This window comes from Papaver somniferum, chromosome 5 (assembly GCF_003573695.1).
Source record: "Papaver somniferum cultivar HN1 chromosome 5, ASM357369v1, whole genome shotgun sequence".
Classification (NCBI taxonomy): Eukaryota; Viridiplantae; Streptophyta; class Magnoliopsida; order Ranunculales; family Papaveraceae; genus Papaver; species Papaver somniferum.
The window spans coordinates 28,157,023-28,217,970 of NC_039362.1; the positions used below are offsets into that span (position 1 = coordinate 28,157,023).

The window sequence follows — 60,948 nt, forward strand, 5'->3', positions numbered from 1 at the left end:
TTTAGATCATAACCTCTTAAGTTCACAAACACGTTCGCGGACTTAAGTTAATCGGTTGAGTTTTCCAAACTCAGCAGAAATTCTCAGAAAGAGAACTTCCGCCAGTTCGCGGACTTAGCATACAAACGAGTTTTGGAAATCCAGCAGAAATTCTCGGTCGAGAACTTCCGACAGTTCGCGGACTGAGTCTGCGGACTGGGTTCGCGGACTTGGCAAGCCAAATCCACAGTCCTCTCGATTTCTCTTGATCAACAAAGTTCGAAAACTTTGGTTCAAAGAATACATGGTTATGTAATCTAAAATCTTATTTCAATCATTGAGACATTCTCAGAGGACGCTATGTAGCCGTTATTCACAGACCGATTCACGTCAGAGAAATTCTCAAAGTGATTGAAACTTTTCATGACTTTCGTCACTAGGTGAAGATAAACTTGATCAAAGCGAAACGCTTTACCAACACACGATTTCGAGATAAAAGATAATCAACGAATGCTCAGCTCGAAATGTCTAATGTGTATGATCTAGTTTATATAGCATACGACTTTTGTCTCATAAGAAGTAGGAGATAGAATAGATAGACTTTTGAGTGATAGATAAGTTCAAGTCTCCATGTACCTTTTTGTTGATGAAGTTCCACGGTTCCTTGTATAGATCTTCGTCGTTGTATGATGAATCGCCATGAAGTCCTTGAGCTCAACTACAATTTTCTATCCTAGTCCGAGACTTAGCTATGTAGGCTATAAATCAAGACTTATAGTTTTGATCACTAACATTGACAAACATGCTTGAGATAGTAACGCATGCGAGGTTGACCGAGCAATGCTCTAAAAATTGGGACACAGAACACCCACATCTATGGGTATGATCTCTCAGCGTTATCACGCCTGTCTAATGATGCAAATATCGTTCCTAGCTAGCACCTCCAAAAGAGCCATGCTTTATGACTTACCCCACCACGGGTGTAAGTTCTTCATCATCTTCGTCAAATTTGCTCGAAATTCGTTGGGAGATGCCAAGTATTACTTCACAAGGTGATCCAACCACGATCCCCATTGTTTCCCAAGATATGGAACGTGATTATCCTTAGAATAATGTGACTGCCACTGAGGGAGAGTTGAGGAACCAATTGAATGATTTGCATTGGATGACTCGGAAAATGATGGCTACACACTTGGATGTATGTCGGAAATGGCACGAGAACACAATGTTTGGATTAAGTCCAACTGTAAATGATGGGCACGATAGTGATGAAACAGTGGTGGAAGAAAAACAAGTACGACAGAGTTCTTCTTCAAACACATACGACACAATACTTCTTCACCACAAACTGTGTTTGTATCTCAACCTCAAGTATTTCGGATGGATCCTAGGTACATTTCATCATCATTCTCACCCTACAACCCAAATTATTTCTATACACCACCATCATCACAACCACAAACATCTTATATGCTTGGAGGACCGAGTGCACTGAGTGTTTTCCAATAATCGCCTAGTGCTTTCCTATCGCCTAATGTTGGTCAAACATCTTTTAAAAATTTACTTCATATGTTGGCAACTGGGGATGTCCCAGGTCTATCCCCAGGTCTTGGAGAATTCAATACTCCAGAAGATAACAATGGAAGAGCTAGCGATGAGCGACGTTAGAGAGATTGTTTGTATTTTGAATTCTTCTACATATGTAATTTTAGTTTTAAAAGTACGACGGTCTGAATTAAACGAAATTACATATGTTTAAAATCAAGCGTTTTACATTAGCTTCACCGAATTACGACGGACTACATTAGCTTTAAAATTAATCGTTTTACATTAGCTTAAGTTTTACATTATCTTAACTGAATTACGGCGGACTACATTAACTTCAAAGAAGGGGTTGAAACTGTTCAACACCTTAAGGATTTCGAAACATTTTTCGAAAGGAAAAGCCACATTTTTCCATCTTCGCCATTCAAAGATCTTGTTACCATCTCAGCATCAGTTTCACCTCTCAGTCTATATCGATTGGCTTGTATGGTTAAAGCTACAAACTCACTTACTTCTTTTTAATTGTATGAAAACGATTTTTTATGTCGCATATAGCACGACTCGAATTACAGGTGTAACTGCAGAACCCGTCATGAATAACCGCCCAGAAATTCACCCATGGATAGTTTGCTGAAGCAAGCTGAGTAAATATCAAAACATAGTTTCTGCAAATAGATTCATCTTCTTCTTTAGTATACGAAGCGCGCCGAACTAACAAGGGCCGAGACATGTTCAAGAATTGACAAATTTGTTGAAATGAAAGAATTTTTTTAAGCTCAGAGAAGAGTAAAGAAGACTAGATGTGTGAATGTGAATTTGAAGTTGTAATGAGGAGTATTTATAGAACTCAAAAATTATAGTCGTTAGATCACAAGAGTTTCCAGGCGTTCGGATTCAGCTGTTGGCGCTTCTATAAAAAACGCGACGCTGGAAGGACAATCTCTGGCGCTTTAATCAAGAGCTCGCGCTGGAAATACAAGCGCCAGCGTTTTTGGCTCAAACGCCATCGCTGGATAGAAGCTCGCCCGACCTTTCTTCAAGCGCGCGCTACATCTTCCAACTCAATGAACAAACCAATAAATTTGTTGGTTCGAACATCCATTTTTCATGTTTGTTGAGTCCGTAGTGGGAGCAAAATGAAAAAACTCAAAATTTGCTCATTCCATATGAAGTGCTCCTAGATTTTAGATACCGCAAAAACAAAAAATTTGATTGGGCAAAATAGCACCTAGTTTTGGAAGCCCTGAGATTTTGGGGCCCTAGGCCGTCGCCTAGCTTGCCCATGCTTAGGACGGCCCTGACGGACCTTAATGCACCGATAATTTTGCCATTTACCATCTGTTAGACACGTCTACGGTGAGAATTACGGATGAATAAAGGAAAAAACGACTTGGTCCAAAAACATGTCAAAAAGTACGGATTAGTCCATCCCGAATTAACTAGGTACAATTTAGTCCAAAAATTATTTAAAGTAAGGAAAATACATATATAACCTTCTTAATTTACAATTTAGTCCAAATGACTCATGATGATGTCAACAATTTTAAATAATATAAAAAGAATTAAAAGACAATTTATCTTTTGGACCGTTTGTCCAAAATTCGCAAACTTTATATATTCGGAAAACTCTTTCCGAGAGCTACAAAAAGAGTACCCATATGACTATATAATTCTCATTTTTCACAAATCTTAGTTCACATTGGTGTACAAACTTGTACACATTCCGTACCATCCAAGAAATCCTGCAACAAATCGACCGAAGTTGTTACAAAACACCATCGAATGTGGATCACTCGAGTTAACTATGAACTTCGCTTGCAAACTGTTTTTGGTGGTCACTATAATAACAACTTATAGAAGCTAGGTCTACGCAACTCCAAGCTAAACATTATTAACGTCCTACAGAGATTTGCTCAACTGAAAAATATGTATCTATGCTACAAATTATTAGCGCCGGCCGTTCCAAACTTATTATGCAGTAAAGAGAGTCGTATCCATTTTAGCTTATCAGGCACAATTAATAAAGGAATAATGCACAAATACCTCAAGTCCTTCACTGTTCAGGTTTGGTTGCAGTTGATCCCTTGACATCTGAAAACCAATTGAAATAAAACTCACATTTTAGCAGGCACATTGAAAACTAGACATGCTATAAAGGTGAACTGTTACTTACCATCAGATTTATCAATGTAGAAAATTGTGTCTCCAGTTCCAAAATTCTTTTCGTAGCCATTTCAAAATCTTCTTTGGTAGCTGCCAAAGCCTATCTAAGGCATTTTCACTTCATAGCTTCGCAACCTTACTGGGTGATGCGTCATCACCACAGAACTCTTTTGTCTTCACAGTAACAAGACAACAAACCCGACCCCGTTTTTCAGGTCCCAACACAGCATAAATTATATCTTTACGCCCAGATAAAACGACTCCTGATCCAAGTTGGCTTGCCTGCTTCTGGATATCCACCATTTGATCCTACAAGTAGATCAGGTTCAAAATTAATACAAGTATGAATTGCAAATGAAATTTTTGTCATGATTCAATTGGAAAAAAAGAACGAATTATCAATCATCATAACAATATACATATTGCTCAACTGCCACGGGATCCATCACTGCTTCCGATGGGTCTGATGTTTTGCTTCTCTTTGAACGTGTCACCTCAAATATGTCCAGTCATTCCGGAATTTTCCTAGTTTTACTTCCAACTGTAAAGAAAATATATATTGTATAAAAATCCAACATTTACACCACAAAACATGCACATATTACTGAGATAGCACAATATTGTGCAACTTTTGTACACACCTATAGAAAATCCAACACCTGTACAATCAGTTCTTTCCCTAATTTTTTGGTTCATATACATGTATACATAAAATATAATCCTACTAGTTTACAACTATTTACACCTAAATAATCAACATTTGAACAACTATGCACACCTAAATAACATAATATGAGTGTACAACTATGTACATATTAGTGTTTTCCCTAATTTCTTAAACTTCAAACTGAATAACATGTGTACAACTACGTACGTACACCTAAATAATTAACATCTGTAAATGAAAATGAAACCACCAAACAGGAAGAACTTAATTGGTTGAATCGGAATAGCTATACTGCTAAGGATAAAAGACAATTCTTCGGTATACAAAAACAACAAATGATGGGCATATGGTATGTGTATTTAAGACCAACAAGCTTTTAGAAATTCTTTAAGTAGTTTTATGCAAACAAAACTAATGATGGGCATAAAGTATGTGTAATTAAGAATTACACGTTTCTTGCAAACCTTCATGTAGCTTCTGACATGAGCCAAGTTCTCTGGAACATACTCCAGCTCTTAAAATGTTCAAGAGCAACCTCTTTGTGGTAAAACTTCGGTGCCAAACTCAAATTAACGGCTGGAAATTTCTCTCCATTGACAAAAGGATCCTGAAACAAAGATAACACAATCACAAATTATCAACAATACAGCTACAATCGAACAAAAAGTAAGTACATGTAAAACAGAACAAGCACATATAGACAGAGAGAAACATATACAATAGGTGTACAATTATGTACACATTAAGAACCAACATGTGTACAATTATGTACACCTTAGTTATTCACATGTGCACTAGTTTGTACACCCTAATTTAATGGGTTCCTATACTTAGCAACAACTAACAAAGACAATATTCATAGTCAGAAGGACAAATTTAACAAGTCCACAAATAGTGACCTATATAAAATCTCGTCTCCGCCCTAGGTGCTAAATGAACGGTAATATGATTTAACCGAAATTTGCGACTACATGAAGGCATTGTAAAAATGGAAAGTTCACAGACACCACAACCATGGAAACTTCATTGAGAGCTAGTTAAATCCACATTTCGAAGCTTCTATTTTTTCTAGTTTCATCCAAGTTTTCTCCTTTCTTTTGTTTGCACAACTTATGACGAATCATCAGTAGAAATATGCAGAAAGGCAAGATAGGCTTAATAAAATCTTAGATGGGAGATTGATAATACACAAATTAAGTTAACTGTTATATACATGCGCACAAGAATGAGTCATGTGTAATAGCCTAGCAATCTGGACAAGTGTGCACAGTTGGAGATAATTAATATACTGTCTTTAAATAGTCTAATAAAGGTACACTATATAGTAGCATGATTTGTTTATCAAAGTGAAGAAACTCTTGAATGTGTGCATGATAAAAATAGGCCTACAGGGAAAAACATATGTCGTTCCTTAACTTGCATGGCCTAGTCAAACAAGAATACTACAGTTTCGCCAATAACTAGGTAATTTACGTGAACACCAATTGTATAGCTCCAAACATATACAGTAAGATGAAAAACAAGATATATATATACCTCGGTTCTTTTTCCACGCATTATATTAGTGGAAGCAACATCCATTATATTTTCTAGCTCAGTTCCGCTACCATGCCTCTGTCATAGTAACGACGATCATAAAGTCTGCATCTCCAGCGATTGGCAATTATATACACATTAAACTCAACAGGTGTACATTAAAATCAAGAAGGGGATCAAGTAGTATCTTTCAAACCTAGAAGTTTCAAAAATTCAGCATGTGCTTCAACTATATACACGTTAAAATCAACATGTGTACATTTCTGTAGACGTTAAACAGCAGGTGTACATTTATGTACACGTTAACAATAGCAGGTGCACATTGGTGACCTCCAAAATTCTATTACCTAAAGATCATTTCTTTCAAAAAAAAATCCCGAGAAAGTTTTATAATTCATTCTGCTGTCTTAGCAGTTCTCAACTTTAGTCCTCCTTTAGTTTTCATATATTGCACCAGTTTGTACTCCTAGGCATGTATGCAGTATAAACTTATCAAGTCAATTTATTTCCCGTGTGCACCAATTTGTACACCCTAGTTACTTATGCAAAAATAAGCTTATGGAGTCACTTTTTCACATGTGCGCCAGATTGTATTATTTCACCACTGCTAATCTTTTTCATTATCTCCTAATTATTGTTTGCATGCAAGTAGAAGTTTTAATATGTTTCAGATTTGCAATCCACATCTCCTGGTGTCTATACATATATGAGTATCAAATAGACAATTTCAATTTCACCGAATCTTCATAATCAACAATCATCTATTTTTGAGTAACATGAGAGACTTTAGACCAGAGAGTATAGAGTATTTCAACCTAAAGCAACTGTTGATATGTAATATATGGACATAATTGCATAATCGTCATAAAACATTGACGTTGGACATTTGTTTATATATCAAACGAGGCATTGGACATATAATTAAATGAGAATACTCGGACATTTCACACACTTCCTAATTAATTCATTGCTAAAGACAAGGAGCTTTAGACAGAATCCTAGATGATCAACACCCAAGCAATATGATATAAGATTTAAAGTAGAGCAAGAAGAAAATGTGTCAAAAGACAAAGATTTTTTTGGGTTTCACAAATTTAAATCTCTAAATGTGCCACAAAACAAAGACAAGGGACTTTGCCTTAAGCTCCGGCCGAAGATGATACAACAATCACCAATGTTGCCATTATACTCGAAATCCTAAAATTTCAAGCCCTACAATAGACCAAAGAACCTTACTTAGGGGGTTTAAAATCTAATCGTCTATTGTTAATTGGTAGGCGTATTACATCAACAATCACTCAATTAGAATAATTAACAATCGTTATTTCAAATTTCCAATGAACAACATTTCTGTCAAGCAACGCTACTAATTTTCAAGAACCCTAAAAACTTCAAAGATTTATTTTTGAAACAATAGATTTAATTGTTATGATCGAAAATAAAAGATTGAAAAGAGATTTAACTTATCTTTTTAATATTTTTATTGATGAATCGTAAGATTCAATTGTTGTTGGTGATTTTATTGATCTCCCGCATCAATTTCAAGCTAATTCTTCAACAACAGATGTCGATGATGTCTGAAATCAAGCTTTTGAGCCGAATCTTGAAGATGGAAATTGAATGAAGTTAGCTTCTCTATAAACTCGAATTTACGATTTTTGAATTAAGCTCCGCTTGTTCATATTCATTATCGGAATCAAATTTGCAGTAAGAGAAGAAGACTTGTGAAATGAAAGTACGGCTTCAGTGTTTTATAGTAGGGTCATTTTTGAAAACTAAAAAAATTGATTTGGACTAAATTGTTAAGAAAAGGATTAATCCGTTGCAGATTTGGTAAATTAGGATATACCCGTATAAGGCCTTAAGAGCAACCACAGCCATGAGACGGACCAAATACCAAAAGTAAGACTAAAAACCAAAAAAATTTGGTATTCTGGGTGTTCAAGCGCAGTGGTAGAACACCAAATTTGGTGAAGCGTAACTTATACACACGCCCGATGTCAGACGGAAATTATATTCACGTTTGTTGATTAGGCGGCTTTATATTATGCGCTTGAGTGAAACGTAGGTATAATGCGCGTTTGATTGAGGCGTAGGTATAATTAACGCCGGATATGGGACGGGGATGGAAAGTGCGTCTACAGGGACGGGGATTAAAAGTGCGTCCCATTCATACGGAGATATAAAGTGCGTATGTTTCGGGCGTTAATGGCTTATGCGTCTGGGTGAGACGTTTATAGAAGATGCGTGCCATTTCTCCCCAAACAATGTATAAACCAGAACCCTGAGTTGATCTCTCTCACGAATATAACCAGGCCACCATACATTCGGTGCCATTTCCCCCCAAACAAGGTCATCAATTTTAAAGCTATTATAATTAATCTCCACGGAATTATTTGAATCTATCAATCCACCACCATCATCCTCTTCATATGAGGGTTCAGATTGAGTACCATCCGCTAAAACCCTAGAGTTAGCAACAACTTCAGAACCCTCAGTCAACATTTCATCTATGACTTGCTTAACAAATTTGGAGCTCTTTTCGGTTTCTAAAATCCTAGGTTCCTCAAAATTTAGCTTTCTTCTTACCTTTATCCTTAGCATCAAAGGAGTAGAGTCAATCTCATCTTCATCTGTAATTTTCTCAACATATTTTGAGCTCTTTCCAGTGTCTAAAACCATGGATTCTTCAAAATCTCTCTTTCTCTTTTTCATGAGAGAATCGACTTCATCGTCTTCACCGGGTTCGTATATCATGGCTTCTCGATCTGTAGAATTTCCCATGGACATAGATCAGGTCTCTCCTTCTACTGTGATTCAGTCATTCAGAAAGGAATTTTAAGCTTAAATTTGTTATTTGAACTTTTGAAGCTACCACTGTTGTAAATGTCATCCTAGTGTAGACAAGTTCCTTGCAGAATTTTATTCGTTGGATGATTTCAGATTATTATCTGACGGTGTATGTACTCCGTAATAAATAAAAGAGTGATATACTATTTCTTATTATAACCCTCTAAAATACATGCGCCCACTCCAGACGGTCCTAATATATGCGCCCATCCCAGACGCTTCTAAAACATGCGCCCACTCCAGACGGTCGTAATATATGCGCCTCACTCATACGCCCATAAAACATGCGTCTCACTCATACGCCCATAAAACATGCGTCTCACACAGACGTTAATAATACATCCGTCTCCCGCATACGGTCATAATACATGCGCCCGGGCCAGGCGCTTTTAGTAACTGCGTCCAAACCAGGCGTTTTTAATAACTGCGTCTGCTATGGGGCGTAGGTTTTATCTACGTATGGCCCGGCGGTGTTTATAATAACGCCTAACTCAAACGCTCTATATACATCCGCCCCATTATCATACGTTATTTATACGTACGCCCGATGTGGAGCGTCCACTATACTTCCGTCTGAAATCATACGCCCACTATACTTCCGTCCCACTATTAATCATTTTAGTCTGGGTTGGCGACCACATTTGGTCGCAAACCCTAATTAACTGGACTAAATATGGTTTTAGTCAGTACCACTGCGGCTGAATTTGGGACCAAATTTGGGTATAGTCCCCAAATTTGGTCATGACTGTGGTTGCTCTTAGGTGACAGGACTAAATAGTCTAAAGTCCAACAAAAATGGGACTTTTCTACATGAATAAAAGGGCGAGATCATTACATGCACGGGAGCGAGAAAGCAGATTAAAAAAAGAACAACAAGAAAAACACGAAAGTAAAAGAAAACCGATAGAGTATGGTAAATTGATGAGTTTTATGGGTTGCTTCTAATCCCGAGCTGGATTTGTCACTTGATTTATCGATTTTCACGTTTAAAGGTACGTACAAAAACTAGGGTTAATTTCTTTAGTTTAATTTGGGGTTTTTGTTTCTTTTGTTGTTAATGATGTATATGAGGTTTAATGAGTTGCAGAAGCAGTAGTTTGATAATTTGATTTTGAATAGTTTGATCTTCTTAGGAAGGTAATATACCTCTATTTAGGTCACTTCCGGTCAAAATGCTAATGGTTTAATTTCAACACTGGAATGAATACTACCGTCAACAATTAGGCACTTAAATCCATGCTCATATGGAGAGATTTTGAACTCTATTCCTTTTCTGCATGAGAACTTGTACAGATTTTCTATGTACGTATGTGGTATGCCTTAAGTTCTGTTGTATGAGCTATTCCATGATTTGTTTCTAATATAACCGCTAATAGATGAATATAGCTGCTCTTAGAACATGATTTGTTTCTAATATAACCGCTAATAGATGAATGTAATTGCTCTTAGAAGAAGATAATCCTTTATGTTAAAAGGATATAGTTGCAGCACAGTAAAGGCTTTAATGAAATAATTACAAAACATGAATCCAATATTTCATAAGCAAGAAATACACCCGTGCCTAGCAGGGGTGAAACTATTCTTCCTAGGCTAAACTGTCAGCAAAAGAAATGTGATTTCTATGTACATAATTCACTTTGACAGATTTTAAAAACAAGAATTTTTCCTTTGTATCCTTTAAAATGTTGCATGCTGCCCTGAGCTATTCGGCTTGTTGCTTATGAGAGACACATCTTGACAGTCACTCTAAGAAGTCACCTTCCTTTTCCCACGAGCTTTGCAACTTCTCCTGGTACATAGGCGTTGTCTTAGTTTCTGCTGCCTCCAACTCAGATTGTAACCTTGAGCTTTTACCACTTTGACTTAGGCTACATGCCATCTTCAGTTAACCCAGTCAACTGTCTTTACATATTTTTCCTTCCTTTTCTTCTAGGTGAGCGCCAAAGTGAGCTGATATAAAGAGAGAGCATTGTCCGTAGCCAGTCACGTTCCGAAGGTATCCTTGCCCGAAAGAGCCATCGTGGTTTCACTAATATTCCGATGCTCAGAAGAGGCCACATATCTTCAACAGGATAAAAATAATTTGTGTTATTCTTAGCCAAGAAGGAAGAAATAAATACGAAGTTTGAGTTTGAGTGTCACGTACCCATGCATGCCAAGTGTGCCACTCAGATGTGAAACCCTCCCCTAAAATCAATCAAAACTTCAGTTTTCATCTCTAATTAATCAATCAAACATCTCTCTGAAGAATACATCAGGTAGGTATTTCTCTCCATATCTTGATATATTAACAATTTTTGTGATCTTATTGGTCGGTTTTGAGATTTTTAGATCAGGTTTAATTAATTAATTATAGTTAGGTATGGGTGGTGGTGAAGAAGCAGATAAGGAAGAATGTTCAACACAACTAATAGATGGAAATGGAGTTTTTAATGCAACAGGATTTGAGAATTTTATGGAAACTGTTAATATTTCAGAGTGTGGTGTTGTTGCCATTATGGGTCCACAAAGCAGTGGTATGTGACTCATCATGCCTCATTCATTCACAATTTTTTACTATCAATTTCACCTCATCCTATATGTATTAAATTATTAGATAGATGTTGAGTTTGTTGTATATGATATATGCCTTTTATGAATGTTATGCCTATTGATTTTTGGATGCTTACCAAATTAATGACTAAACCTCTTGTTTTTGATTTTTCACCAGGGAAGAGTACATTATTGAACTATCTATTCCATACCAATTTCAAGGAGATGGATGCTTTTAAGGGAAGGTGGGTGCTGTCTTGTGTTAGTTGATTTGCACTGCCTGGGAATCGCATAACTTATGTTATGTTAATGAAATGCTGTTGAGCTGTTCTATTGCAGGACTAGAACGACCGAAGGAATTTGGATAGCCAAGTCTGTAGGTGTTGAGCCTTCCATGATTGTCATGGATATGGAGGGCACTGGGGGAAGAGAAAGGGAACAGGTGATGTATCACATTTCCGTTTCATTTTTTAAGGCCGTGGGCGGATGGTTCAATCTTATAGCATTGTTGCCGACAAATTTATGATGATTGTATCCTGCTTCTTAAACTCAGAATGATAGACAATTTGAGAAGCAAAGTGCTCGTTTTGCTTTGGCGGTGTCAGACATTGTACTGATAAACATGTGAGTCGCAAGTTAAACACATTATACTGTGTCTGCTTCAGGAATGTAATCCCGTAGTTGCTCCATCTAGTTAAATTGGTTTCTTGGCTTGATGTTGACAATTATAAATGGTTCTTTTAGGTGGTGTCATGACATCGGTAGAAATCTGGTTGCCAACATGCCTTATCTAAAAACAGTTTTTAAGGTACCTCTGTTTAAACATGTCAGGAGTTTATCTAAAAGTAGGATTCACGCAATGAAATTAAAAGATTTACGTGGGATGAGCCAGGGTTAACATTTGGCATTCGGTTTTGTGTAGGTTATCATGTCTAGTCAGCGCAAAGTGACTTTGTTATTTGTCGTTCGTGATAAAACAAAGGTATGTTTTCGAGAAGTACTTGTCACACTTTCCATGTGAATGCATTATGGTTTGTTTGGAACTGATACTGCTTGACATTGTCCTTGTAGACTCCATTTGAGCATTTGGAACTTGTTTTAAAAGAGGATATTCAGAAGGTATCTTTTTCTGTACTACTCGACATTGCTCTCAAAGTTCTACCATCAGTGTGATATGTATGGTGTATACCTAACCTTCTACGTTTCTGCAGATATGGGATGGTGTCCCCAAGTCCGAGGCGGACAAGGATACTCCTCCTCTTAGTGAGTTTTGTAATGTAAGTTTTATGTTAAACCTTAAAATCTTACAATTCCAGAAACATATTGCTCTTATTTGTTTGGAATTATGGGGAACAACTTGTGTAAATTAGCTGATAATCATTCTCTTTGTCTAAAGTTTGAAGTCGTAGCTTTATCTAGTTGTGAGGAGAAGGAGGAGCAGTTCAAGGAGGAGGTACTTAATAATATGCTCTGACCAAATTGCTTGTCACGGCCTTTATTTTTGTTTCAGAATTGTTACTCTGAAAGTGGTGTTCGTATCCATCAGATAACCACCTGCATCACCCAAGTCTTTCAAGTACTCTTCTTTGTTTAGCCAGGTTAAGCAGTTAAAAAACAGGATTATCCTGTCTATTGCTCCAAGACGGTGGGATCGTGTCTCTGCTTCAACATTTTGTTGTTCTACTCTACCGATGTTATGGGAAAACATTCGAGACTATAAGGACATCGACCCTATTGCTCATGAGGTCTTTAAACTGTTAGTAGGGAATCAGTTTTATTGCTAATTTCAGGTTTTGTGTCATAGTTTTCTTTTTGCCGTTTAGGTAGTGGTTGCGGCTTTTAAATGTCAAGAGATTGCCAATGAAAAGCTCAGACACTTTACCTCAAATGAGGTACTTATGCAGCTATGCTTTCAGATACCTAGATTCCCCTTAAGTTACTCATATGATTGCTTTTGTACATGATATAATGTTATTGATGTGACCAGGATTGGTTGGTACTGGATGAAGCTGTTGAAGCTGGCTTTGTGTCAGGCTTTGGAGAAAAAGTCAGCTCTATCTTAGATGCATATCTTTCCGAGTAAGGCCATATCTGTTTTGAAGTAATCGAAAGGAACTTTGCTTTTAACATGATGACTAAATATGCTGATTAGATCTTCTGCAAATCCATACAATATCTATCTTAGATGCATATATTTCCGAGTAAGGCCATATCTGTTTTTGAAGTAATCAAAAGGAACTTTGCTTTTAACATGATGATGAAATATGCTGATTAGATCTTCTGCAAATCCATACAATATCTACGTCAATCTCTGGATAGACCTCATATTTGAGAAGATCGCCGGCACCATATAGTGGGGGCCAAGTCACCAGGATGCTGATTCCATTGTCAGATTTTTCATGTTTTTTCCTTGGAATCACTTTGGATTAGTTGTTTGGTTTCTTGCTTAATTCTCTTTGTCCATGCAGATATGATTCAGAGGCTATCGTCTTTGACGAAAGTGTAAGGAACCTAAAGCGAGAGAAGTTGGAATTGAAGGCATTGCAAGTAAGGAGATCTTCCAGATTCGGGATATCCCACTTTTCTCATTGTTTTAAGATTCTTTACTTGATATGGTAGTGTTTTTGTTTTGAATCTTTTGATTTCTTCAGATGGTAATGTGCCTCTACCCGTAACTCTTTGTTCTGTTATACAGTTTGTGCACCCTACTTACCAGACTTTATTGAGACATCTACAAGCCAAATGTCTTGATAATTTTAACAAAGCACTAAAACAGTCGGTCGAAAAGGGAGAAGGATTTGTTGCTGCAGTCAGAAGTTGTCTTGAGTCTTCTGTGCGTGAGTTTGATGAAGGGCTTGTAGGTATAGCTTATATCCTGTTCAGTTTTTTCTTTAATAAAATCCCCGGGGAAAATATGTGAACTGTTACATTATGAAAATATACCATGCATGTGTAAAACACGCAGACTGGGATGCTTCAAAAGTCAATAAAACGCAGACTGGGATGCTTCTAGATGCATGTGTAAAAATCCCCGACTGGGATGCTTCAAAAGTCAAGGTGAAGCTACTCCGCGATATTACAGATCAAGCAGAGTCTATTTGCTGTGCAAAGCTTTCAGAACTGAATTCCTACTATGAGGTTTACTTATTGTTTCCTCGATCAGATCTATAATCCTGCTTTTAGTTCCCATGAATAACTAAAAGAATAGTTAGATTCAACGGAATTGTGTTTTTAACTCGCAGAATCAACTTACGGAAGCACTTAGTGAACCAGTGAAATGTCTGCTTGAATCTGCTGGAGATAACACCTGGGCATTGATAAGAAAACTTGTTCAACGTGAGAAAGAGGCTGCTCTATCTAAGTTTACTAATGCTCTTAATATTTTGGCGTTCAGCCAAGAAAAAGTCGATTTATTGGTCCAAGATCGACGGGATTTTGCGAATACTGTGGTGGAGGAAAGGGCAAGAGAGGAAGTTAGTAAGGTTTTGACTCGTATGAAGAATAGGTAGCCATTATAACTCTCTGGAACTTCCCTTTCCTCTTTTATCTTCATATTTACCATAACAATACTTTCGGGAAAAAATTTCAGGTTCTCAGCAGTCTTCAATTACGATGGCAATTCGATACGAATTTGGACTGGGGAGGAAGATATTGTAAGCATAACGATGGTTGCCTTGAGTGCGGTAATGTTTAACAAGAGAAAAGTTGTCTTGTTTAGGATAGTTCTGGTGTGTTACCAAAACCTGACATCTTTGTGTTGCAGACCCTCAGACTTTTATCTGTGATGTCTGCCATTCGCTTGGATGAGAAGCCAGATAGGATTTCGAATCAACTCCTTTCTTTTATTCTGGATAGACGAGTTGCTCATTTCGACCCACTTGCTACAAGCTCTTGGGATGAGGTCAGCTACTGTTTGATTAGTTACCGTCATCCATATATATTTGTTGTCAACATCTATTCTTATTTTTGATGCTATCGTGGATTAGATTCCTGCTGAGGATACACTTATAACACCAGTCCAATGTAAGTCTTTGTGGAGAAAGTTCATGTCAGAGACGAAATCCGTCGTTACTCCGGTTATTTCTGCGCAGGTACATTTGGTTGACTTGTATACATTATAGGCACATATAATATTTGCAACATTTTTATTCACTTATCTTAATATGCTGAATTTTTTTTCTTCAGGAAGCTCATAGGCGTCATAGGCGTAGCAGTTTCAACTGGATAACTCATCTGTGGGTAATTCCTGTGATGGTTATCCTTGGGTCCAATGAATTCATGCTCCTTTTGAAGTAATCCTTTATTTCCATTCTTCATTTAATTGCTGTTTGTTTCTTTCAAAACCAAACTTTAGTTTTTTAGTTCCATTTTTTCGCAGCCAGTTTCTTTCGTAATCAACTTAATTTTCTTCCACTGGTGAAACAGGAGTCCTCTCTACTTTCTCCTTTTGTTTGTTGGATATTTAGTTGGAAAGTTCTGCAATAGGCCGGTGAGTATGAGATCTTTCAGATGTCTCTTCATGTGTTTCTACTCGTTGAACTAAACATATGAGATGCTAAAAGCATCATTTTCTGTTGCAAGGGCAGGTCTCTGTGTTAGTTTCTGTTTGGCGGCGATTTTTCTGGAGAACAAGTGTGTCAACATAAGGGGCCTCTAGCACCATCCAATTCTATGCCGGGTTCTCAAAGTATCAGCAGTATTGAGCGCTCAAGTTCTAGTTCTACACTTGCATAAAGCAAGCTGCCAATGTTGAAACCGACCGTAGGTGACCTAGTCTAACTCCAGTGTAACATCAAATTTTTAACAGAACAGATTGTTACAAGTACAAGGGAATACAACATTTTTTTATTATCTTTTCAGTTAGACTAGTATGTAATATGTTCCTGGGGCAATCAGAGGTTTTGAAAAAAAATCGGTGTTTTTTGCCGTAAGGAAACGTAGGCGATGAGTACCTTCCCGAAAATCACACAAAAGCGTAATCTAATCTTCAGCCGCAGCATTCCCCCTTGCTCCTAATTTCTTTCTTTATCATAAAACCCTACACATCGAAATCTTTTTTCTGGTCTGTTGTCTTACGACAAGAAAACTTGAATCTCAAAAGGTTTATGATAACGTGATAATATTGGTTACGCGGTAGAACCATGTTGTTAATTCAATAGTATTTTTTTTTATTGTTTCATGAGGATACTATTGATAACGGAACTATTCATTATTGGAGCTATTCGTGAATCGTGATTGTTTTTGGAATTATTATTTGGGATTGAAGTAGAAGCTATTTAGGATATCCTAGGTTTTACTCTGGGTAAAATTTTATGCTTCTTAAACGATGAGTAATCTCCGTTGACAAACGGTATACTTTGTTATTGATCATTAATCGCTCAATTTGTGTTTTTCAGTGTTGTTTTAAGCATTGGACTTAGGTTCTAATGGCAGTTCAAGTGAAGATGAACTGTTGAAGTGTGCTGAGGCCTGAGGTTAAGCATTTTACAAGTAAGAATATGAAGGCTTTTTGTTTAAATGTTGTGTTTTGTAATTTTTGGTTCTTTGTTTCTTTGCTTGACTAATGCTTCTTGGAAGTAATCACTGCTACTCCTTAGTTAATTTTCTTTTGGCCATATCAACAAAATATGATATATTTCATTATTTAGAGGTCATTTCACAAGACCAAGATGGTGAGACCAGAATGGAAAATTGTGCTCTTGTTTTATGTGCTTCTCATCCCAAAAGTTACGAGCACGAACTAGGATGAGAGTGCACAATCTCCATACAACTAGGTTGTATCGGAGTAAGTCTTTTCTTGCTTACAGCGAGTACATGTTTTTCTTTGGAAATTTTTGTCCAAAGTATTTTCTTCCAAGAAGATGATCCTTCCTTGATCTAAAGGTATGATCATGTGGAGAAACAGTACTGATGTGAGAATTTTCAGAGATAGATAGATTTCTCTTAATTCTGTCAATGAGATTTTCATACGATTTTCTCATTCTAAGGATTTCCTTATGATGTACATCAGTATGATTATATGAAACAATTATCGGAAATTTCTGTTTGTTTCCTTTGACATATATTCTTTCTTTCCCTTTCTTCTGGAATCGTTCTTCATGTAAACCGAGACTGTTTCGCCATGAGTGAGGAGGAACCTTTTTCCAGAAGCGATTATCAACTCTTACTCCTGATTCTTTTGAGTTGACTTTGTCGAGTTGAGGTATATTATGTCTTTCTATTGAGGAATGATCTTTCAGTTTTTTAAGTCAAGAAACTTCTTCAATACTTTTACCACTGTATTTGGAGGAAGTATAAGTTTCCTGTCAAGTGACTGAAAGTTGTATTCCTTAAGATCATTTTCATGAAATCGGTTCAAAGTTTCCTTTGGACAAGATTTCATTTGATCATCAGTAGATGTAGAAGATGGTTTCCCATTCTCTTCTGACTTAATGTAGTTAGGTAGTACCATCATCATGATCCGTTTCAGATGTGATCAAAAAGATTTTGTTAGCACAATCTCTAAAAGTCGAACAAGGACTTTTGGTTTCGTCATCAGAAGAAATTATAACAGAATCATTAGTCAGAGTCATAGGATGAGTCTCTTGATCTTGAGTAAGAGATTTACCAAGAGCTTCTAATTTGACAGTGAGATCCATATTCTCTTTGGCTAGAATATTTAGTTGATTGTCGTTTTCTCTAATCTCATGCTTAAGAAGATTAGATTTTGTTTTTAATATTAACATCCGTGTAGACAAAGATCTTATTGGCTTTAGGAGATTTACCAACTCTTTATCAGAATCTTCTTTTCCTTCAGAGATAGACTCAGATGTTTTCGTAAATCCTAGATCATGGGTTAACGAAGTTGTAACATCTTCAAAATTTGAGTATTCATATTCTTGTATAACGTAAACTGAATCAGACATAGATTCAATTCTTGTAGGTTGGATCGCACCAAACACAGATTGTTAGATCTTTTCTTGTATGCCTGCTCTGACACCAATTGAAAAGATGAGGGTACCCAAATACACCACCATCTTTAAACTATCCGCCTACAAGTCCTCTTACCGAAAGTGATTGTCTATGGACAAAGTCGAGACAATACTACAAATCGGTATTCACACTTTGTGTGATCGTGAATGGATATAAGATCGAGACAATACAACAATCAAAGTGTGATTACTTGATAATAGGTTCAGACTTAACCAAACTCTATAAGATCACTATCAAGTAATACGAAGTTAACATTTGTGTAATTTGCTTTAAATTATAATAACAACAATTATAATTGCGGAAAGGAAGAGTAAATGACACATTAAGATTTTGTTAACGAGGAAACCGCAACCGCAGAAAAACCCCGAGACCTAGTCCAGAATTGAATACTCTCATAATTAGGCCGCTATACAAAATCTAAACCAACTTTGTATAGTTGAGATCAAGCAACTAAACCTAGTGCACTTAGTTTCTTCAGTATGCTTGGGCTTCCGACATTCAATAAGTGCACGCACTGGAACAATTCCTTTGGATCGTATTCCAAACAGTAAAGGGACAACAAATATGTTTGGTAAAAACTCTCTTGATTCTTTCAGTTGAAGATATCTCAAGTCATACGCAAAGGCTCTTTCGTTTAACCAATAAACTCCTTTTCCTGGTTAGATCAATTTATCCGACAAATATCGAAGTAGCATAGTTTATATTTGCAATCAATAAATAAAGATTCCAACAAGAAACTATCAGGTGATGTTTATTTTACACAACTAATCAATTGAATAAATCTGATTCTAGTTGGATCCCAGCCGATCAAGGTTTTTGCACACCCAAAGATATAGAAACCAAATAAGAAATATTATTTGTCTTCAAATATTCTTTAATCTTCAATAAACACCTGCACAACACCACTTGAGTCTCTTGTGATCAATCACACACAGAGCAAAGTCTGTTAACAATGGATTATCACAAGACGTCTTTAGATCTACAAACAGTTCTAAAGATCCCGTCGATACTTCGATCTAGTTTGAGTGGATCTTATGTCAGAAGAGAAGGTTCTCAAGAATAAACAAACTTGGTTCAATCAAAGTTCAACAACTCTTAGGCAATCAAATCAATCGAAAACTAAAATAAACTGCAATTATCTAATTTCCCACTAGCGGTACTCGTACATCTTCTTAATCCCACAGAATTCTTTAAACGAGCGGTCGTAAGAGATTTCACCTAATTAGGGTACTTTCCTCTCCGGATGGACGGCTCCACCAGAAACAACAAAAAGATGAAGTTTGTCCGGCTCTTAAGATGGTTCACTAGAAATGCAAACTTGGGTATTTATAGACCAAGGATGTTTGGACACCAAGGAATTTCCAAAACCAAATATTCTCAAGATAAATGCCCAAATTGGTTTTCATAATTCCAGGAAATACTTTGTCCAATATTTTTGAAACCTCTCAATAGAAAATCTCCAATTAGTAACTGCACATTACCAATTTTTATTTCTAGAGATATGCATTTAATTGACAAAACTAGTGACAAAACCCCTAGGTGAACAAACTAGTGATAAGAAAAAACCGGTCATATTATTTCTACCAAATAAAAACCGTTTCAAATAAAACTGGGACAAAAACCCCAAGTCAAATGATAATGAGCAAATTTAACTTTTTTTATTTTAAGAAAACCCAAATGTACCCTTTCATCTTTTCTTCTTCTTCTTCTTCTCTGATTTCTTTTTTCTTTTTTCTTCCTACTCCTTATCCCACCACCATCATCACCAGCAGCAACAATGGATCTCCACGAACACCAACAACAATTTTATTCTCCCCCGACACACCACTTCCCTGTAATTCCCTGTAAATTTAGTTTGTTCATTGAGAAACGGTTGTTGTTATTAAAGCCGGGAGATCTAAATCGAGAAATTCTTTTCTCAATCGTTCATTTCAAGTCCCTAAAACTGAGAAAGGAAGAAGCAGCAGCTGCCGTTGTTATCACCTGAAATTAGATCGAGACAGAGATGAAGAAGCAGAAAAGAACAGCGCTGATTCAAGAGATGAAGAATTCGAGAGACGTTTTCTCTCAATCATTAGTTCATTCATTTCCCTAAAACTGAGAAAAGAAGAAGCAGCAGATGCCGCTGTTTTATCACCTGAAATTGAGAGTAAATCTCGTTGCTGTTGATCGAGAAATAGATCGAGAATTGGGAGATGTGAAAAGGGTAAGATAGAGATGATGGATTTGAAACAGATTTAAGATGGGTTGAATATGAGATTGCAAGAAATTGGATCTGCATCTCGTCTGGGTTGATTCAGAAATGGAAACTCATAGTTGAGTTAGATTGATGTGAAGATGTGAATTAGGTTGTTACTGGTGAAATTGAGGTTCTGACAATGGAAATTGGTTAGGTTTTGGTTTATGCTGCTCCTGTATATATCTGAGATGAATGGAGAAAAAGATGGGGATTGGAGGAATTTATGGTTGAGAGAAGGCTTACAAGGAAGAAGTAGAAGAACTGAAGTTGTAGCTGGTGGTGATGATGAAGTTGCAGAACCAGTTGCTGCTACCACGACGAATTTGATATGAAATCGAGGTCTTGTTGTGATGAATTTATGAACAGGTTTTTCCTGAAATCGAAGTATGGAAGAGGATGATGATTGAATTGAAGTGGGGGTTTCTATAACTGAAGAATTATGTGATGTATGTGAACTGATGGTGCTATGGGTTAGGCTCTTGGATAGAGTTTTTCATAGAGAAGATTCAGTTGATGGAGGATTTAGAGATGGTTTTGGTGCAATGGAGTTGGAGAATGACAGAAGCTTGAATATGAGATGTTGCAATGAATAAGTTGTGGATGTCGTGCAATGAGTTTGTGGTTGCTGTGTGATTGTTAACAGGTTTTTGAGGCAGCAAAGAGATGCAGGTGGAAGTGGCCTGAGTTTGAAATGCAATTGGTGTTGTATATGAATGAATTGCAGGTTACCTGAGCAGCTGCAGGTGGTATATGAAAATGGGGTTGTGCAGGCGACTGAAATGGTGTTGGTCTGTGTTGCAGACAAGGAAATGGAATAGAAGATGGCAGTGTTGGTTTGATGGACAAAGGCTGTGACTGAAGAAATAAATAAATTGAATTGATGGCCTGGTGGTTGAAAGAATAGAATGAGGTTGTTGATACAATGATGTTGGCTTGAATGAATGATTGAGAAGATTCACAAATAGATGAATGCTAGGAAAAGCAGGAAAGTATTGTGGAGTTGTGGATTATAGGGTTGGAATTGGAAGTGCAGGTTAAGATGCAAAGAATAGGGCCTGGTGGATAGTGCAGCTGGAGTTGAAGCAATTGAAGGTGGATGGTGCAGCTGGGTTTTGCCTGAAAGTAGAGCTGTTTTTATGTAGAGCTGTGTTACAAGAGATGATGTTGTAAACTAGAGAAGAAATGAAGCTTAAATGAAGTGCAACTACTGATGAATTCTAATGAAACCAATTATGGTTTCATCGTATTTATGATGAAACCATAATCGGTTTCATCGTATTTATGATGAAACCAAAATCGGTTTCATCGTATTTATGATGAAACCAAAATCGGTTTCATCTAATTTATGGTCAGTGGTGGTGGTAGTCGTCGGCGGGTGTTGGCGATGTTGTTGGTTTTAGTCGGTGGTGGTCGGCGGTGGTCGGCAGTGGTGGTGCTGGCAGTTGATAATATGTGTTTGTAGCATAGAGCATGGATCTGTGTTGTTGTGATGTTGATGTATCCAAGACAACTGCAACATAAGATCCTTGTTGAATTTTTCTTGTAGTTGAATTCTGATGAAACCAATTAGGGTTTCATCTTATTTTATGATGAAACCAAAATCGGTTTTATCGGATTTGTGATGTAACCAAAATCGGTTTCATCTAAATTTTGGTCAGTAGTGGTGGTGGTCGGTGGCGGTGGTGGTCGGTGGCGTTGCTTGTTGGTGGTGACAATATAATAAGAATTAAAGTGGGGTTGATTTTTGTTTTTGTTGGGGTGATTTAAACTAAGAGGGTAATATAGACCAATTATATTAAATGGGGTTTTTGTGAACAATTTGTTTTGTTGGAGTTTTTGTGTATGGATAGTGACATCTTTGGGGTTTTAAATCGCGGACCGTTTAATTGATGGTAATTAAAGCATATAAATCTAACAATCTTAATTAAAAAATTCTTAATTTATTTCGGACCGGGATCTCCTTGAGTGATTAAGGAATATCTTTGAACAATAAAAGATAAGAGTTATTGTTCATGTTCAAGTATGTTGACATCTTTTCTTTGTAAATCCTCTTTCATATTTACAATCTTGGAACCGATTATACCACACTTCCAAACAAGTTTGGAATTGGTTCATATGTATTCCAAGACAACTATGTGATTGATCAGATATCAATTCACTAATCATGGGTTCACAGTTTTACCAAACACAAGGATCGATTCTACCTCAATATGGTTAACCAGGACCGGTTACATCAGTTACTAGGATCAGTTATGTCAATTACCAGGACCGGTTGCCATATACTCATGGTATTACTTGTGGTCGGTTACACAAGTCACTAGGATCAGTTACACCAATTACCAGGACCACTTACACCAATTACTAGGACCGGTTACGCCAATTACAAGGATCGATTACACAACTCTTTTTGTCCGATCACACCAATTACTAGGATCGGTTACACCAATTACAAATATCGATCATGCCATCTCAGGTGATTACTTAAGATCGGTTACACTAATAAAAGTCATACCAAATCATAAGTCAGGCACTGTGATTAGTTATACCAAGATACATAACAATTTATAATCAGTTCTACTAACTCACACATATTGGTAATCGAAAGATATGCAATGAATAACAATACCAATAAGCCTAGAGATTTCTCTTTCGATTCATAAAACAAGTTCATGAATGTACTTCCTTTAAACAAACGTAAACATTTTTTCCTAGGGCGAAATCTTCACCTTTACCCATACACATAATTACAATAGCATTCATACGATTATGTCGACGTCATATATATGAAGTTTAAAAGATAAGCATTATACTTCGTATCCTAATTCCTTAACACTATGATGATCATGTGATCATGTCTTCACTACTAGAGTATAGTCATTCATAGCTTCGCAGTTTTGTTTTCAATATAACACGACTTGAAAAATACGTTAGGAATGAAACAGTTCAAGTCAATATTACTAACCTCAAGAGAAAGGATGATGTCGTCATTGTAGCTCGTTGCTTGTTCACATTCTTCAGGTCTTCGAGTAATACTTGTATGTCTCATATTCCTATACTTTCTAGTCTAAGCTATACGAAGTTGTCTCTAGTACATAATTAAGCGACTCTTAGATGAGTTTTGATTCACTAAAATATGACAACCAAACTTGACATACTAAAGCTTGGTGGGTTCAACCGAGCTATGCTCTAACAAAACCATCTACTCTTCTGAGTCTCTTTAGGAAGATAGTAAAAACTTTAGAAAAAAGGAAAATCTTAAACAAAATTGATGAGAAAACTATAGATCTGACGCTTTTGAGATTCTGGAGGACTCATCGATCGCAGAGATCGTGTTGCGTCCGAGATCTACTCGTAAGTATCATAGGGATCTATACAGTGACATAGAAAACAACTCCTTTTAAGAGATTTATGAAAAGAACTTTGAAAACTTTGCAAGGGAGTTAGTCCATACAGATTTCTAAGCGAAATATTGGGTGAGGTTGTTAGACCCCCGTTTTTTCAATTGGTATCAGAGCAAGCAAACACGTTTAAGACCTTACAAGTTTGTGTTTGTAGCGATCTGACTCTATGGACAGTAGTGTTATCTCAATAAATGCACCACCAGATCCGGGATTTTAGAATTTTCTTCTATGACCGATTTAATAAAATTTGTAGAAGAAATTCTATTTAAACTTCCTACAGGTTTAAAATCCCTTGAAGTGTTTTTAGGTCTTGAAAAGAAACTGGAATGCTTATCTCTTGATCTTGAGATATATCTCCAAGAAGAACAAGTATCTCTTGATAGGCTAAATATAGTTATGATGAATAATGTTCATGTTGAGGTTGATATTGATGCCTTAATAAGCGAGAGCTATGCTCCTCCTCTGTGTAATCAAGTTAGTTATAACAAACTAGACATATTACAAGAAGAGTTTGAGTCTGATTTACCTGACTACATCACCTCTAAGCATGAATCAATTCATTGGTCAATTCCTGATAAGTATTACCAAGATAACAGTACTGTTTTCTCTAATAATGAAATTCGGACGTCTCTTCTGATCGAAAGAGTTTCCCTACGCAATACAAAAAATTATCTACAGAGACCCTTCTTCATAAGAAGAAAGATAAGAATTTAGAAACACAATTTTTTTTGTTTTCCTAAAATTCTTCGGAGTTCTTATGAGATCAGTTCCTTGGGTTTTTCTCAACCTTGTTAGGTGTAAGAGTTGTTGGAAAGAAACTCTCTCTTGGTGTCATGGTGTACTATGCTTCTCTGTAGCGTGACTGATCTTATGGTGGCTGCTTGTAAGTATATTTGTTGAATTCTACTCCAAATATGGTGTTCATTATTCTTCACAAAAACAAACATGCCCTTGTCAACTTACGTGCGGTTCATTTAACCTAAGCCTAACCTGTCCGTTTTAGAACCGTGTTCCAGAACGTGTTTTACCGGTCCAGGTTCCATCGTTTGACACTTAAAAAGAGAAAGTGTTCTCTCCGTTCACCACGTCTTCTTCTTCTTCAGTTCGTGTAGGAAAAAGAAAAACCAACAATTCATATTCCTTCGATGCCATCAACTTCATTTCTCAATTGTTTTCAGTGTTTAACTACTTCAGGGGTTAGTTTTATTTTCATTTTCTCTGCAGTTCCGGAACTTCACCATTGTTATAATTTCACGAACCAAGTAAGTTCCTCAAACTTCTCCTTTACATACTTTACCAGAAATGGCTTTTAGGTAGAAAGTTAATCGTGGTGAGAGTTCGGGTACTCAAAATGGTGAAGAAACTTTCTATGATCCAAGCCTAAGAATTAGGTTCGTTAACACTAAGGCTCGTGATTACTATGTGGAATATAGTAATAAGAAACCTATCATGGAAAGGATTTATAAACCCTCTGTACGTAAGGTAGATGATCTGTCTGGGTTCTTTGAGAATCATGAATGGGGTATTATTCATCGTCCCATGGGAATTGCCTACATGGAGCTAACTTCTCAATTTTACGCAAGCCTGCATGAGCCTGATACTGTCAACTGCACCTTCATTTCTTATAAACCGACAAGTAATTGCTGAACTGTTGAGTCTGCCGCTAACTGGTGATTTTCCCTTGCCTCCTCCTGAGCACTTGAGACCTTCTTCCGAGGCGCTCTTAGACCTTCTTATTGGTAAGAATGCTCCTTGGAACGAGGGTAACATTGATGTTCATGATGTTGATTTGTTCCTCAATGTTGCCGGAAAATTTCTGGTAGCTAACCTGATGCCCAGCACAATTGACAGACAACTATGGACTAGACCTCTTGCAGAGCTGGTTTACTTTGTTGTGGGAGGGAAGAACATTGAATTTTGTGGCCTTATTATTCGTCAGATGATAAGTGTCAGACAAGTTTCAAAGAAGACTCCTGGTTTTCCTTGTCTTATCTAAAGGATTTGCAGTCAATTTGGCATTGTGGCTGTCGGAACCAATCTTGGAGGACCAAAAGTCTTAACCATGAAAAGCGTCGTAAAAATGGCCAGGACCCCTGCAACACCCAACTCTGAACTCATCCTTCTTCAACAAGAAAATGAGGTTTTGAGAGATCAGGTGGATTATGATGAGACAACTCATCCTGAACTGCGTGAGAAGTTCTATGAAATTGCTAGAAACTTTAATGATATGAGTGATTAATCTATGTATTTGCAACAACAACAAAAAATGGCGTTGTCTGTTGAACTTCTTATGTTGATCTACTTTAAACTGTTACTTCAATGGTTGTAATAACTCTTATGATTAGCCTTGGATGATTTTATCTTTCAATTAAATTGCTACATATGTTAGATCCATAAGAAGTACATATAAAGATGTTCAAAAGTTAAGTCTTTCATATGTCTTTATGAAAGTATTGATAAAAGATAGAATAAACTTCTGATAGACAAAAGTTAAGCCTATTATGTCATTATGAAAATATTGACGGAAGATAGGATGAACTTTTTTTTACAAAGATTAAAGTATATTATATGTCATTGTGCAAATAGTGATGAAAAAAGAATGAGTCTTTGTTCATTCTGCAGTATTGATCTTCCCTGATCCATATCTTTATGTAAATATTGTGCGGTTCCGTCAGTTTTCTTATGTGAGCATTTCCGATTAAATTAATCATGGGTTCTCTTGTGGTTAATCTAATTGAGATTTTTGGATACAAATTCATGTTTTATGTGATTTGTTAAATGTCCAAAGAAATCCTTCTTTTCTTGTGAAAGTAAGGTCGCCCTTGTTGTTCTTTCGGGAATGACATTTTATGGGGGAGAGTTCTTAATTAAACTTGTGCTTAACTGCCATATCTTTGTGAGGAGTGCGGTTCTGGAATATTATAGGGGTTATCTTGTATCTTTATAAACTCCTTAATGAATGCATTTAGTTTCGACTATATGATTGCATCTAAAAAAGTTGATATGTGATTTTCTTTTGGTCATGAAGTATCTCTATGGAAATTTCATTAGGATCCCACTAGTTTTCGTACCTTTACCAATTTTATTGACAAAAAGGGGGAGAATTAATGTGTAGTTCACACCAAGGTAGTCAATTTCGGCCATCTCGGCCGAAATTCCGCCGAAATTTCCCTTTTCGGCTCGTGACATAGCGGAATACGAAATTCCGGTGATACGAAAAGTTACCGAAAAAATCGGTTATATCGGCCGAAATTCCACCGATTTTACCCCCGAGATAGGGTGTTTTAGTAATTTAACCTAACTAATCCTAATATCTATTCCATCGATTCACTCTTCTCCACTTCGTTTCTTCTCCACTTCGTTTCTTCTTCAGTCTCCGACTCTCTCTCACATAATCGAAGCAAGGTATGTTAATCGAAGCAAGATTAGGTTTTGTGGTGTTAATCGAAGCTAGATTTATATATTTTGACTTTTGAGAACTTTTCTATCATATTGTGAGTCCTTTTGATGTTAATCTGAGATTAGGGTTTTGAATTTCAATTGAAGCTTTCTTTGTTTAATTACCGAATTTGTTTTTCATGGGTTCTTTTTGATTTGTCATGGGTTCTTGTTGATTTGCTGGTGAGGTCATTAAATATTGAGTTCACTTCATAGTTGTGACAGTGTTTGATGCATGTTAGGGTTCTTGTTGATTTGCTTTAGTAATGAAGAATTGGGTGTTCGGTTTCCTCAGGTAGCAGTATTAACTGCTGGTTAAGCTCAAGAAGTATTTAATTTTGCTTTGGGTGGCTCAAGTAATAGTCTTCTTTCAGCTGGATGCAAATCTTAGGTAGGCATCCATTCTATGCTTCTCTCAGGTAGGAATGTGGTTGAGGTGATGTTTGTGTCATTATCTGATATCAATTTATAGACTATACATCGATGTTCATAAGTAGAGTTTTATTAGGCAGTGGTAATAATTTTGTGCTAATAATTGGTTGTATTAGCCAGTGGTGTACCAAGTTCAGTTGGCTCCCAATTGTAAGAAAGTTCAGTTGGGTAATAGAGTTTGCTTATTGTTCTCATAATTTCAATTTGACATGAATTTCAGGTTGTGATTATGGATTCTTCTAATGCATCCAATTCTAACAAATCAAACACTACATGTGGGTCAATACTCCCTCAATCTTCTAGTCTGACTCAAACAAGAGATCCAACATGGAAATGGGCTACGTGCAAAGATCATGCATTTCCGAAGAAACTAAGTTGTACGCTTTGTAACAAAGAAATGCGTGGTGGTGGAATTACTAGGCTTAAGCAGCATATCACACAAGTCAAAGGGAATGTTTCATCATGTATGAAAGCAACAGTTGAAACTATAAATGAAATTAGACAAAATGACAGTATAAAGAAGTTAAAGAAAGCTCACAGGGATAACGTTGATGCTATGTATCGTCGCACACAATGAGAAAGTATGCTGATGCTGTTGGGATCTTGGGAACTCCGTCTTGTAAAAGAAGAAGAAATAAGGATCAACCTCGTAAGCTTGTTTGTTCTTTAAGTTTAAAGTTTGACTACATTTGTGTTAGATAGATTTTATAACTACTTTGTTTATATTTATAACAGATGAATGGTGGATTACATTTTGAGGAATCGATGCGCCAAACCTACAAAAATTTGCAATCAGAGTATTGAGTCTTACTTGTTCTGCTTCCCCATGTGAGCGAAACTGGAGCACATTTCAAAATGTAAGTATTCTAATCTTTTACACTGATTAGTAATATTCTGAATATGCACGAACCATGCAATTCCAGTACCTATATTTTGAATTAATTGATTGTGGAGTGTTGTATTACTGTTAATACTTGACCATAACTCATTTCCCTTAAGTGCTCTGTATAGTAGGTCGATTGAACTAGGAACATAACATGCCTGTATACCCCTATGTTCTTATGACAACAAGCAACAAAAAAATTAGCATGTGCTTACTATTAAGTATTTTAGTTGAATTACTTACTTATCTTATGTATTTCAGTTGCACTCGCAAAAACGAAATCGCATAACGCAACAAAAATTGAATGATAGTGTTTTTATCCAGTATAATAAGAAATTGCAGCGTCGTTACCTAGAAATCCAACAATATAACGATAATGATAAAGCTAATGATCCTATTTTTCTGGAGGAGCATGATGAAAATGATGAATGGTTGGAGTTACGAAATTTGAATGACTTGGAGGTTCATGGTGATTATGTAACTTTTGATGATTTAGAAGTGATAGTTAGTGAAGAACGTGGGACTGTTGGTAGTAAAGGTGCCAGTAGTTCTCGAAGTAAGTCTACGTATCCAACTAACTCGGAGTATGATGGATATGATACTGATGACTTGATGTTGGACACTCAAAATGGGCTACTCGGTGGTGTCGGGAATGATGGAGTTACTTTAGATGATGATATCTATGATGAATCAAATTATATTGATTAGAATTGTAATATCCTTGTTGTTCCTTTACTTTGTACACATTTCGTAACGTTTACTTAGTGCGTGAGACTGCTTTTCTTGGTTGTGCAATCATGATACATTCTTGATAACCTCTGGAACTGGCTGTGGATGTGAAATGCTTCCAATTTTATTTGTGAATGGAATTAATTGTTACTAATAGTCTTTCAGAACTCTGGCCTCAGCACAATTTCTCATCAATCCATATGAGAGTTAGTGTTTACGCCTGGTAATTGAACCTGTCAACAAACACTTCTTATTATAAAAGTTGGGACCGAAATTACACCGAAATTTGAAAACGGAATCTCCCCGAGACAACGTTGTACCAGTGTCTCGCTCGGGACCGAGATAAACCGGAATCCGAAATTAACTACCTTGGTTCACACTACAAATACATATGGTTTTCGGATCATTATGTAAGGGGGAGTGGTTTTCATGTGAGATGAAGTATTGACTAAGAGGGAGTGATACATATCACCGTAGTATTGTTGTCAAAGTTGTGATACAATTGAACTTTGATGTTGTGTGATAATACTATGACATTGTATAACAATGATTGAGGGCTATTGTTTTTTCATTGTTATAATTATGGATCTTCAACAACGATGATGCTGAGTTGAACACATTTAGAATCATTGGAGTACTTGGAAGTGACGAAGATTTCGAGTAATATTGAAGAACCAAGGAGATCAAGCATTTGGATGAGAAGCTACAAAGTTTATTTATTTTGTATTCCATATGTATTCATAGTTTTTTCACTTGACAAAGGGTGAGATTGTTAAAGCATTGCTCGGCCGAACTCGCAAACGTTGCTATCTCAAGCTTGTTTGTCAAGTTTAGTTGCCAAAACTATAAGTCTTGATTTCTAGTCTACTTATCTAAGTCTCGTATTAGGATAGTAAGTGTAGTTGAGATTTATACTCCACGAAGTTTATCGAATGAAGACGAAGAACTACTCAAGGGAACTTGTGGAACTTCATCAACAAAAGGTATGTGGAGACTTGAACTTATCTATCACTCAAAAGTCTATCTACTCTATCTCCTATTTGAGACAAAAGTTGTATTGCTATATAGACTTCAATTATACACATTTGCTATTTCGAGACGAGACTATCTCGCTTATCTATTTCTAAAATATATGTGTTGGTAAGCTTTCGCTTTAGCCAAGTTCATCTTTACTCGTGAGGAAAGTCATATTCATTATTTCAATAACTTGAAAATAGCTTTCATGCTAATAGTTTGTGGATAACAACTATTTTAACATCCTCTAAGAAAGTTTCAATGATTGAAAAGAGAGTTTAGAACAAGTAACCATGTTCAGATATAAACATAGTGGATTCTCATATTTGTGTAAAAGTCCAAAATCGGGAACCTAAAGTATGCGTACTCGTACGCGTACTGGATGTTGTTGGAAATCCTGGTAAGTATGTGTACCCGCATGCATACTGGTGGAAGTTTCACGTCAGTGAATTTCTGCTGAAGTTTGGAAGTAAAAACAAGCTCAATCGGCTACTTAAGTATGCGTACCCATTTGCATACTTAAGCAGCTTACTTTCTAAAATCGGTTTGTTCATGAACGAAAACATTTATATGATAAGGAATGCAATCTTTGCAAATCGTGGCTATAATGTTCATGAATTGATTCGAGTGAATCAAAATCGAGTTTTCTTTGATTGTGTCTTGTATACTTATATGAGATCTAAGCAATTAAAAAACTCTATAACCAGGGGCGGAGCCAGCCCATTGCAAGGGGTTGCACTTGCACCCCCTGCCCAGCTGGCTCCAAAATCCATTTTAGGCCTCATAAGAATTTTTTTCTAACAAACAAGATCATTTTTGCATTTTTGCACCCCCTAGAATTTTTGGTTGCACCCATAGTAAATTTTTGCACCCCCTTCTCATGATTCTTGGCTCCGCCAATGTCTATAACTAGTTTCATTTGAGTCATTTGAACTAGTTATGATAAAGATGAATAAGGTTTATATGAAAGTGCTCATATGGCTAACCATTGGTTAACTATTGTTAAACAGAATAAGTGTACACATTTAGGTACGGTTACTCAAACCTAAATTGAAGGTACATTTCATTTGTGTATAGCAAGCTAAGTTCTATCTAACGGTTGAAAGATATTAGCTTGAATCTAATAAGGTTTTCATCTAGCGGTGAATATTGCATGCTTTGTTACCAAGGTAACTTAGATTGCAAACCCTGGTTTGAAATCTATATAAAGGAGAACTCTAGCAACTGGGAAACCTAATTCCCACACCTCCTGTGAAGCCATACCCCTGATTTAAATCTAATCAGGTTAACGACTTAAAGACTTCATTGGGATTGTGAAGCCATACCCAACTATTTTCTCTATAATTGCGTGATCTGATGTTGTTGTTTTCTATCGTGATTGAGTACAATCGTAAGATTGGCTTGAGATTTGTATCTCATATAGGCAAGAATAAAAAGTAGTCACAAACGTATTCGTCTCATCGTTTATGATTACACAATATCTTGTTTCGTTAATCGATTAAGATTAATGTGAGGTGATTGATAATACTAGGTTGTTCTTCGGGAATATAAGTTCGGGTTATCAATTGGTTCCTGTTCACCTTGATTTATCAAAATACGGAACAAAACTCGTAGGTATATCTGTTAGGAGACAGATTTATGTATCTATTCAATAGACTTTTCTGTGTGATACAGATTTTTTTATCAATTCTTCGACTTTGGGTCGTAGCAACTCTTAGTTCTGGGACAGATCAGCTAAGGGAATCAAGTACGCAGAATCCGGCGTGGTTCGAGAGGCGTAAGGAACGCGACTGTACCTTGATCAGTGTGATATTGATTAGGGCTCAACTACATTCCATGACGAAGTTATCTTTGTAGTAGGCTAGTGTCTGTAACGGCTTAATACAGTGTGGTGTTCAAATCTGGACTAGGTCCCGGGGTTTTTCTGCATTTGCAGTTTCCTCGTTAACAAAACTTTTGGTGTCTGTGTTATTTCTTTTCCGTATTATATTTTGTTATATAATTAAAATATCACAGGTTGTGCGTAGAATCGATCAATTAGTAAATCCAACCTCTGTTGTTGATTGAAATTGATTGATCCTTGAACATTGGTCTTTGGTAACGTTCAACTTATTTCTCTTATATTCAATCAGGCTCGCAAATTATTATTTGTTTGATTGCGGATTGAATTGAGAAATTAAGGTATAACTCTTTGATATACTTTTCTTAAGATTGAATCTAAATTTCTAGTTGATTATCTTGAAAGTATATTGGAGTTAGTCCATACATATTGCTAAGCGAAATATTGGGTGAGGTTGTTAGACCCCCGCCTTTTCAAGACTCAATCAAGGAAATACATACAAGAGTTGTATCTCTATTTCTCAATACAATCTGCAATCTAACAGATAGGAATCTGTGAGCCTGATTGATATGAAAAATAACTTGGCTGGTACCAAAGACCAATATATAACCAAGTGCCAATAAATTATTATCCAATAAACAAGGTCGGATTTCCCAATTGATTGAACTACGCATAACCTGTGATATTTTAATCATATAAAATATAATGTGGAAAAGAAATAACACAGACACCGGAAATTTTGTTAACGAGGAAACCGCAAATGCAGAAAAACCCTGGGACCTAGTTCAGATTTGAACACCACACTGTATTAAGTTGTTACAGACACCAGCCCTAATGAATCTCACACTGATCAAGGTACAGTCGCGTTCCTTGATAATCAAGGTGCATATGAACCAATTGATAATCCGGTCTTATATTCCCGAAGAACAACCTAGAAATATCAATCACCTCACAATAACTTAACTATATGGTAGTACAATAAGTTATTGTGGAATCACAAAGAATGAGACGAAGAGATTTTTGATTACTTTTTATATCTTACCTATTGGAGATAAATCTCGAGAAAATATTAGAGAAGATAATACTCAACATTATAGGACAAGTAAGATCAGAATACGCAACTACAGAGAAAATAGTTGGATTTGGCTTCAGAATCCTAATGAAGTCTTTAAGTCGGTAATCTATAATGGTTTTAGGAAAAACCTTAGTTAAAAGAGAATCAACTCCAGTCGCAACTAGTATCATACAAGATGTGTGGGGATTAGGTTTCCCAGTTGCTAGAGTTCTCCTTTATATAGCCTTTCAAATCAGGGTTTGCTAAGCTAGCTTAGAAATAAAGCATTCAATATTCATCGTTAGATGAAAACCTGATTTAAGATACAAGCTAAGTTTTCTTTAAACCAAAGCAATATCTCTCCACCATTAGATGGTCTTAGCTTGTCACACACAAATGAAATATACTTTCATTTAGTTATGCAGTAACTGCACCTAAACGTGTATATTGAGTTGGTTCAATAATTGTTAACCGAAGTTAGCCATATGAACACTTGTCTTAACCACATTCATCTAACACATCTAGATCAACTATGATGATCAATCAATCATGAAAGATAATCAAATCAATCTAATTGTGTTTCTCATAGAGTTGTTTAATTGTTCACTATCTCATAGAAATATATATGAACCAATTGAAACAAAATCGGATTGATTCGTAATTGTACAAAGTACAAGAATCAGTTCATGAACATTAAGTCACGGTTTGCAAAGATTGCATTCCTTAATTCATAAATGTATTTGTTCATGAGTATGAAAACATACTTAACCGATTTTAGAACTTTAACCACTAAAAACGAGTACCCAAACTATAGTTCCAGACTTTGGTCTTGTCCAGCAGTTTGCAAACGGGTATGCAAACTGTCGTCCCAGTAGAACCGTTCGCATACTGGTATGCAAACTTGGTTCCTAGACTTTTCAGTTAAAATCGTCGCATACTAGTATGCAAACTTGGTTTCCGGACCTGAATCATACCAACACAGACACTAGGTACGCATACTGTGATATATTTAAACAAGGGTTTTTGTTCTAAACTCACATTTCAATCATTGAAACATTCTTAGAAGACGACAATGGCTGTCTCATACAAACCATATTAGCTTATAAGAAAATTTCAAGTAATCGAATGATGAATAAAAAAAATTCCAAGTCGATATCAAATGATTGTTTCACACAAATAATGTAAGACGTTTCAAGGCAATTTCCACATGATCATATTTTGACTTATTATTTAGTTTCCAACCAATAAATTGTTTCCAACTAAACTTGTCAAGAATAATGATGAAAATAGCTAAAGCAAAAATCTTCCAGCACATATTTCGAGAAATTGATAAGCGAGTTAAACTCAGTTCGAAATATCAAATGTGTATAATATGAAAGTTTATATATCTATATGACTTTTGTCTCAATAGGAGATAGAATATAATAGATTTCCGAGTGATAGATAAGTTTTAGTCTCTACATACCTTTTGTTGATGAGGTTCTTCCAAGCTCTCCTTAGTAGATCTTCGTCTTCAATCGATGAACGTCGTGAAGTATAAATCTCAACTACATATTCTATCCTAATCCGAGATAACTATAAGTAGACTAGAAATCAAGACTATATTTTAGATCAGCTAAACTTGACAAACAATCTTGAGATAGAAACGCTTGCGAGTTCGACCGAGCAATGCTCTAACAATTTTCACATGAGTTTGGTAGTGTATGCATAATAAAAAAAATCCTCCAAAGATACAAGAACATAGATTTTGCTTGATGTAGATCACTAGCGGCAACATGAGGCAAAAGCAGGTAGTTGAGAAATAAATGTGGTTGTCTTTTGTATGGAAAGAGTAGTACTGATAGCACATACTGCCAAACGTGATTAAGGTATTGAAAATTAGGTATTTAAGTGGTAAGAAACAAATTTGGCGCGAGAATTTGTTTTTGACTTTCCATTGAAAACCTTTTGACTAGGGTTTATGGTAAGAAATGAACTATGGCTGAGTTTGATAATTTTTTATTTAATTTTTTTTTTGTAAAAGCACTTTCAAAACCTATATATGTCAATAATTTTTGAAATTGGTGTTTGGTAAAAAAAAAAAAAGTGTTTTTTTATCAAAAGCACTTCCCAAATTCCTCAATTTTTAAAAGCCGGGGAGGAGGATCTTTTAAAAGCTACAAAAGCAGAAGTTGTGGTCCCTGATGAAATTTTTACAGTAGTAAGAAAAGTGGTTTATTAAAGACTTGTAGAGATTTAATTTTAGAATTATATTTTAAAATAGAAAACTCAAGATGAAGTTGTTATCAAGATTTTAAAAGCACTGAGACTCAGGATTCCACCATCTCTAATTTTTATGTGATTTAATCTAATCAATATTCGTGCAACTCTTTACGTTTAAAGTGATTATAATATTTTTGCCTAGAAAAGTAGATTCTCAAAACAATAGTTGTAAATCGAAAGCATGGACCATCAAAAGACTTAACCTAAGCATGACCCATCAATTGAGAACACAACCACTTAATCAGAATCATATATTCGATTTCAGTTCAATGCAAATAATCATAAAAAGAATTGCAAAAATCATTAAAAATAGAGATTACCACATAATTGTTGGAAAAATGGCTTCCTCCATCGCCTCAACAATGGGGTTTAGCTCCTCATGTTATTCACGTGCTCAAAATAGGTGTTCATAGCTCAAATAGGTGAAAAACAAGAGAAAAGTGCTAATACAGAGATTTGCAACAGTTTATAGGTGTTGCAATCGTACTACTACAAGGAACGATAATAACAAACTGTTGTAGAATATAAGAATGCTCTGCGACCGACTCCGTTAGTCCAATGTGCTTCGTGTTCTTGATAACTGCAGCAGCAACAACAATTCCTGCAACTCCGATTTCTTCTCCTCTGTGCCTTTGTTGGTTCCCCCAAAGTCTCGATACCCCTTGTGCGTCTCTAGCCACCTTATTTATACACAGCAAGCTCATAAAACTCGATTAAATCTCACTCTTTACTTTTGCAGGAAGTTTCGGACTTTCTCTTTTCTTCGCGGCTTCTCTGTGTTGTCAAAAAAATACTTCCTCAACCAATAGAATATAGTTCTAGGAGCATACTTGTACTGTGTGATTGAAAATATTCCCAAACTGCACGTAACTTCCTTAACAGAAAATCAAAAGTTTCCGAGAATACTTCAGCTTCCCTGTTTCATAAAACCACCGAAAAGAAGAGGATTTGATTCCTATTTTATCTCCTAGAACACATCATTCGCATTTGCAAATTAGGTAAGAACAAAATCAGATGCAAAATCCCTTGAAATTCTCCACGAAACTTCCAAAAATCCGAGTATCCCTTGTTTTCCTGATTTTTCGAGAATCAATTATCTAACCCATTCCAGTCGATCCAAACAAATGTACCCAACCTGTTTAGTCATTGAGAGTCCAACCCAACTGAATTTGGCAATTGAATCTATCCCAAACATCCCTTAAGTTCGAATCATAAATCTATTCCTCCGTGCCAATATTTCCCGCCAATTTCGAAAATTCAAAAGGTAGGGGATGACCTCCCCTTATCCAACTGATGGGTACGAATAGAACTTTGGGGCGCCCCTTAGTAATTCGGTTACCTCTTATCCACTATTGGGGTCCTCTTAGCATTTGTCTTTCGGGTGCCTGTAGTAAATTTTCGGGTGCCAATAACATTTTCCTGGGCGTCTCCAACATACTTCTAGCATGCCTTTAATACATATGGTGTGCCTTTAGTAATTTCCTCTGGAAGTCCAAATGCCACTTTTCAAGCAACTTTCTCTACAAAAGCTTATTTCTCCAAAAATACCTACAAAGACATAAAATACCAAAATAAGTACAAAAATGGGTACTAACAATATAGAAAATCGAGATCAAAATAGACACATAAATGCGTTTATGAAATACCCCCAAACCTATTATTTGCTAGTCCTCAAGAAAATCAATTCTAGAAAATAAAATTCTAACTCACTGTCGCAGGCATCATCGGTTGCATTTAGCGTATGCAACAAGATTTTAAACCCCTAGTGGCCGAGTTATAGTCTCGGGAGGGCTTACAAGAGATATACCCACAAAACCTTTACACTCCGTAACGGCACAAGCCTTGATGTTGGTTCACTTTTAATATCGTATAAAATGTGTCCCGAATACTTATCAATTCTTTCTGGTCCGATGTACGTTAAATATGGCTTGGTCATAGATATCGTAGGGATATCCCTTGTTTTGTTTTCTCTGTTCTACCGGGTAACAACTAATGTTGTTAACACAATTCATTAAATCAGAAATGCTTTCTGAAATTATGCGCGTTGTCGCCGTATAAAATTCAGAAAAATATATACTACAAATAATTTTAAAGGAGTTTTATACCCGTTTAATATCTTAAATTATGAATATGAGTTCACCTCCGTGATTTTTTATTTCCTTCTCCCATTTCCGATTTTAAAAATTTGTACATAATCTGTACTTTCTCGGACCCTTTATTTACTTATTGGAATATATGTTATTGAAATTTTACTTCTGGAAATATAACTCTTGATTTGTAATACCATATGTATACTTTTATGTTGCGAAGTCTCTTTGGTAGATGAGTGGATATGGTCACCTCTAAAATCGTCAGCATCCTTGGCAGCAGTTTGTCGTAACCATTGCATGGATTTTTATGGTCGAGGAGTATACGGCTTAATCGCAATATGTGTTTTTTTTGGAGAGAAAGAAATTTCAAAACCGATTAATATGTAATTGGGGAGGAAAGATAGAAGTTCCCTTATTGTCATGCAACTTTCAATGATCGAGTACATCATTTTTGTTCCTGAGATGATTTCTAAGACCATATACTTACCTTGCAAAGTCGCTTGTACAATCCGGTCATATCTTACACCTTCCAATAGGTTCCCATTGTCGCCTTTAGAATCGTCAACCTCTTTCGTAGGTGTATGGCATACCAATCTTATGTCTTTTCAATGTGGAGCAGTCTAATGACCAATTGGTGCAATCTCGACTTCTTTTAATTTATACTACCTATGGTATATTTGTTACACTCAGAAATACCAAATTATAAATAACCTGATCTGCTAGCATTCGTGATGGTCATCGTAATGAAAATGTTTGATTTTTCATTCTTTACTGCATATCAATCTGGAGAATTTCTATTAATAAGACGAGTATAACACGGAGACGTTATAACCTATTCAAGAAAACCGAACAATTGTAGAGTAAAACACATAAGTCAGGGTGCATTATCCGAAATCATAACATTTGCTGGCATCTTCGATTATATATTTTTTTTTCATAAAAGTGCAATCTTATTGATTTAATTTTTGCCAAAAGTGACATCATATGCTTAGGAAGTTGAAATACGTTAGCTCGGTGATGCAAGTGTTAGAAAATTTCCTTCAAAACCATTATGGATTCAGATCAAGATTGGGAACATAAATGAGATTATCATATCAACACGGTTACACAGGGGATAAATCAGATCCACCTATGCCACTGTAGATCATGACCAAAGGGACTAATACTAAAATACAAACAAAAAAAAAGTACACGTCAACAAAACGCTGCAAAGGAAACACAACTAAATAAAATGTAGAAAGGGAAACACATAAAAAAAATGCAGACATTCAAAGAAACATGGTATACTATTCCCAGGTATTGTATTATTTGGTGCAAGGGTTCGAAATGTTTAATCTTCGGTAATGGTAGATGCCGAGAAACCTTCGGGCATCTTCTGAATGCAGTGTTTCTTGCGAGGTGGATCATTATCGGACACAATATCATCTTCAGCGCGGATGATTCTGGTATTTTGGGCAGATATGGTTGGAGTTGGTGTTGCAGGGAGCGAAGGTAGCTTTGCTACAATGAAGCTTGGGGTATCAAGATTTCTAGGATAGAGTATTTGGGGTACCTATACAAAACGATTGAGCCCCCACAGTGACTCATCCATCTCCCTAAAACCTAACGCACACGTGTGAAAAATCGGTGCGGTCTGGATAACCATGGCCATTGATTTATCTTTCACCAGGATAAATCTGGACCACTACTAACATAGGCAAAGTTAGCCAAATTATGGTTTTTTTTAATTAAAATAAAATGTATTATATTTCAATATAAAAGAGAATATAACAACAACAAAAAATAGAAAAAATTAATTTGAAGACTAAAGTTTGTTCAATCTAAACTTTATAGATGACGTTTATGATTAAAAATTAAAAGCACGCCCAGTTGCGGGGGCGGTAACATTGGTATTGTTGTGGTGGCGTGTGACAACCCCGATTTTCGGACTTCTAACGGACACAGGTTCGACCTTGTAGGTTGGGTCTGATCCAGCTAGCAAGTCCAAAATTCCGGACCGCCACTCGTGTGGGACCAGATTTTTCGTTTTAAAAGATCTGAATAGTTTAAATCAATAATCCGAGTTCAATTAAATTTACTAATTGAATTGTCATCTTACTTTTAAAATTACAAAATTTTCAAATAATAATTACAAAATCAAAAGTATCAAATTAAAACAAAATAATGCTTCGATTAAATTTAAAACACGATACCCATATCTCCATGGTATATAATAATTTCTTGTCAGATAGTCTTTCTTCGTTCTCTATGGAAAGGGAGGAAAAGGGGTGATCAACCACTGCCCAGTTCGAAGTTTCCAAAAATAATAGAGTGTATCGAAAAACAAACAAATGCAACAGATACAATAATTAAAACCATGCACGTAAGTTCACAACACTACTTACGCCATTCTCAACCACAAATACTTAACATTTTTACTCAAAATCATCAATCTTAAATTCTAGATCCTTAATCTAAAATTATTTATTAGTGGAGATACAAATTTATTAATTTAATTAAAGGAAAATTCATAATGAATAAAATTAATAGATCATTTATTATGAACAATTAGTGAAAAATGATTATTATGAGGAATTAATAAATTATTTATTATCAGTAATTAGTAATTAGTATGAAACACTAATTATTTAGGCATCTATTAAATTAGATTTTCCTTAATGGGTTATTAAATGATAGTTTAAGAGGAGAAATTACAATCATAGATTTATGAATTGAGAGAGTAAATCTCAACCACCACAATAACAAATAATATTGGGAATTTTTCAAAACACACAACAGCGTAGACCATATAAACAACATCATTGTTCAATCCAAAATCAAAAGTTGGAGAAGAGAGTTTGATGGTTGTATGAAAAATATCAAACCTAGCAACCAATGATAGTGAAACAGAGTCTGGGAAGAGGAATAAAAGTTGAAAACTACGATGCATTACCATTATAACCTGGCCATGGATGATCCTTCAGAAGCCTACAAAACAAAAAACAACCTTTAATCCACTTCAAAAAACCATAGAGAGATCAAAATTTGCTACCATTATATGAAACTACTTGGTTCAGGATTTAATTACCAACGGAAACACAAATCAACACAAACCAAATAAAAAAAAACCTAAATGGATAAATAGATTCATACCTTTAAGGCTCCGTAATCAGGGTCGTGGACAAGAGATTGAAGAGCCTCGATTATTAATAATTCAAGGTTTGGAGCCTTGATTTGAGATCGATTACCTTTCTCATTTTATTTTTTTTGGCCTTCTCCCTTTCTATCCACACGTGACATGTACTTTTATCATGATCCATTACTCGGTTCCTTTCAAGTTTTGTAACATCAAATAAAAGAAAACAATTAGAACTTTCATCTGATTTATCTAAAAACTCAATATTCCTCCCAACTACTAAAACAAAACAGTAAGAGAAGTATATAACCGAAATAATACGCCAATAAAAGCAAAACAGAAAACGTATATCAAACTGGATAGATGAATTATAGCACTTCAAAGCAATAAAACCAGTTAAAGAAATCAGATTGATTTGAAGTCTCATCGTTCATAATACTGATCTTTTTTGGTTTTTCTTCGTTCTCTAAAAAGCTTGAAATTGGAATAGTTTTTCCTCTTATTTTTCTCTCTCTACCCCTCCTTCCCAATTTTTTCTATGAAAAATGGGGATTCGAAACATCACCGCACGGGTGTGAGCCGTAGTCTGGATCACGCCTAAACATCACCTCACAGCCGTAGATTTATCTATTGGGAGGATAAATCTGAACCACCACTTACACAGGCAAAGTTAGCCAAACTGTGCTTTATACTCTTGAAATGACAGAAGTTACACTTAAATTTATATACAATCAATTTTACACAATTTCGTATATTGCATTCTTTAAATATTTTTTTTTTTAATTATTTTCAAACTATTTTATGTATCATTTCATTTAATCTGTCAACAGTAAAAACAAAAAAAAATATTAAAAAATTACTTAATTTTTTAGTTTCATTTTTTTTTTTGAATATATATAAATAAGAGGTTAAGTAAAATAATTTTTTAACAATCATAATAACAGTGGTAATTAGTATGAACATTAATATTATATAGTAAAAAAGATAATTGATTTTAAAATCAATAAAATTGAATAAAAACTTCCATCAAAGATATGTCTGTTTTTATCATTTGCTACAACAACAATGGTTGAATCTGAAATTTTACAAAACACAATTTGATTGGTTTTTTAATCAGCTTCAACTTTAATTAATATTTTATCAAGCGTCTAACTGCTTTTTCTCACATCACAACACAACAATGCACAACAGAAAAATGCTTTTACAAAAGCTGCAACAATACCAAACTAAGCTTATGGGTATTGATATTTTGAATTTTTAGGTTAATCCAAATGACTCATGTGGTTACAAACGGCCTTGCCAACATGCCCCGGCTAACAATGTCACCTTTTAACAAGTGCTGCCATCCTCGAATCTGCATAAAATAAATGATTCTAATTACTTCCCAAATAAACTTCACCAAATTAGGTGCACCTCTTAATGACAGTTCTGAAGAGTTTATAGAATAATGAAGCGTCTAGATTTAGGTTTTGAAAATAGGTTTGCAAGGACTAATAATGGTTCTAGGAAAAATACGCATGGCTTTTAATTGCGTGAATAGCCAAGAGACGAGACGTTTAACCAAACGCCATAAATGGTTATTAATGGCAATATTTGAGGGATTATAAAAGGACATTAGATGAATAATTCCTAAATCATAAAAGGTCAAACCAAAATAGGAAAGAACCATCAGAAAATTAATATTCTTCCCAAATGGCGAATACTTCTGGTGCATATAATCATGAAAAGAAAGTAGCATCAACCCTTGAGACTCGATAGTTAATCTATCTGAAAAATTACATCGAAGGAGAAATACAACGAAGGAATCACAAGGCTGAGTATACAAGGGGAAGACAGGAGAATGCAGTGGAATATGCATTGTGGAAGGAGAATAACTTGGTGAGGGATGCTCGAAAACACATAGAGAGAGAGATGCAAAACATGCATGGTTGAATACTTGGAGTAAGAGAAATAGTGAGACTGGAAGTGATTCTGAAAAAGAAGATGTTGAGGTAGGCGATGAAGAATTTGAAGAAGATGTTGAGAGTGATTCTGAAACTGAAAGGAAGATGAGGAGGCGTGCTGAGAGAGATGATGATGATTGGTAAGAGCGCTATATGGCAGAGAAGGCAGATCCTCCGATCTTTTCTAGGACCATGCAAGAGCGTTTAAACATCGATTCAGATGGAGAGAAGATAGAATGCATTGATACTGATGGAAATCCTAAGATTGAAGGTGCAAGTAAGGAAGAGGATAGGGAAGAGACTGAGGAAAATGAGGGGGCATCAGAAGGGTATGGTCCTGCTGCTTCGAGTAATAGTGATGAAGGAGATAATGCCGATGAAGAAGGTTCTGGAAGTTATGATGAAGATAAGGATGAGAATTATGAGTATAATTCTCTATAGAATTAGATGGACTGAGGTCTTAACGTTTGATTTCAAGCTTAAAGATGATTAGCAAGTTTTTCATCAACTAGTCTTTCTGATTGGTATGCATGATCTTCTTGTTGCTAGAAATTATCTTCTTGTTCTTGTGTGTAGTTGGTGTAAATCGACCGGTTCAGGTAGTTATTTTCATTTTGTTATGTTGATGAACTTTAGTGGTGTGTCTATTGTAAGTATGAATGTTTATCTTTCTGAGAATTTTATAGTGGTGTTAATGGATATTTTGAATGCTATGTTGTAGATGGTAGCGGTATATAACTAGGACTTCCTTGCCGAGAATAATGTAAGTTAAGTGCAGATATTGATTTCGGTAGTAATGAACAAAATATTTCATGTGCTACTAGTATTCGTGTAAGAATTCCAGTTAGAATGTAGGGGTTAATGAAGAAAAGTCTGTAATATTAATTTGGTAGAAACTTTTAATGAGTTGTGTTTTTTGAATGGAATTTTTATTGAGGCTTACAAGACAACTATAATAGATATAAATCAAGGTGTAGATAATGTTGAAAGTAGATTGAATCAAGGGAAGGTTGAAGTTTGCAGGATAGCAAAGAGAAAAGATTTTAGGAGAAGGCTTACATCATGATGACGAGGTATAGCTCGAATTTTGAGAGTCCCTAGACAGCCTTTTGAACCTTAGTGATACTTCTATTCGTGCTATATGATTGCACAATATGCCTAGTGATGGCCCCTGACTACGGGATACAACTTAAATATTTCTGTCTAATAGAATTGCAATGGTAGCTATGGTTCCACATGAACCGCACCGGACCGAATTCGATCATTTTCAGATCGAACGTTTCATCCAACGGTCGGTAGCAGCTTGAGAAGCCATAATCGTTAGGTCTTCGGCAGTTTAAGGTGAAAAACGAGCCGATCCGATCCGAACCGGAAAACCACTCTAGATTTGATGTATATCCTGTTTAATCCTAGCCGTAATTATATACATATTTAAAACCCCCATCCCATTTGTTTCTCTTTTTTTCATTTCTTCTTCCCCTCTCTCTCGAGTCTGTTAAATCAGTCGCCTCCACCACCACTCACCAGCATATCAACCACCTCCATCAATAGCACCACCACGCACCAACATATCCACAACCTTTATCTCGTAAGTACAAATTAGTCTCTCCCTCGCTTTATATAACTGGTTGTTTGATTCGATTTTTGATGTTTTTATAACATATACCCTAGCTTTTGTTGTTTATTTGGTTGAATGGATACTCCTGATTTTGATTATTGGGTTTTTATTTTTAGTGTTTTTTTCTTTTTAATATAAACCCTAGCTTTTGGGTATTCATAATTTTGATTGTAGAAGCAGTGATTTGGTTGAATGGGGTATTCGTAGATTAGATTCTTTTTGTTATTGGAGTACACAGCTTTAATTTGCAAAAGGGAAGGAATGGGTACTGTTCTTTGATTCGTTGGCCATGTTAGTACACTGAAAATGTTCTCCTTGGTTGTAAATGAAGGGGGTTTGCTGGAGTTGTTCCTATTCATACTCTGACCACCTACTCTCTTTTCTCTTCACTGTTACTCATGTTTTTCATTACAAATTATTGTTTAATTCGTCCATTATCCTTGAAAGATCCATATTTTACTATGAACTAACTTCAAAGGGTTTTACACGCATTGGTATTCATATTTTACTAGGACAGTTATCTTTTACTTTATAAGGTTTTGAAACCACTATTAAGTTGTTGCTGATTACGTTTAATTTATAGCCTTGTTTCCTCTTTCTATTGGTATGTGGCATATGTGTGCATGTGTGGCTAGTCTAGTGGTTATATTATTTTTGTTTTTATCTTATTGTCTCTGGTTCTCCGTTTTGTGGATTATGGCATTCTAATTTTGACGGATTATAAACTGTTTTAGCATAAGTTCTTCGTCTGAGGTTATTGATAATTACCAAGAGAAGATGTGATAGTTACAATCAGTAGAAACTAGAAATGAAGTAATGTATTTGTCATCACCGCCCGTTACAACTGTTTTTGGTAATTTAAAGTTTGGACTGCACGCCGTGGATTCAGGGAATTTTAACAATTTCACTTTTGCAAGATTCTTCCGTTAGGAAGCTTGTTAACTAGTATCCTAGAAGGACTACATTTCAATATATTATGGGGAATGGAGTTAACTGCAGTGTATATGCGTACACGAAGAGTCAGAGTCCGTAGTATAGAAAGGACTTCTAAGTTCTCGTAACTATTCTTGTGAATCAGTTTTGACTTGTAAGGATCGGATGTACGCAGTCTATTGCTAATCTTCTTGTTAGCTATTCTTGTTCGATTGCTCTTTCAGTATTTCGGTTAGATATTTTCTTAGTTTACTTTGAAGATCTGAAGTTTTCATAGTTGAATAGTATACTTAATATGGAATTGAGTGCTATGATTCTATTCTTCTATGATTTCTTCAGTAGAAAACCCTGGAGATTGAGATGTGGATTCTTTATTTGTACTCTATTTTAAGTATTTAAGCGCACAAATTTATCTTGTTTTGAAACAGGTCTTAGCGGCGAAGAAAATGGGGTTCTTCGTGTGAAACTATTCTCTCTCTTCATCTCATTCGATGTATCTTACTCACTATCTGAGGTTCGGGTTTCTCCTATTATGGCACGAAGCAGGGCTGCCAATGGCCATTCTTTGCGTGTTGGGAACAGGATATTTATATTGACGTGTCATGAGAGTCTACGGAGGTTTGAATATTTTCTTACTGGAACCTATTCCTGAAGAGGTAGAGAATATTGAAGAAATCCAAAGGCTAGTGACCACTCATGTAGTGATATCTAGTGAAAACCTAGCAACAAACAGTTAAAAGAGGAGTTGACATATGCTAAAAATTTTGAGGAATTAGAGCATAAATGGGTCTATTTTCGCGAGAAGAAATTGGCTGTTTACAGTAATGAGCTTAAACGACTTCACTCATTAAATGGAAACCAAGGTGTGAAGGCGACTTCCCTTACGAGGTACGAAATGTTACACATATTTACAGTATTTGTCCTTTTTTAAATTTGATGATCTCAAGAATGTTGGAATTCGGATTAAACGCAAACTACTCCGTAGGACAAGGTCTTACTGAGTTGGTTTTATGTCAGTAGAAGTAACTAGTATTCGTATGTTTGATTAGGTTGTTACTCTTAGTGGGGCAATAATATGGGTAAGTAAGAATTAGTATTCCCTGGCAATCAATAGTTAGACGCGCAAAGTACGCTTGTATGTGTATCCTCTTTACTCTATCTTTGCCAAATCCTATCAAAAAATGCTACTTTGCAGTTGACGATGGTTTTATCTGGTGCAGGTATAAATTAAACTGTGAGATTAACGGTTTCAGAGCGAAGTTAAGAGAACTTCTCATAAACGCATGGGGCGAAGAAGGTGCTGCTACTGCTCCTAATCCAGGTAATTAATTGCTTAGATTACTACTGCTGCATTTCTATGATGCCTTTTAATGTTGGTAAGAATGGGAATTTGGAACGTACTTATTAGATCTCCTTAGAGAGGAGTAGGAGGCATACCTTTCTCGCCTTTTGGCTAAGATCAAGTGTAGTATCTTTCTTATCAGTTAATTATCTAATATGTGAGCCATCGGCTCACATGGTATCAAATTAAATTTTTTTCATGGGGGAGTTCATCAAAAAAAGAGAGAGGTGTAGGAAGTTAGGGTTACCGGTTAATTTTTTAATTACTTTCCGTATCTTGCGTTTGACTTGATTTGGTAGCATAAGTTGGAAGATTTACATTAAGTGTATCAAGATGATACGAAGCAAATCCTATATAATAAGTCAAAATTGGTCGTCGCTAAATTATATATCTGCTAGGACTCGTGGCTACAAAATGTTTATCAGGGAAATTAGTTTTCAAGTGAAATGAACGCAGCCAGGAATATAACTCCTGCTTTCACGCCCTTTTTTTTTTTGTTTTTGACGTGCTAATTTTGTCCCTCTCCATGTCAAAGAGAGAGAGAGAGAGATAGAACATAAATGCAATTGTAACGAGTCTTTAGTATATGTAGAATGTAGATAGGTGTTTGAGCTGAAGAGTTTAACAAGATGAAGTTTTTGCTTTTGTCTGGGTGAGTAAATTGTTAAACAAGCCGTGTTGTAGTAAGGGGTCGAAAATATGAATATAAATTAGTATTATAGCTCATAGGTGCTCCATTTTCTTAGTTTCCTATTTTGTTTAGGTTTTATGACTTTTATAAGCAACACCACTATAATTGGTTAGCAAATTTCTTTCCCATTATGTTATTAGCTCTTAGTTTCTTTCAGCTTATTTTCTTAGCTCTCCATAAATGCTGTACTGATTTTGGATATTTCATTTTTTTCCCTATAATGATATTAATATAAAGTTGGAAGCCTTTCTGTGTTCCATTATATCTGTGGAATGACGTAAAGATCATAGTAGAGGAAGAGAAAGAAAATGTGCATAGAGGACTCTTAGTGGTTAAAAATGGCAGGCTGATTGCCTTTACATTCAAATTAAAATTGGTGAATTCGATGCATTGTCATAAAATGTTATGGTATAACATATAGTTCGAACTTTGCAAAAGAAAAATGTCCTGGAGTATTTAGAATTTTATATCAATCTTTCGCCCACAAGATTGTGGCAGCAGGACAGCATTTCTTACTGATGTTGGTGTAATCTGTTTGAAGCCAAAGAATTGTTGTGGACTCTGCGCATTTAAGTTTGCACAGCATGTGCTGCCAGTTTTTGCTACTTTTTTTGCGGGGTCCTGTTTTTTCCATCCTAACTATACTTCTTACTAAAAAAATTCTGAGAAACATCTTTAGAGAATTGGATTAGCTTGTACCAACAATAGTTCTGTAATTAGTACAAGTATACTTCTTACTCACGGATAGAACAATCTATGTTGATGTTATTACAGTATTTTTATTCCACGAGTTAGTGAAGAGGGACCTCAGGGTTGAGTTTTCATGTTACCTTTTGAACTTTGCTCATGTGTGCCCATTTGCATCCGTCCCTCTAAAATCTTCCAGATGGAGATATTGACTTGACTGCACTTAGCATTCAAATTTAATCTAGTATTATTATTTTTATTTTATTTTCTTATCAATCGGCTATGAATTATTCACCTAAGGTCAAATTATATCTTGAAAAATGAAAACTTCGCAGGTAACATGTTGTTAGGAGATATCAGGGAAGCCATAATTGATCTTGATAGCAAACATGGAAAACTGATGGATGAACAGCCTTCTGATGCAGCCGTTGATATGCAACTCTTTCTACAGCAACATTCCATTCTCAATCAGGTGCTTTCATGTTTGAAAGATAGCTGAAGGTTTCTTAGGTGATTATCTAAACTACTTTTGCTTGTTCTTTCCTAAGGTGCCAAAGCTCTTTTTAATCCTTGCATGTTTTCTCTTCCACCTGATCTGGATGTTTTCTAGATTTATTAGTTTGACAGGTGTTTAGTCCTTTCATTGTTTTGAGGATTACGTATAAAAAAGTTATATAATATATTATGTCTTTCTCATAGTACTTTACAGGTTCTTGATGCCCGGCCGTATGAGCAATGAACCGTGGGTTAATTTTGGCTATTAATGACTATGCTGCTTATGTTGTTATGAAACAGTGGGTTAATACGTAACGTTCCTTGTGAACTTTTAGTAATGTTCCTTGTGAATTTTTACTGACACATGCAGACTGTTGTTTGAGTTTCAAATCATCGTCTCTCTAGCATTCTCTATGTAATTATAAAAGAAAGAATTCCCTCTGTTGTTTTATGATAAATATTGTTGATCTTTTTTCCCTGGTTTAATTGGGGGCCTAGACGTTTTATTTGCACCCCAAAATTTTGAGGGGCGTATTAAACCGATATTGAAAATACTGTTTTACCCTTTACTAAACCCAAATCCTAAAAATCAGTTAACTTTAGTTAGAAGTCTTAATTAGGCCGTCAATCTCATATACCCTAACCCTAAACCATACCCTAAACCAAAAGAGAAAATAAGTTTCTCTTTTTTCTTTTCATCTTCCTCTCCTCCCTTTTCTCTTCTCCATCGCCACCATTAATGACTTATCCGAAGACTTTTTCTTTTTCAACCGATTCATCGCGTAATCGATGATGATAAAACTTTAATCGATGATTAACTTCTTCTACAAACATGGCTCGTACAAAGCAGACCGCTCGAAAAACACTTCAAATCCCTAATCTCGTAGATTCGGTAAAAGGCAAGGTTGTCGAGGGAAGTACTCCCAAACCCAAAAAATTGAAACCCAAGAAAAAAATGGCTCCAATTGTTGTGTTTTGGTTGTTAAAATGAGTTTGGTAACTGAAAATTAGCAGTTACAGTGAAAGGGTCGTCACTATCGAAATGGAAAACCCTAACGACTTTTCATTTGCATGCGGATTCTATGAAAATTCGTTAGGGTATCAGGTTGAAGATGACGACCCTAATTCTGCTACTTCAACATTTTTTGCCTAGAATAGAGTCGTTAATGTATTAGGTTGAAGATGACGACCCTTGTGTGCCGACCCTTATTTGTTGTTTAACGACTCTAGATGGAACTCGAACAACTTTTTGTTTCAAAAAATGATAGTGTCGTCATCTTGGGTGGCATAAAGTCGTCATTTAGCTATATGCCGTAGAGTCGTCTACCCAAATCGTAGGATCGTCAGTGCTTGTTTGACGACCCATTGTTACACGATAACGACCCTATAACTCTGTCCAAATATTTGGAAGAGTCGTCATTGTATATATTTGAGTCGTCACCCTTTATTGAATGGTCGGTTGCTTTATACTTCATCCCACTGACGACCCTTTAACTGATACCAAAAAATTGTTATCTTATTTGTCTCTTTTTTTTTTGGACTATAGTACCAAGAAAACCAAAGACAAGGTTCCAATGATAATAACTCCCCCTTCCAGAGCTCACCGCCACGATAAATACTTACTTGCCGGTCCATTACGCAGAAAAAGCCCGAGTGAGGTGGTATTTTCTATCACCCAACCAAGTGACAAAGGTAATGAGTTGTCGGATTCTTCTGAATCATCCTCTCATGTTATTTCCGCTAACAGTAGCGGTAAAGAAGAGGAGATACAGGAAGATCCTCCCGTACGAGGTGAAGAAGAAGAGGAGGAAGAAGAAGAGAGTGATAATGATGATGAAGCTAATGGTAGTGGTGATGATTCTGATGATGGTAATGGTGGTGATGAGGAGGAGGAAGGGGATGAAGGTAATGATGGTGGTGATGAGGAGGAGGAAAAGGATGAAGGGGATGATGCTGGTGATAAGGATGATGAAAAGGATGAAGGTAATGATGCTGGTGATAAGGAGGATGAAGGTAAAAAAGATGTAGAACGTGAGGAAGAGAATGCAAAGCCGAAGCCGGTAAAGAGGGTTAAGAAGGATGGAACAGATATTGCACCCAACGGGAGACACGTTCCCGCTGCTCATTTGATGTTAACTCCTCTTCGAAGAGGAGAACCTAGAGATGGCTGCAAAGTTCTATTTGGATATCCTGGATCGTGGGCTCATACCATCTATGAGACAATCGTAAGAATCCCAACTTTGCTTGCTATTTGATTAGAAAAAATTAACTTTCTAATTTATTTTTTAATATTTATTTGTTTATGTTTTGTAGGATCATAAGAATGCTGCACGTATTTTCAGGCACCAATCTTCTTACACCAAAGGTGAATGTGCAAGAGTTAGAGACTATGTTGAAAACTCCGGTTTGTACAATGCCGTTATGAACTCTGTGATTGAGTATGACAAGGTCGCAGTATCAAGTTTCTGTGAAAGGTATTATGCTGAAGTGGACACATTCCAACTTCCTTTTGGCGAGATGGCATTGACTCATGATGATGCAGAACAGATATTAGGGATGTAGGTCGAAGGTAAATCAACCAATGACAAGTTCAAGAAAAGGCCTAGTTGGGATGAAATTTATGCATGGACCAAGAATTTGTTTGGCTGGGATAAAGAGACGACTGATGGGCTTTTCGTGTCGGGAACTAAGTACGCGAAGAAAGATTTCAAACTTGTAGAGATTAGGAAGATGTTTTCTGGGACAAAACAGAAGGAAAAAGATAAAGATCTCTCTGATAATGGAATGTCGTTATGCGGCGGCTGCGTATTTGTTGTACGTCCTTGCGTCGGTTGTATTTCCCGATAGTAAAGGTAACAGGGTCAGCGCCAACCTTTTTCAGCTTTTGGATCTCTTGGAAGATGTGAATAAGTACTCTTGGGGGACTGCCATAGTTGCACATTTGAATGGTCAGCTTTCCCAGGCATCTCGTGAATGAACTTCTCAAATTAATGAGAATTTGGCTCTAATCAAGGTATTTAGATTGATGAAAGTTGTCTTCTTTTTGTACGTTTTTTTTTCCTTTGATCTTTTTATGTTTATTTGATTGTTTTAAAATTTTCTACTTTGGTTGTTATAGGTGTGGATTTACGATCATTTCCAGTCACTGTTCAAAGATAATGAAGATGTGGAACTCAATCCAAAATGGAGCAAAGGTAGTCCAACAGGAACCCGATACATGTTCACCGGTTCTCAAGATAAGGAACAAACTGATGCGTTGATAGAAATGCACCAAAAACTTGACAACATCATGGCGAAAGAGGTAATCTTTAATCCGTACAAGGATGGTAGAGTTGGCGCAATGGAAGATGTCGTGTATTACCATGGCCCTTTGTTTGACCCTAACGGTTTTTCAATGTACAATCCGATGAGAATCATGCGTCAACTTGGGTTTATTCAAGATTCATCCGATGACGACTATGTACCTACGTTCAAGCACAAGTTGGACAAATGCGAGGCTGACCTGTCAGACATAAAGGTGGTTTATGAACCTGCAACTGATGTCAAGCATTGGAATGATTGACACTCTAGCCTAGTAGACATCACATATTGGGTGCATGCGAATGAAGGTCACCAGGCAACAACCGATTACTATGCATGGTACAAAGGCTTCTCCCATGCTAGGGTGATACGGATAGATCAGACTACGGGTATCCACCTCTGCTTCTCAAGATGACAATAGAGATGATACTACCATTCTTAAACTAGTGGTGAGTATTTATTTTTGTAATTGTGTTATTCATCTACATAAAAATATAAGTTAGTTAATGTGAATTGGTATTTGAATGCATATAGAAGGAACGAATGGAGCTTTTTTTCAAGGCACTGTGTTGCTCGGCTGACAAAGGGGAAGTGTTGGATCCTGAGAAGCAACGTCGGTACGCTGATTACTGCACGCACATTGAAAATCCCAATGCAAATAAGATTTTTTAGGTATGTAGAATCGTTGCTTTTTATATGGAAAACAATGACGACCGTTAGTAACAGAAACATCCAGGATATGAATCAAATTTTCTATAGTGGAGTCGTTAGGTTGATCATATAGCAAATTAACGACTCTATACGTGTATTAAATCCAGAGAATACCATTTTTAGGTATATGGAGTCGTTGCTTTTTATATGGAAACTAATGACGACCCTTAGTAACAAAAACATCCAGGAGATGAACCAAATTATCTATAATGGAGTATTTAGGTTGATCATATAGCACAGAAACGAGAATGGACTTTCATTTCATTAAGAAAATAACATTATATCAATCTCGTATTACATAAGAGTTAACATGGGTATTCTAGAATTTGACACATCAAATGTTCGTTGATGAACCTCCTAGCACGTCGGTACAATGTGGTATATTCTTTGTGGTGAATGAACTTACTTTCCCCATTACGTATTCTCCATAGCCCATTGAAACGTTCCAGCTGAAATTCAATGAATTCTTAACTTTACTATGATGTTTGTATACCATATTCAATGAAACGATGCGAACTTTTAATGATGAATATTATCGGATTACTTACTTTTTCCCTAAGAGGAGCTTGTGGATGATGTTCATACACCATATTCCTAACCTTAACATACTCTCGCATTGAACTTTTCATGTAGTTGAATCGAAAAGCCAGGTCTCTCCACTTGCAGTTACTGGGGTTTACGGTTCACCCGTTAAAGAACTCTTTAACTCTCTTTCAAAACATGGAATAGATTTTATTCAGACATTCACGAAACATATTAGCAAAAGATTTAACGAGACACAAATCTTCATACGGTTCCCATTCCACTATTTCCACCAAAAGTTTAAGTATTTTGGTAGAAAATGGAATGTTTTGGGCCATCTTATCAAGAGGAGGGGGTTGTATTTTATAGAAGGAAACCCCAATGGTCGGATTTTTTTGAAATACACAACAACGGTCGTTGCGATGTTAATAAACACGATGACGAATGTGGAGTCGTCAATTTAACGACCCTTAATCAGAATAAGAAGAAACTACTAAACTCCATTTAGTTGAAACTACGATAATCAAGTCTAACATAAATCGTACTCAACAACAAAACATTTATGTCGCAAGATAAAACGCATTGTATTCATCAAGCATTCTTCAAAATACAAATATCAGTGTTCAAGATACAACCATTTACAAAAAGTATGCTTAAAAATGCAATGCAAAGCCCAAAATAAACATCTTCACTCACGATTCATCACCCATGTCTAAGTAAATCGGGGTTGGGTCCATATCATTCCAAATGTTCACTCCATACTCATACTGGTTTGTCCACTCCTTGGTGTACTCTCCCCAATGACCATAGACCACCCGTGGTAGAGGACATTCTTCGGAAATATTCAAACCTATGTAATGGTTATTGTTGACATGTGCCCATTACAATCCTTCTTTTCTTTATCGCCCCCTCCCACCTAGTTCTTGAGGGTACGTACATACAAGACCCTTCGGGGAAGCCTTTGCTGAATACAATTACTACACAAGTGAATGTGTCGGCTAAAAGTTGACCACCAAAAGACATTTGCATCCAAAACTTATAACCAGCCTTCTTCGACCCATTCCTCCATTTCACGTTAGAAACCAACTCCTTAAACTTCAATTCCTTCTCTTTTGGATCTCCTTTCATTTGCATTGTCAAATAGAGTTGCTTGTCCTCAACGAGTTTTGCGGCCATTTGTTTTCTTGCATATTCGATTTGGGTGAGCTTAAGTTCGTCGGCCTCGTCGAAATGCCCTAATTGTTCCGTTGTAACATGGTAACCACAATTTCCATCACCGTCAACATCGTCAGTGGATATAAGGTGATCCAAGATGACGTGAGGAAGTTGATCGGTATACTCTTTATACAAAGTGTAAGCAACACGATGTGGTCTTCCTTGGGAATCTCTAGAGGTACGCGGATTACCCTTTTTTCCTCTTATCGTCACCATTCCGCTCGTTTGGATTTGCTGGTTACCGACCACATGCTCTACATCCATGTCTGCCTTCTGTTTCACTTATATTTCACTTTGGGTAAAATCTTGATTTTTCGGACGACCCCTTGCCTTGGGGAGGAAAGAGTTCTCACACTCCGTATATTCCGCCTGGACATACTCATGACGTGATGGGTCACTTGTGTATCTCTTGTCCGCATTTGCAGTTTCTCTAAACGACTTTTTAGTTGTTGGTCTACCCGGTGGTTTTTGTTTCATTGGCTCTTCTTCTACTCCCAAGATCTTACGGGCAGCCGACCACAAATTAGAAACCAATATTTGTCTTCCTGCACAATTCATTTTTCGATATTTCTCATTGATGTACTTGCCGATCTCCAAGTATCCAAATTGCTCATCAGCGGCTTCCGTGGGATTTGTGCTGAATGAAAGTTACTTCCAAAATGGATCAATATCTTCAAGAGGAATGATCACCTTGTACCCAACAATCTTATGTTTACACGGGAGGCCAAGCCACATCTCGGTTGTACAATTACATTTAATCACTTTTCCATTGGAAGCTTTCGCTCGAAATTTGTTAAGTTCAGTAATCATATGCTTTATTTCCCACCATGATACTTGGTGTGCAACCCCCCGTAACAATTCTTTGTCTTCTATGTATTGCATCATAAAACGGTCTTTACTATACACCATCTGAGTTACTATCTTGCTTAGATCATTCTCGGCGTGCTCGTGAATAGCTTTGTGTACCGTAACTACCCCACCAGTGTTCTCTTCAAGAATTTTTTTTCAAAAGTCCGTGGGACTGCTCTGCGATACTGGTGGACTCATTTTGGAAGTGCTTGTACTTATTGGTCCATGCATAAACAAACTTCTCCTTCCAAGGATTCAACCATGTATCTAGAAAATAGTCGACCACCTTCTTATGATTCGTACTCCAATCATCAATAAACTTCTGCAAATTAGCATAGTACTTTACTTCGGTCTTCGAATGAGCCAAATGGTCCCAATATTTGCAGAAATACTTCCACAGATCCTCATCTTCATCATATTTTCCTTATCTTTCCTTTTCTCTTCCGCTGTCTTTTTTTTTGAAAGTTTACTTGGGCGCTCGTCTTCCTCCATGGAACATTGATTACCCTTCGCAGGTTTGATCTTTAGGATATGATTCTTGTACTTAGAAAAAAGATTCATTTGGATGTGCCACGTACAAAGGAAATGTTGAGAAAGTGGAAAAACTTGACGTACGACACTCATAACTGCAAAATCCCTATCCGTGAATATAACCTGCGGTGTCTCTTCTCCATGGTAAATCAACCTCACTTGTTCCAACACACAAACATAGTCCTCTATTTCTTCTTTTTCCATAAGGCACCATGCAACGGTGAATGATTGTTTATGCGAAGTGTGACTAACCACGTTCAACATAGGTGATCTTCTGCCAACCACTCTGATTGTTGCATAATTAACCTACCATACCATTCGGTTCTCTTGATCGTTACTTTGGCAGCGTAGATTGTGGAAATAATAGACAAGTTTGTCTTATCTTCCGCCCTTATTGTATTTAGGATCTTAAGGGGCCTACATCCCTTCATCTGCCGGACCTTTTCCATTTGATGTGGTTTTGTAGATGGTGGATTTCGATGAGGGGTAAACTCGCCCATAACTGTATATGCTCCTGATTCAGCAATCAGACGAGTATTTAGGCTCATTTCTCTTATCGAAAGCGTGAAAGATCACGCCATGAGAATCTCTGACTGGGAATACTGTCTCTCAGAGTATATATAGATGTGTAGTCTCTCAGCTGAGGCAACGACATATCTCATGAATACTGAGCAATTTCAGTGATCACTTTTATATATAATTGCAAGATTAGACGGTTCCTAGACATCTTTCCTGCTAGTATAGAACAATAACGTCTTCAGGATGTAACAATGTTTTCCCTGACTATATAAAAGATATATGACGCTTCAACAAGCTCATATCACTCAATTCCTGAATAATTAATGCTTCTAGACGATCGTACTAGTATAGAGCCATCAATTAATCATTCTTAAATCATTAGATTCATTAACTGAATCCCTGGAAAATATTCAATGTTTTCATAATATTTCGTTACTTCAATTTATGGTTCTTCTCAGCATAACTCCATGGGTTAGTAATAAATATTCAACACACGGGCATCAGAACAACTATCGAGTAAGCCTCTACTAAAATGGTGCAAGTGTACTCAGCAATAATACACCAACGAGCACCTGAATGCACGAACGAGCATTCCAAGATACGAAAGAACGATGAACCTATGAAGAAAATAATAAATGATAAAATATTAGTCAGGGCGCCATGAGACTGGAATCACCGGACGGAAAGTCATGCCGTGACCAGTCCCACGTCCAAATTCTATATTTTATCATATTTTTATTATTTTCCTTGATCTCATGAAGATCTCTTCATTTGAGCAAATATCCTTCGTTTTAAGGAAACTCCTCAGTCTCATGGTGTTTCCTTCGCATCAAGGAAATAATATAAAATTGGGAAAGGTGTCATGGGACCGTGTCTACTAGCTGGCCGGCTATGCCCTAGTTGTGGCCGGTCCCACACCTCATGATTCCTCATTATTTTATTATTATTTCCCTAATCTCATGAAAACTCCTTGATTTCATGATATTTCCTTTAAATCATGAAAAAATAATATAAAATTAGGAAAACTCGTGGGACCGGGCCCTAACCGGCCCCACACGCCCTTATTTTTATTATTATTATTTTTTATGTTTCCCTGATACCATGGAATTCCTTGATTTCATGATATTTCCTTCAAATTATGAAAATTCCTTCAAATCATGGAAATAATACATAAAATTAGGGAAAACTCACGGGACCGGGCCCTAGCCGGCTGACCATGCCCAAGCCGATCCCACGCGCCCTTATTTTATTATTATTTGTTTCCCTCATCTCATGGAAACTCCTTCACTTCAAGGAAACTCCTTGATTTCAACAAAAACTCCTTAGTTTCAACAAACTCCTTGATTTCATGGTATTTTCATAAGATCATGAAAAATATAATAAAATTAGGAAAAATGCTATGGGACCAGGTATATTGGCCGGCCGGCCATGCCTTGGCCATAGCCGGTCCCACACTTCATGATTCCTTCATTTTATAATTATTTTCCTTCATCTCATGAAGTTTCCTCAGTTTCAGCAAAAATCCCTGATTTCTTCATATTTTCCCAAATGATTGCTCAAACGCGCATCAGAAAACATCAAAATTCTCAGGACCGAGGCACGAACACTTTGGTGACGCGATAATTCTACCTTGACCGACCAAGGTTGGCTCTTTGGTTTGCGAGAGGCCGGTCCCATGTATTTTCATCATTTAACCTAATTTGTTCATATTAGGTTCAAACTTTTCCAAACAACTGAGAATTTCATGAAATGATCGTCAGTCGATCCCATGTCCACCCAGGGCCGGTTTCATGACCCCTTGGTCAGTCCCTCATCTCTTCATAATTAATTAGGTTTTATCACCCAAGGCTCAGACGAGCATTATTTTTAATGATTAAACCAGCATTTAATCATCCTTTCATCAACAAATCAACAAGTCTTCAAGAGACCTTGGTATTCTCTCACTTGAGCATCTGGGCGCTACATGGTCGACCCATGATCCCATGTAGTCGGTCCCTCCATCATTCCGTGGTTAATTTTCAATAAACCATCAATTGATCAAATTAGGGTTTCGAGTCCAAGGTTCATAATTCCAGATTCAAATGCTAATAATTTTATGATGATCTCACGATCAACATTTTATTAATTATAATTGGTTCAGTCGCCAGTATTCAAATTAATATTTTATTTGGTCATGCTACCAATAATTCATCAAATGAGCAACATTTGCTCAGATGAGCAATATTTTCTCAAACCAAGGAGTATTGGTTCAACTATCAATATTCAATAATTCATCGAATGAGCAATATTTTCTCACGTTAACTATGTTTATTCATACATTATACCTCTGTCTCAACAGACATGTTCAATTCACGAGTCTCAGAACGTTTTCAAATCATGTTCGACTCAACAATACAAGGACTCATCGTCCCATGAAGTCATGAAGTCAGCAACTGACTAACTAATCACGAGACATCAATCGTGTCACTTGTGGGATATTAACTAGGGTTTTGGTCTGTAGGTCTACGACACGTGTGTTCATACACATGATGAGAATGTGAGAAACTCGTGCAATCAGTTGAAGAAGTTAACAAAGTAGTGGATGGAAAATCAACCAAGTCTCCGAACGTTGGGCAACTGGTTTTAATACAATTTCCATTTACCCATTATTTGATTACATCAACTGTTACACTTCACGGGATCATGGTGTTTATAATTCTAGCAATATAAATAAGTCTCTGAATCATGATTGAAAACAGGAAAATCTCACGTCAAACAGACAACACGAGATTAACAACTCAACATCTGAGCAATTACTCTCAGCAGAGCAAATTCAATCATTCAGAACTTATCTTATTTTCAGAATACACAATACACCTGCAATCATCGATCACCATTGATCTCACACATTTCTCAGCTTCCCTCCTACAGATCGACCCATCCTCAATTAAATTAACCACAAGAGAACCCATGATTAATTTAGTCGAAAATGCTCAACATAAGTGAACTTATGGAGACTCAAAAATATATAATTAGATTAATCACAAGAGAACCCATAATTAATCTAATCGAAATACACAACCAAACTAATCAAAAAAGTAATCAATTTAATTGGTTATGCTCGACATAAGAAAACTTACGGAGCAACAACTAATAACCAAACAAGATGATTAATTTAGTTGAATATGCTCGACATAAAGTACCTTACGGAACAACAACATAGCTAATCATAAAAATAATCAAATTTGTCGTTCAATGCTCAACATAAGACACTTTACGGAGCCTCACAGTAATACATAAAATACGGATCAGAGAAGATAAATACTGCGGAATACACAACGATTCATTTTATTTTCCATCACTAATCGCATAATGACATTCAATAGACATAATCCTTGTAAGCAAAATATTTTAACCTATCTTCCATCAATAATTGACAATATAGGCTTAACTTTTGTATTTGTCAAAAGTCCATTCATTCTTTTATCAATACATGCTTATCGACATACGAAAGACTTTACTTTTGAAAAGATACATGACAGTCAAAGTTCACGGACGTAAACACACATATCCCATAAACAATTTGCAATATATAAAACCATAAAGATTAATACTGCAAAAATCATCTTCCAAACAGATTTATAAATTAAACCAATAAATCTAAAAACATGAAGATGAAAACGTTGGACATAGATATGTATAATTACAATAATTGCTATTACAAACTCTATTAATCCTTCTCAAAAACAAGAATAAATTCTCATAAGAAGTTTCCTAGGCATCAAGACAAACTCGTAATGCACATACAAGATGATTTGTCCTTAGAGGATAGAATCAATCTTTTTCATCCGGATTTATACCAAGAATAGCTACCAAAGGCGTATAAAAAGATTTTCTTAACAAAGAACATAGAAAGTCAATAACGACCATGCACCATAGTTCACATAGGATGATTGTGAACATTCAAGAATTCCATAGCACTGCGTACTACTTTCCATTCTTGAACTTCCTTCTCTGTGATTCACCAACAACATTCTTGTAAAAGCTGCAAATTAGCTTAAAAGAGTAGTACTCCAATAATCCAAGTGCCCAAGTTCAGAAGTGGAACTAGTGCAATGAAACAGAGCAAAATACTCAAAATAAAGAGTCAGGACAAATACCAATCTTAACTCATCCACATTCAAGGTTTCTTATCTTCATTTTGAAGAGAATTCAAATAGTAAGATAGTGAAAAAAGAATGAGGTCAATCCGAGTTCGGAATAAGAAGTTACGGCCAAAACAAGTTTACCGAATATCGACGTCAACATGCAAATATGCATACGGATTTGCAAACGAATTTTCAAGTCCGAGAACCTAAACCCCTGGATTTTGATTTTAAAAGACGCTATGCATACCTGGTAGGTGTACCATGAAGTCCAAACATCCCGAACTATTATTTTCAGACCTAAACGTTTAAGAACCTTAAACATAGATCAAGTTAGGTAGAAATGAACGATAGGCAAGGTACATGAATCGTTACTCTAAGAAAACACAAAACTTGTTCAAGTTTATAGACATACCTCTTTTAGATGAATCCAATTGAATTCTACAACCTTACCAAACATAATTTGTGCGCCCCAATTTTCGTGCTCCCCTCACCGTATACATAACAGGGCATTCCTTGGTGAGGATGCACTTAAAACACATTCAAGTTGTGTTGAGTGAACAATGTCTTGCTCACCACAAGTGACTTTTGGATTATCATGAAAGAGATCACTTTTAGAACCTTTCACATCCAAATCCATCTTTCCAAAGAACTCTTTAAGTTCCAACATCATGGATACTGCCTTCTCCATAGTCATGGAATTTTCTGGGAGATCATTTCTTTTCAC

The 60,948-nt window shown here is 36.2% G+C and overlaps 2 protein-coding genes, 2 long non-coding RNA genes and 1 pseudogene across 9 annotated transcripts; 4 read left to right on the top strand and 1 right to left on the bottom strand.

The window, feature by feature from the left end:
• Window positions 1-3,566: 3,566 nt before the first annotated feature.
• On the bottom strand, window positions 3,567-4,941 carry LOC113277352. The gene is made up of 4 exons (XR_003324870.1): window positions 4,819-4,941; window positions 4,107-4,228; window positions 3,698-3,996; window positions 3,567-3,615 (listed from the first exon to the last, which is right to left on the bottom strand). It is a non-coding gene; the product is annotated as an uncharacterized LOC113277352 (long non-coding RNA).
• Window positions 4,942-9,566: 4,625 nt separating this feature from the next.
• LOC113281243 (protein ROOT HAIR DEFECTIVE 3 homolog 2-like) lies at window positions 9,567-16,208 on the top strand. Of its 4 annotated transcripts, none has more exons than XM_026529928.1 (24): window positions 9,567-9,732; window positions 10,674-10,998; window positions 11,097-11,256; window positions 11,451-11,517; window positions 11,612-11,714; window positions 11,826-11,896; window positions 12,017-12,080; window positions 12,195-12,254; window positions 12,344-12,391; window positions 12,484-12,549; window positions 12,669-12,725; window positions 12,871-13,017; window positions 13,096-13,164; window positions 13,260-13,351; window positions 13,741-13,819; window positions 13,968-14,133; window positions 14,238-14,410; window positions 14,515-14,777; window positions 14,862-14,955; window positions 15,036-15,173; window positions 15,259-15,363; window positions 15,458-15,564; window positions 15,698-15,761; window positions 15,859-16,208. In XM_026529928.1, the coding sequence occupies exons 3-24, from the start codon at window positions 11,103-11,105 to the stop codon at window positions 15,916-15,918; spliced, it is 2,247 nt and encodes a 748-aa protein (XP_026385713.1). In that variant the 5' UTR covers window positions 9,567-9,732; window positions 10,674-10,998; window positions 11,097-11,102; the 3' UTR covers window positions 15,919-16,208. The 4 variants fall into 4 exon arrangements, with proteins under 4 accessions (XP_026385713.1, XP_026385712.1, XP_026385714.1 ...); XM_026529927.1 differs by having other exon boundaries at window positions 11,101-11,256; XM_026529929.1 differs by lacking the exon at window positions 10,674-10,998 and having other exon boundaries at window positions 11,101-11,256.
• Window positions 16,209-44,156: 27,948 nt separating this feature from the next.
• LOC113277353 lies at window positions 44,157-48,932 on the top strand. Of its 3 annotated transcripts, none has more exons than XR_003324872.1 (5): window positions 44,157-44,272; window positions 45,664-46,123; window positions 46,456-46,556; window positions 48,291-48,465; window positions 48,655-48,923. It is a non-coding gene; the product is annotated as an uncharacterized LOC113277353 (long non-coding RNA). The 3 variants fall into 3 exon arrangements; XR_003324873.1 differs by having other exon boundaries at window positions 48,665-48,923; XR_003324871.1 differs by having other exon boundaries at window positions 48,291-48,932.
• LOC113284687 lies at window positions 46,669-46,789 on the top strand (annotated as a pseudogene).
• A 2,297-nt stretch (window positions 48,933-51,229) lies between the features above and the next one.
• Window positions 51,230-52,012, top strand: LOC113278896 (protein MAINTENANCE OF MERISTEMS-like). The gene is made up of 2 exons (XM_026527619.1): window positions 51,230-51,412; window positions 51,569-52,012. Exons 1-2 carry the CDS (start codon window positions 51,230-51,232, stop codon window positions 52,010-52,012), a joined length of 627 nt encoding a protein of 208 aa, XP_026383404.1.
• The last annotated feature ends 8,936 nt before the right edge of the window (window positions 52,013-60,948 follow it).

Bases quoted from the DNA above. Each gene is read 5' to 3' on its own strand.
- LOC113281243 (XM_026529928.1), top strand. From the start codon at position 11,103: ATGGGTGGTGGTGAAGAAGCAGATAAGGAAGAATGTTCAACACAACTA. The intron at 12,255-12,343 runs GTATGTTTTCGA...TTGTCCTTGTAG, and splicing joins TCGTTCGTGATAAAACAAAG to ACTCCATTTGAGCATTTGGA. The intron at 12,392-12,483 runs GTATCTTTTTCT...ACGTTTCTGCAG, and splicing joins TAAAAGAGGATATTCAGAAG to ATATGGGATGGTGTCCCCAA.
- LOC113278896 (XM_026527619.1), top strand. From the start codon at position 51,230: ATGGAATGTCGTTATGCGGCGGCTGCGTATTTGTTGTACGTCCTTGCG. The intron at 51,413-51,568 runs GCATCTCGTGAA...TGGTTGTTATAG, and splicing joins TGAATGGTCAGCTTTCCCAG to GTGTGGATTTACGATCATTT.